The sequence below is a fragment of the Zingiber officinale genome, chromosome 4A (assembly GCF_018446385.1).
Source record: "Zingiber officinale cultivar Zhangliang chromosome 4A, Zo_v1.1, whole genome shotgun sequence".
Taxonomy (NCBI): Eukaryota; Viridiplantae; Streptophyta; class Magnoliopsida; order Zingiberales; family Zingiberaceae; genus Zingiber; species Zingiber officinale.
Genome location: NC_055992.1, coordinates 2,371,741 through 2,434,894, shown reverse-complemented (window position 1 = coordinate 2,434,894; position 63,154 = coordinate 2,371,741). Strand labels below are relative to the sequence as shown.

The window sequence follows — 63,154 nt, the reverse complement described above, 5'->3', positions numbered from 1 at the left end:
TGCAAGGGAGAGTGGATCCAATAGGCCATTTAAATTTTATAATATGTGGCCATTACATGAGGGTTTCAAAGACTTGGTGGCAAACACATGGGAGGCACTCGTCTATGACAATGCACAATTTACTCTCAAGACAAAACTTACATAGTCATTCACCTCCTCAAGCAAAAAATAATTCAAGTTATAGCACTTATTGAAACCAAACTTAATGAAGACTCCTTAGATTTTATCATGCGAAGGAAATTCTCAGGTATGGGTGATCCTGTCCGAACCAGAAGTCAGCAGACGCTGGGCACGTGACGCTCCAAGGCTCGCTGATGTAGGTCTCCAACTAGTGTCGAGATGCTCCGGCTATCCTGCACAGAAGTCGAGCCGGGAAGGGGATTCCCAGCGACGACCCTCCGACGCTCAAGTCAGGTAAATCACGATGAACAAGGTGGCTCCAGAAGTCTCAGAGTACATACCAGCATCCCTTGTCGATGAGACCTGAGGTTCTTTATATAGAGCTGTGAAAGGTTTGGGCACGCGTACCAAGGTGCATAAGTGTCCCCTGTCCTATCCTAGGTATGCGGCTGTCAGAAAGCTTACCTGTCCTTTCCTAGGTACGCGGCTGTCAGAAAGTTTACCTGACCCATATCGCTACAGTCAAAGCATGCCCTCGATGGGACAGCAGAATCCCCTGTCACAAGATTTGGAGCATGACACACACGTGAAACCTACAGGTTGTCAGAGAAAGAAATCCTCTGGCCCTTTCCTTTGCTCCAAACTTGTAGTCCGAGCGGAAAGATACCTAAACATCCGACCGGACATCCGCAGTGGTTTACTTGTGCTTTGTGGAGACTAACAAACAGGGGTGCTTTATGACTGTGATCGGTCAAAAGGTCAGCTCGGTCCATGACCTTTTTAACTGAGCGTCGGAACCCCGATTTGACAGGGTGCCTACCAACTATAAGTGCAACCCGGCCGGACCCTTCCGGGTACTCGATTCCATCGGCCGGCCGGCAGTCCAGTCGGACCGGCCATCTATGGCCGTCCGTCCGGTCGGACCACACTCTCCTCTGGGTGGGCGGCTGTTCCGGTGACTTCCACTTGGCGTTGACTTTGCAAGAGAAGGGGGGGCCCGCTCTTACTACCGGATCACTTGCCTTCCCTTCAAGTCTAGTCGAAGGAGGCGCATAGTCCGACTGACTGGACTGTGAGTCTAGCCGAACGGCTCTTCCATGCTAATCTTCTCCGCCCGGTCAGCGGCAGAGGTATCCTTGAATGAATCAATGATGGCTTTCGCCGGATCTCCTTGCGTTCTGCGCCAATCTTCGACATCAATGTCGATCATACCTTCATTAAATGCTCCGAATGATTGACTGCCACGTGGAGCAATGCCATCAGAGTACGGAGGCGGTTGCATGATATTTTGATGTGACCGAAGCAATTCGAAATAAACGGCTAGATGTATGCATTGATTCCCGTGACCTGAATCCGACGGTGGAGGCCGACCGGCCCTCACCCTATAAATTCTTCGTTTCCTTCTCGCCTTCACACGCCTCCGTTACCTCTACTGTTGCTCTCTGCGCTGTGGAGCTCCGGCGATCTTGTTGCTGCCTTCTGACGCTCTCCGGCGCCTTTCCTCGATTCATCTCCCCTCAGTAAGGTTTTAGATCTCTCCTCCTTCCTTTCCGGTATCTAATCCGTATTTCTTCCCCTAGCTCGAGTCTTTGAAATTCCATTCCTTCGTCTTTGGAACTTCCTTTTTTGATTTCTTCTTCCGATCATGGCTCTTCTCATCCCGAAGAACAATCCTTAGGCCCATGGTATACTACCATGCGATCTCGTTTCAACAACGGGATTTTGATATTTTGGTGACAATTTCGAAATCCCCGAGGATATCGAGTTCGCTTAGCTGGTCCTGCCGCTCGGCCACACAGACCGCCGCGCGGTGGTTTCTGTGTCTTCGCGACCAATTTACCGCCGGTCTGCGGTTCCCCGTCCATCCTTTTATAGCAGACGTCTGCAGGCATGCCGCTCGGAAGTTTAGTACCAAACACCTTCCGTCTTCTCTGCGGCGTTGTCGTTTTGTTTAAGATTCACAACATTCCCCTCCGACCGGAGGTCTTCTTTTATTTCTATTATCCTAAGCAAGCCGAGCCGGGCACCTTTATGTTCCAAGCTCGGCCCGGTCTGGTCTTCTTCAATAAACTACCCACTTCCAATAAACATTGGAAGGACTATTATTTCTACCTTCGCATGCCCAGTCAGCCAAACTTTCCGACCCAGTGGCAGGTCAGTCTACCTCCTACTCCCGAATCAAGAAATTCAAGACCCGACCGGACTATCTTCACGCCGCAAATGTACTAGCCGGTCTGCGGCTTGACATCAACAAACTTCTTCACGAGGGAGTGATGTACATTTTTGGGCTGAGTCCTATACGGACCCCACTTCCGACCGGCTTCGGTAAGAATTTTGCTTGGGCGCTTGCTTTAATTGCTAACTGATTTCTTCTGCTTTTCATGCAGCTGACATCGTCATGGACTCGGTGATGGCCGACGTTCTAAAGAGAAAGGCAGCGGTGCTGGAGGCCGCGGCGGCAAAGGAAATGGAGGCGCTGGGTATTCAGCCGGTTGGTTCTCACGAAGGAGAGAGCGGCACCCAGGCTGAATCGGCCGCTCCGGCCTCTCAACAGCAGGTAGCCAGCGGAGCTACCCCCTCCAGGGAACCAACGGTCCCAGAGGAAGGGTCCGCTCGGGAGGAGGAACAGCCACTGCAAAAGGCCCACGGCAAACCCACAAGGGCTAAACCCACAGTGTTCAAATTTGAAAAAGGTTAAGGCAATTCCTACTTCGGCAATTCGTCGGACGGTTTTGGCTTTTGGGGGGGACTGGCGCTTGCTGCACTCTCCCCCGAGAAGGAAATCAGGAGCCACCGAGCAAGGATGCGACGTTCCCGTCGACCTGCCGCTGCCGTCGTCTCGATCTCTTCTTCATCTTCCGATCAAGAGTGGCGGGGATCCGATTCGGACGATTTCGAAGAGGAAGAGGAAGATGTGGAGGACGCGGAGGAAGAAGATGACTCTCATGATGAAGACTTAGCCAACAGCCACATGCAAGCGGCTACGGGGGTAAGTTCTTCGTTGTTTTTTGTTTTTTGTTTTGCCTAAAATATTTCCGCTCGGCTTCTAACAACTGCGCCTTCTCGTTTCAGAGGTGGGTGGAAGAGATAGCAGTTTCCAGCCGTCTGGCTATGGCGGACGAGGAGATAAGGCAACTGCGGGCGGCAGTGGTCCGAGCGGCTCCCAAGGACCTTCCTACTCCGAGCTGCAAAAAAAGCTGAAGAAAGCTCAAACTCTGCTGGCTGCTGAGCAGAAGAAAACAGCTGACCAGGCCCACGCCCTAGCCGAGTCCGAGCGACAGGTCAAGTCGCTTGACACAAAGATAACTCTGGCCACCACTCGGAAGAACACAGCCATCTCCGATCTGGAGAAGAAAAACGTGGAGGCCCGGGGCCTGGAGTTGAAGATAAAGGAGCTGACGGAGCAGCTCGATCGGGAGAAGGCAGGCCGCTCGGCCGATGCGGAGAAGATTGAACGTCTGAATGAGGCCCTCACAAGCTCCCAGGCAACCTTCAAAGAATACCAGGATGCCGAGCCGAGCCGAGTCGCCGCTCTCCGACAAAGTTACATCCGATCGCCCGAGTTCTCGGAGAAAATTTGCGAGCGGATGTACTCGGCTTTCGACCTGGCAATTACGGCCACTATGACCTATCTGAAGTCGAAGGGCCTTCTTCCGGAGTCCACCAATATTCCAGCCGGCGATCAAGTGGAGCTCCTGAGCAACATTCCGAGGGACCTCTACGACTACATCGAGTAATTTTTGTAATTTCGCCGCTCGGCTGAACATGAACCCTTTTGTACTTAGGCCACTCGACCTAAGGTTCTAATTTTAATGAAATGCTTTCCTTTCGTGTACTCTATCTTTTTGCACTGTTCCCTGGCTAACACTTGTACGGTCCGCTCGTCTTCTATCACATCATACCTTGGGCATTCGAGGTGCATTCTTCCAGAATGAAGTGTTTTCCCCAGCTCTTCCGTCCGGCCGAATATCAATCTGGGCTGCTAGCCAGAATCGCTCGCTATAAGCCGATCCGAACCTTTTATACCTCGAGTCCGATCGGAAAATAGCTTCGGTCTGACAATCGGCGGGGAATACGAATAATCGCAGTGTCGACGATATTCCGCTCGGATTATTTATAGACGCCGGCTCGTCTCTTGATTTTTAACGACGGAGCTCGTCGGCGCGGATATTTATAGCCGGTCGGCGCGGCTCTCGATCTTTAACGACGGAGCTCGTCGGCGCGGATATTTATAGCCGGTCGGCGCGGCTCTCGATCTTTAACGACGGAGCTCGTCGGTGTTCCGCTCGGAGGGTTTATAGACGCCGGCTCGTCTCTTGATTTTTAACGACGGTGCTCGTCGGTATTTATAGCCGGTCGGCGCGGCTCTCGATCTTTAACGACGGAGCTCGTCGGTGTTCCGCTCGGAGGGTTTATAGACGCCGGCTCGTCTCTTGATTTTTAACGACGGTGCTCGTCGGTATTCCGCTCGGAGGGTTTATAGACGCCGGCTCGTCTCTTGATTTTTAACGACGGTGCTCGTCGGCGCGGATATTTATAGCCGGTCGGCGCGGCTCTGCGGTTTAACGTCTGGGCTAGACGGCCGTCAAGGCTAATTTTGACACTTCCGTTCGGAGTTGCTCTTCGCCTTTCCCCCAGCTTGGATAATGCCCTCCTGGCCGCACGGCTCAGGGTCTACTTCATCGAGTATTTTGGCTCGGATAATATACCTCCGTTCGAAGGGTACGGGGCCTTCGATCTTCGAGCGTTTGGCTTGACCAATTTAATTCCGGCCGAACGGCACGGGTTATTTGCTTACAAGTCTAACCACATAAACCTCCCTACCGATCGGCTCGGGGCCTTCGCGCCACGATGATAATGCCTTATATTCGCTCCTTTGACTTTTCATCTCGCATTTCAAGTATTTAGTCGAAAATGAAATACATAGGGTTACTGTGATACACCTTTCACCCCGCCTTGAAGGCGGAGGTGGTTCGCGCCCACGCCTATCTAGCCGTCCGTCCTCATCCTCCGATAATACGCCCGAGCGAGCTTTGATGATTTTGAAAGGGCTGCCCATGGCGCTCAAGCTTGCCGACGTCGCCGACCGGCTTGACTTTCTTCCGCACAAGATCGCCGACTTGGAACGATCCGGGAATTACGCACGGTTGTAGTTTTGCTTCATCCGTGACGATACGCCATCACCGAACAGACGCCTTTGCCCTCTCCTCTTCTACCAAGTCCAGCTCCATGTTTCTTCGCTCGGTGTTGTCATCATCATAGTTCCGGATCCTGGCTGACTCCCGACTTCGACCGGTATGACAACCTCACCGCCATATACCAAATGGAACGGGTGACTCCGTCCCTTCTTTTGGCGTCGTTCGGATAGCCCACAAGACGCCCGAGACTTCATCCCCAACTCCTCCCAAATGGTCGAGCCGAGCGAAGAATTTCCGAATGGCGACTTCATTGACCGTTGCTCTGAGGATAGGCCACGGACGTGAAATGTTGCTCGATGCCGTAGCTTTGGCACCAATCCTCCAACATCTTCCCTGTGAACTGCCGCCCGTTGTCGGACACCAGTCGGCGAGGGATGCCGAACCGACAAATGATGTGCTGCCAGATGAATTTTTTAACCATTTGCTCAGTGATCTTTGCCAGCGGCTCGGCCTCCACCCACTTGGAGAAATAATCTACCGCCACTAGTAAAAATTTCCTCTGCCCGGTCGCCATCGGAAATGGACCCACAATATCCATTCCCCACTGATCGAACGGACATGAGATGGTTGATGCCTTCATCTCCTCTGCCGGTCGGTGGGAGAAGTTGTGATACTTCTGGCATGAAAGGCATGTAGATACTGTCCGAGCGGCATCTGCTTGTAAAGTTGGCCAAAAGTATCCGGCCAAGAGGATCTTCTTGGCTAACGAGCGTCCGCCCGGATGACCTCCACATGATCCTTGATGTACTTCCTGGAGGATGTAAGATGAGTCCTCCGAGCTCACACATTTTAGCAGAGGACGCGAGAAAGCTTTCTTGTAAAGCTGATCTCCGATGAGTGTAAACCGACCGGCTCTTCTTCTGAGGAGCCGGGCTGCATATTCATCGGATGGTGTGGTGCCCGAACGGAGGAATTCTATAATAGGTGTCCTCCAGTCACTTGGAAACGCGAGGCCTTGCATCCGGTCGACATGCGCCACCATCAGCGTTTTTTCAATTGGCTGCTGAATGGCGACCGGCGTTATTGAGCTCGCGAGTTTGGCCAACTCATCGGCCGCCTGGTTCTCCGTTCGGGGAATCTTCTGGATAAGCACTTCTCGGAAAGTAGCTTTGAGTTTTTCAAAGGCCTCAGCGTAGAGTTTAAGCCGAACACAGTTGATTTCAAAGGTGCCGGAAAGTTGCTGAGCGGCCAACTGTGAATCCGAATAGAGAGTTACCCGACCGGCCCCCACATGTCGTGCCGCTTGTAATCCGGCTATAAGGGCCTCATACTCTGCCTCATTGTTGGTGGCCTTGTAGTCCAGCCGGACGGATAGGTGCATCTTTTCTTCTTGCGGTGAGATAAGTAATATCCCGATCCCGCTTCCGAGTCGAGTGGAAGACCCATCCACATATATCTTCCACAGAGCTTCCGGCTCGGGCCTCTGCACTTCGGTCACAAAATCAGCCAAGGATTGGGCTTTAATCGCCGAGCGGGGCTGGTACTGGATGTCAAACTCGCTTAATTCTGTCGTCCACTTGATAAGCCGTCCGGACGCTTCTGGATTCAACAGGACTCTTCCGAGTGGACTGTTCGTCAGGACAATGATTGTGTGGGCCAAGAAATACGGTCGAAGGCGCCGAGCGGCTAGAACCAATGCAAAGGCCAACTTCTCGAGCCCGGTGTAGCGAGATTCAGCATCTTTCAAAATATGGCTCAGAAAATACACCGGCTGTTCTTCGCCGTTCGCCCTCACAAGTGCTGAGCCTACAGCATGCTCAGTTGACGACAAATACATATACAGTGACTCGCCTCCGATCGGCTTGGCCAGTACAGGCAGGGATTTCAGATATGTTTTCAACTCTTCAAATGCTCGGTCACACTCTTCGTTCCACTGGAACTTAGTAGCTTTGCGTAGGATCTTGAAGAATGGCAGGCTCCGGTCGGCAGTTTTGGAGATGAATCTGGACAAAGCAGTTATCCGACCGGTCAACCGTTGCACTTCCCTTGTGTTTCTGGGAGGAAGCATGTCTTGCAGAGCTTTCACCTTGTTGGGATTTGCTTCGATCCCCCGCTCGGTCACTATATACCCCAAGAAACGCCCTCCTTTAGCTCCGAACAGGCATTTCTGGGGATTTAGCTTGACTCCATATTTGCGCAGTGTTCGAAAGGTTTCTTCCATATCCTTGAAAAGATCAGCCGCTCGGACGGATTTGATAAGAATGTCGTCCACGTAAACTTCCAGGTTCCGCCCGATCTGCTCCTTGAATACCTTGTTCATCAAGCGCTGATAGGTGGCCCCGGCATTCTTCAATCCGAACGGCATCACATTGTAGCAATATGTGCCGTCGGACGTTACGAAGCTCACCTTTTCTTGATCTTCGCGGGCGAGCGGTACCTGGTGATAGCCCTGGTAGGCGTCGAGCATGCAAATTAACTCACAGCCGGCCGTAGAGTCCACCAGCTGATCTATCCGGGGCAGAGGATAAAAATCTTTGGGACATGCTTTGTTTAAGTCCCGAAAGTCAATGCAAACTCGCCACTTGCCGCCCGGCTTGGAGACCAATACCACGTTGGCTAGCCAGCTCGGGAACTGCACCTCGCGTATGTGGCCGGCCTCCAGAAGTTTCTCTACTTCCGCCCGGATTATGGCATTCTGCTCGGCGCTAAAATCTCTTTTTTTCTGCTTTACTGGCCGAGCGTCAGGTCGGACATGCAACTCATGTTGCGCTAGGCTAGGCGAAATTCCGGGCAACTCGTGTGTCGACCAAACAAAGACATCATGATTTTGCTGGAGGCATTGGATCAGCTTCTTCTTCTGTTTTTCCTCTAGATCGGAGGCGATGAAAGTGGTGGCCTCCGATCGGGTCGGATGGATCTGAACTTTCTCCTTTTCATCATAAATTAAAGCAGGAGGTTTCTCGGTTATGGCGTGTACCTCGATTCGGGGGACCTTCCGAGCGGAAGAAGCTTCTGCTCGGATCATCTCTATATAGCAACGCCGAGTTGCTAGTTGATCTCCCCGCACTTCTCCAACTTTGTCCTCCACGGGAAATTTTATCTTCTGGTGGAAGGTTGAGACAACCGCTCGGAATTCGCCGAGCGCCGGTCGTCCCAAAATGACGTTGTAGGATGAGGGAGAGTCAACCACCACGAAGTTTGTTGTCCTGGTCCTCCTGAGCGGCTCTTCTCCCAGCGAGGTGGCCAACCGGATTTGTCCGACCGGCTGAACTTCATTGCCCGTAAACCCGTAGAGCGGGGTCGTCATTGGAAGCAGCTCGGCTCGATCAATTTGCAGCTGATCGAACGCCTTCTTGAATAGTATGTTGACCGAGCTCCCTGTGTCAACAAATATGCGGTGAATGGTGTAATTTGCTATTACCGCTTTAATGAGCAGCGCGTCGTCGTGGGGCACTTCTACTCCTTCCAAGTCTCCGGGCCCGAAAGTGATTTCCGGTCCACTTGCCCGCTCTTGGCTACAGCCGACCGTATGGATCTGCAGCTGCCGAACGCCTGCCTTTCTTGCTCGGTTGGAGTCTCCTCCGGTCGGCCCACCAGCAATAACGTTGATTTCGCCCCGGGAAGTATTGCTCCTGTTTTCTTCCTCCCGAGTGGATGGTCGGGACCGTTCCCTGGACGTCCGGCGACTTTCCTGTCTTGGGGATCTATGCCGATCGGACGTATGGTGATGTCGCCTCTCTATGCGGGTCCGGTCGGCTTCCTGGGTCCTTTGCCTCGTGTTGAGGGGAGGAGACCGTCGTTCGGTTCTCCGGGAAAGATTGGACACAAAGGGAAGGCTTCGGCAATCCCTCGTGTTGTGCGATCCGTTTGGTGGAATTTGCGTAACATTGGGGTCCACCTCTTCTTTGGCTTGGGCGAGCGGCAGCCACTTCTTGCACGTGGGACCGTGGGAGATCGAATTGCTTCAGCCCTTGGTCCTCTAGGTGGTTGCTGAGCGGAGTGTCCGCTCGGCATGAACAAGTGCACGCTCGGTTTTCCTTTTTCCGGCGGCTTGCGCTTCTTCCACGTTTATGTATTCGTTGGTCCGATGTAGCATGTGATCATAGTCTCGGGCGGCTTTCGGATGAGCGACCAAGAAGTCCCCATCAACAAGGCCTTGTGTGAAGGCGTTCATCATCGTTTCCGATGTGTTGGGATGTCCATCGCCACTTGGTTGAATCACTGGATGTAAGCTCGAGCGATTCTTTTGGTTCTTGCTTGATGGCGAACAAGCTAACGCTTGTTTTCCGATAACGCCGACTGCTGGCGAAGTGGTGGAGGACTTGAAGCTTGTGATGGATCCGTCCGGCAGTCTACGGAACCACCGCTGAGCCGATCCCGAGAGCGTGGTAAGGAAGACTCGGCACTTCACTCCATCAGTGTATTGGTGGAGCGTGGCGGTATTATCAAACTTACCCAAATGATCATCCGGGTCCGTTGTTCCATTATACTCGCCGATCGTAGGGGGCACGTAGTGCTTGGGCAGAGGATCTCGCAGAATGGCTTCCGAAAATTGGCGGTTGGTCCGCTCGGGAGATGAGTCCGTCCGGGGAGCTTTCCCCTTCTTGTCATCCCGCCTTGGCATTTCATCTGAGGAAGATCCTATATCTCTTCGGGCTGGCGTGGCTCCAGGGGTGCGAAATAAGGCCCGGTGGAATGCGACGGTGGCTGGAGGTGCTTCCGCTCGGCCCCCCGACGCGGACGTTGCTTGTTGCTCCGCCCGCTCGGCGGATGCTTTTTGCTTTTGCTCCACGAGTTTGGCGGCCCTTATCTCGACCAGAGCGTCGAGTTCCTCCCTTGAAAGCGTCACCGTGTGCTGTCGTCCAGCCTCGTCCATTGTCTCTGCTCGGATGCAGGAGCGTTCCCACAGACGGCGCCAATTTGATCCTGTCCGAACCAGAAGTCAACAGACGCTGGGCACGTGACGCTCCAAGGCTCGCTGATGTAGGTCTCCAACTAGTGTCGAGATGCTCCGGCTATCCTGCACAGAAGTCGAGCCGGGAAGGGGATTCCCAGCGACGACCCTCCGACGCTCAAGTCAGGTAAATCACGATGAACAAGGTGGCTCCAGAAGTCTCAGAGTACATACCAGCATCCCTTGTCGATGAAACCTGAGGTTCTTTATATAGAGCTGTGAAAGGTTTGGGCACGCGTACCAAGGTGCATAAGTGTCCCCTGTCCTATCCTAGGTATGCGGCTGTCAGAAAGCTTACCTGTCCTTTCCTAGGTACGCGGCTGTCAGAAAGTTTACCTGACCCATATCGCTACAGTCAAAGCATGCCCTCGATGGGACAGCAGACACAAGATTTGGAGCATGACACACACGTGAAACCTACAGGTTGTCAGAGAAAGAAATCCTCTGGCCCTTTCCTTTGCTCCAAACTTGTAGTCCGAGCGGAAAGATACCTAAACATCCGACCGGACATCCGCAGTGGTTTACTTGTGCTTTGTGGAGACTAACAAACAGGGGTGCTTTATGACTGTGATCGGTCAAAAGGTCAGCTCGGTCCATGACCTTTTTAACTGAGCGTCGGAACCCCGATTTGACAGGGTGCCTACCAACTATAAGTGCAAACCGGCCGGACCCTTCCGGGTACTCGATTCCATCGGCCGGCCGGCAGTCCAGTCGGACCGGCCATCTATGGCCGTCCGTCCGGTCGGACCACACTCTCCTCTGGGTGGGCGGCTGTTCCGGTGACTTCCACTTGGCGTTGACTTTGCAAGAGAAGGGGGGGCCCGCTCTTACTACCGGATCAATGGGGATGACAAATAATTTCATTTATTCTAATAGAGGTCGTATTTTACTTCTATGGGATATGGAAAGGGTCACTTTAAATGTTCTCAATGCATCCGATCAATATATACATTGTCGTGTTCATTGCTTAATTACGGCTCGGTCTTCTTTGATGATATTTGTATATGACCTTCATTCTATCATGATAAGGAGACCCTTATGGACTTCTCTTACCATCCTTGGAGAAACGATTGTAGAACCTTAGCTTATTGTGAGTGATTAAAACTCACCATTGGCAATCCAAGACAAAGAAGGTGGGAAATCGGTTTCTAATTATGAGATACATGATTTGGAGTGCTTTATCGACAATTGTGGTTTGGTTGATCTTCGCTCTATTGGATGTCATTTGACATAGACGAATGAAAGGGTTTCTTGCAAGCTAGATCGTGCTATGGTGAATTCACAATGGCTTGTTGCGGACTATGAAAGTTATGTGGAATTTACACCCCCCCCCCCCCCCCCCCACCCCCCGATTGTCTATTGGACCACTCTTGTTGCATAGTTTCAATTTTTGCAAGGGAGAGTGGATCCAATAGGCCATTTAAATTTTATAATATGTGGCCATTACATGAGGGGTTCAAAGACTTGGTGGCAAACACATGGGAGGCACTCGTCTATGACAATGCACAATTTACTCTCAAGACAAAACTTACACGGTCATTCACCCCCTCAAGCAAAAAGCAATTCAAGTTATAGCACTTATTGAAACCAAACTTAATGAAGATTCCTTAGATTTTATCATGCAAAGGAAATTCTCAGGTATGAGGATGACAAATAATTTCATTTATTCTAATAGAGGTCGTATTTTACTTCTATGGGATATGGAAAGGGTCACTTTGGATGTTCTCAATGCATCCGATCAATATATACATTGTCGTGTTCATTGCTTAATTACGGCTCGGTCTTCTTTGATGATATTTGTATATGACCTTCATTCTATCATGATAAGGAGACCCTTATGGACTTCTCTTACCCTCCTTGGAGAAACGATTGTGGAACCTTAGCTTATTGTGGGTGATTAAAACTCATCATTGGCAATCCAAGACAAAGAAGGTGGGAAATCGGTTTCTAATTATGAGATACATGATTTGGAGTGCTTTATCGACAATTGTGGTTTGGTTGATCTTCGCTCTATTAGATGTCATTTGACATGGACGAATGAAAGGGTTTCTTGCAAGCTAGATCGTGCTATGGTGAATTCACAATGGCTTGTTGCGGACTATGAAAGTTATGTGGAATTTACACCCCCCCCCCCGGATTGTCTATCGGATCACTCTTGTTGCATAGTTTCAACTTTTGCAAGGGAGAGTGGATCCAATAGGCCATTTAAATTTTATAATATGTGGCCATTACATGAGGGTTTCAAAGACTTGGTGGCAAACACATGGGAGGCACTCGTCTATGACAATGCACAATTTACTCTCAAGACAAAACTTACACGGTTGAAAAGTAAATTAAGGGATAAGCTTCATTTTCAACATATCAAGGAGCAAGCATCAAGAGAAAAATCAGAGTTAGAAGATGTTCAAATAACCCTTCTTAATGGAGAAGAGCCCCCAAGTGACTATGACACAATAAGAAAGAAGGCAATAATGCTAGCGAAGGCGGAAAGACTTTTCTACCAACAACGTGCCAAGAGTATCTACCTCAAGAATAGTGATAGATGCATCAAATTTTTTCATGACTTGGTGAAGAGAAACAACAAAAGAAATATTATTATTACACTCATCAAACAATCCAAGGAACAAACAACTAGTTTGGATGAAGTTGCCGAAGAATTTATGGAATATTTTCAAGGCTCTTGGGTAAGGTCGGTCAAAGCTCTCCATTTGATGTTTCTTCCTTGCATGAGACTAGATTATCTCAAGCCCAAGCATCAGCCCTAGAAGCCACAATCACGGAGGAAGAAATCAAGAAGGTTCTATTTGATATAGGCGCCGATAAAGTCCCGGGTCCGAATGGTTACAATGCAAAATTCTTCACGACGGCTTGGGACAACATAGGGGTTGATTTCATTAAGGCGATAAAGGAATTCTTCATTAATGGTCAGCTTCTCAAGCAATGAAATCACACCTTGATAGCTCTCATCCCTAAATTTGATCATGCTCCAAGAGTTTCATATTTTAGGCTTATCTCACGTTGTACGATTTTCTACAAGGTCATCTCCAAAGTATTGGCGACAAGATTGGCAAAAGTTATAGATATATTGTTCGATCCGCCTCAAGTGGCTTTCATCAAAGGTCGATCTATAGGCGGTAACCATTCATTTAGCCCAAGAATTATTGAGAAAGTATGCTCGTATGCAGATTTCTCCAAGGTGTATGATCAAAGTTGATTTACGTAAGGCTTTTGACACGGTTGATTGGAGTTTCCTTATGTCCACACTTGTTGGTTTTGGGGTTCTCTAATAATTTTGTGGATTGATAAGGGAATGTATAACCACGGTCTCTTACTCCGTTAGTTTAAATGGTGGATTGCATGGTTTCTTTAATGGAAGAAGAGGCTTGAAGCAAGGTGACCCTCTCTCTCCTTTGTTATTTGGTCTATGTTTAGAAGTTTTCTCATGTTCTATGAAAGTTATATCAAGGCCAAGTGCTTTTCATTGTCATCTAAAATGTCAAGAAGTGGAACTCACACATATAGCATATGTCGATAACCTCTTGTTATTTGCAAGGGCAGATGTTTCTACTCTTAGCCTCATTATGGATTGTCTATTGATTTTTGGTGATAAAGCGGGTCTTCGAGCAAATCTAATGAAATCCAACTTATATATGACCGGGGTTAGTGACCAACTATGGGAGGAGCTATTACACATAATTGGTTTTCAACAAGGCGCATTTCCCTTCTGATATCTTGGTATTCCATTAGCGACGGAGAAATTGAGGATTACGAATTATGGGACACTTCTGGAATCCATAAGAAAGAAGATTGTATCTTGGCCGAAGCATACACTTTCCCATACCGGAAGATTGGAACTTGTAAGATCGGTACTTCAAGGAGTGGAATGTTTTTGGTTGTTTATCCTTCCAATACCAAGTGGAGTTATTGACAAGATATATGTCATCTCTTGTTCCTTTGTATGGTCAATAAAACATCCATCAATCTCTTGGGCTTCTATATGTCTACCCAATGAAGAATGAGGATATGGTTTACGTGATTTGCAAACATGGAATATGGCTCTCTTATGTCGGATTCTATGGAATATTCAAAATCGAAGAGAGTCCCTTTGGGTTCGATGGGTTCATCATCACTATCTCCGAAATATGGACTTTTGACAATGGAGGAGTAAGCCTTCGAACTCCCCCCTTATTAAACGCTTACTTTATATTCGTGATGAGCTTGTACAACGAACTACCTCCATTGACACCGTAAACATGAAGATGATAGAGTGGTTTGTAGGGGAAAATAATGGGTTGGCTTTAACATATGAGTTTTCCGTCCAAAGCGGCTAAAGTGGATTGGTTTTCGATGATATGGAAGTTATATATTTTGCCCAAGCATAGGTTTATCTCTTGGTTACATGCTCATGGAAGACTAAGAATGGCGGACACCATCTCATATGAGTCCAACAAATTATGTGCATTGTGTCACCTATAAGATGAATCTAATAATCATATTTTCTTAATTGTGACATTGTCAAGCCCCTCCTTGATAAAGTCAAGACATGGATGATTATCACTTTTGACATCACCGATATGACCTTTTTTCTTGATACATTTCGACAACATTACAAGGGTAAAGGACGGCAAATGAAAGCAAGACATCTTGCTCTATCTTCCATAATTTATCTTATATGGAATGCACGTAACATGAGCCGATTTGAGAATGTTGTACCTTGCTTTGAGGAAATATTTCATAAAGTCCAAGTTCATGTTTGGCGCTTTATGGATATCAAGTAATTATTTTGTAATGTGTGGTAATGTTTTGTGATATGCTCAGATGTCATACAAAGTCCAAGTTATATTTGGTACTTTGTAGGCATTAGTGAGGTCTTGATGTGTGATGTTATGTATGAAGTTTGCTTAATGGTGTCTTACAAAGTCATAAAACTGTTATGCACTTTGTAGACATCATATGATTGTCTTTTGTTCTTTTTGAGAGTATAATACATTTACCTTTCCCCTGAAAAACAAATGACTTGTATGTATATTGAGATACATTAGATACAAGTGAGATGTTAGAGGAATGAATAAAACTCAAGCTATTGATTTAGTGCATCTACTTAAATTTTGGTTTTATTAAAACACATGAATTTTATGAAGTCCAATCATGGGAAAAGCAAATATGCAAGTCAAATGTATATAACCCAATAATCATGGTTGGAAATTTATTTTGAAAATAATTTCAAAAATACTTTGAAAAATCTTAGTGAAGTTTATTTGTTGATAAGAATATATCACTATTGATTAGTTAAATACAAAGTTAGAGTGAAACATTAAAGTTTTTAATGGTTTTAATTATTCTTTGAAAATGAGATATATTTTCATAGAAATTATTTTTCTCTAATAGTATTTGACATAAGTAATGTCTACATGAAATTTTATAATTTTTTGTATAAAATATATATGAGTTTCAGAATTTTGGTCTAAAATTGACTTTGAAAAATTAGATATGTCAATCGATTGGTACTGTTACCAATTGATTGACTCATGCAGTAATTGATTGAAAGCTAACCCCAATCAATTAACACAGGCCAAAATCAATTGGTGACTGAAACCAATCAATTGGCAATGATTGATTTATGTTAAATAGGTTATTTCAATCGATTAAGTTGCATTTAGGTCAATTTAACTATTTCTAACCCTATAGAATGCTTAGATAAATATTTAAGGGTAACGTTCTTGATGAAAATGAGAAAGGAATGATTAGAGAGGACTAATTTGGACTTAAGGAGGAGTTTTAAATTCAAAGTTGAATTTTTAACCTCATGACTTCAATTTTGAGATTTTCTAAAGGTTTAAGAACTCTAAATCATTGTTGGTGCAATGATAGAAGTTAGAGCATGCTTTGAGGGAGAGTTTCACCTTAAAGACATGATTTGAATTAAAAAAGGAGAATTTAAAAAAATGCTAAATGTTGAGCATTTAGAAACAATTGAAGGTAGGGAACCTTCATTGTCATAGTTAAATGAATATTGGGAGAAGATTTTTTGTGTGTCAAAGGAAAAAATGGAGGGTTTAAGTTAGAAAACTCTCATTCATACTTTAACATGAGATGAAGAAGGAAGTTGGACTAATATAAGTTAGTCTAACTTAATCTTATTGTCAAACATAAAAAAAAAAAGAGATTGTTGGTGCAATCGTACTCAGGTCAATGTTGACCAGTTTAACTAAACTCAGGTTAGTCCGAGCTTGAGTTTTGATATTTGATAATATTTGAGAGAAAAGTCAAATAGGTCAAGGGAGGACTGGATACTTGATTGAAAAAGTTCTAACTGAATGTTAGGTAATGGAAAACCTTAACTAGAGGTTAAGCAATAGAAAGTCCTAACTGGAGGTTAGATAATGGAAGTTCTAGCAGAGCTATGCAATGAAAGGTCTAGTTCAGAATTAGGCAATGAAAGTCCTAGTGGTGGCACGAGACGGTAAGTTCAAGTGGATCATGGAGGACTGACACTTGGCACAAGTGAAAGTCCAAGTGAGTCATGGAGGATTTAACATGAAAAGTTCAAGTGGGTTAAACGTTGACCAAACGCTTGATGAAGAAGTCTTGACAGGTCAAAGTTGACTCGATGCTAAGCAACGAGAAGTCCCAACTAGTCATGGATTACTTTAGAGTTAGGAAAAGAAACCCTAAACTCAGATTTAGAGTTTAGGATTGGGCAATCGATTAATGTAATTGATTGGATCAAAGCAATTGATTAGTATAATCGATTGAGAGTTTTTCATGGAGTACTACAAAAGGTGCTGGAATCGATTGGAGTAATAGATTAGGCAGTGTTTTATCCGCGAACAGAAGCTTGCTAAACTGATTGATCCAATCGATTCAGCATTACCAATTGATTGACTTGATCGATTGGGAGATTGTTTATTTTACGAAGCACAATAAGTTACAGAATCGATTAGCCTATTCGATTCAGCATAGGTCAATCGATTTAGTTAATCAATTGAAGTGGTTTAGCGAATAACAGAAAGCTTCTGAATCAATTGGATTAATCAATTAGAAGCTATCAATCAATTGGTATGGCTAACCAATCGATTGGCCCGACGAAAAAGAGTCATTTTGCAGGTTTGAACAACAAGATTATACGTGGCAATCAATTGAGGGTAAGGCCAATCGAGTAGGAGACATTTTCCAGCTCGAGAGAAACCCTAAAAAAGGGAGTTTCGTGATGTTTTGAAGATGCCAGTTCTTAGAGGGTTGAGGAAGAAGTGCTACTGCATTTCTAACCTAACAAGAGGCAATCCAAAGCAAGAAAGAGCAAGCAAAGCAAGATTCATTATTGTGAAGTTGTGTTCGATTGTATTTCATATTCGCTCTCTTGTTTTCTTAATATATTTCTTGTGCTCAGGATTGTATGAGGTTTCTCCACCTTTGGAAGAATTCTGAGAAGGAGGTTTTCATATTGGATACTGACCCTTGGATTAGTCGCTTCAAGGAAGTGAATACCAAATAAATTGAGTTGTTAACATTGCTTCAAGTTTCCATTGTCATTCAAAATCGAAGAAGCGAAGCAAGTTATTCACCATCTCTAGCTTATACATGTCCTAACAACAAGCTCTTATCAAACTAAATATTAAATTTATTCACAAACATTCTGTTTATTTATAGCCCTAGAAAAATTTAAATGATTAGGATAATATTTATATCTGACATAGTAAACGAGTACACGTACCATAATACATGTTGTTTATAGATGATATTATTTTGTTAGATGAGTTATGTGAAGGAGTAAATGTTAAACTTGAATTTTGATGGAAACACTAGAATTGAAATATTTTAAACTTAGTAAAATAAAGATAGAATATATTAAATTTAAGTTTAGTGATATTAAACGTACTGAGAAAATTGTTAAGATAGAAGATGATGAATTGTTTGCAATTGAGAGTTTTAAGATAAAACTCTCAATTGAGGAATATTGTGACAAGTATGTACATCAAACGAGGAATATAAAATAAAAATATTTAATTAATAATAATAAAATAAAATAAAATTTATTTAAATATAGATGATAAATATAGTTTACATAGAAAGTAAAATTTAAACAATTGACGGCCAAACTATAGAAATGACTTATTATAATTTGTACCGCATAGGAAAATTACTATAGCCATATCGTTAAATTTTGAGGGTCTCCACCAAATGGAGAGGCATCTCCCGTGAACTTGATAGCGATATATGCATGCGTACCCAATTGTTGGAATACACATTCATGAACCCTTTTGCATGGTCCACCAACTGATTAATTTCCCTTCCTTTTTTTTGTATTAATTGAAAAGGGGACCATTAATCAGTGCCATTAAGATGGATCCAATTCCAATAAAAAAAATCTAATCCCTTAATTTCCTCTCTTTTGTTTTTCTTTATTTTTTCGTTACTAGCTAGGCCGGGCCCGATAACCCGATTCGTGGGTGATTAAATCGATGGAAAATTTCGAGCCCTATATTATCGGGTCGGACTTTACCTGCTAGCGGATTTTTGAAGGCGGGTTTCGTCGGCGACCCGTTAAACCGTGGAGGCGGACGCATGGGCTTTTGTAATAAGAGGAAAACGGTGGCGTTCGTTCGATTGAGGAGAAAACGGTAGCGACGAGGTGAATTCCGGCGGTTCTCGGAATCATGGGAAGTGTTGCGGAGTTCCGAGATAGCGTTACGCTCTCGGGACGCTTCAGCATTGGGGACCTCCTCAGGGTCGGAGATGAGGACGAGACACTCCCCTCCTCCGGAAGAACGTTGCTCGATGTCATCCGGGATGAGGAGGCGGCGGCAAATGGGGCGGCTTTGGGGGGCCATTCCGGCAATGGATGGAAAACGTTCAAGGGCCACCTCCGCCGCGCCGGCGCGTCGTGGGCGGTGGGCATATGTTCTTCATCTGCCGAACCCAGCTTCCTCGTCTCCGTCCTGGTCCCTGTTCCCGCGGCACCTTCGACATCTCTGCAGGGGGGGCTTCGATCGCATAATGGCGAAAGATCCGGTCGCGGTGGCGCCACTGAGCCTCCAGCGCCGGGAACCGCGGCAGTGGATGAGAGGGTATCTTTGATGGCGCTACTGGAGGAAACTGAGGTGCACTGGAACAGGGGCGAGCGAACACTGCCGCTGGCGACGTTGGAGGAGGCGCTGGCAGAGGAGGAGAAAGAGGAAGAAGTGGAGGAGGAGGAGGAGGCGGCAAGGGACCACGGAACCACACTGTGCATGTGCTGTAGTGTGTGCATGGTACGGCGCAGGGGCGCGGCGTTCATCCCCTGTGGCCACACCTTCTGCCGGTTGTGCTCGAGGAAGCTCTGGGCGAGCCGCAGCAACTGCCCGCTCTGCAACGGCTTCATCCTCGAGATCCTCAACATCTTCTAAGTGTTCCCCGTCATCTCCGACCATCTCCATCGTCGTCGTCGGGCTACTGGTAATCATCAGTTGCCACAACGATCTGATGATGCTCAGCAGCTTAATCTTTAGATTCATCAACGATTGGAGTGGTCAATCGTAATATAATATGAAGTGTCTTAGATTGTCTTACTTGGTTTTGATTGTTCTAATGGTTGAAAAAGATTTGACTTTCCAGTAAAAATGTTCTCTCACTTGGGATCTTCTCAGAGTCCATGTCACGAGGACCATCTCCAGAGATGCACACCTTAATTTCAGCCACTGATGAAGAGAGCCCAAAAACCTTTAATGGTTGCCTGGGACCAGCAGTATATTTGACATGGTCCTGAAGATTTTGTAAAGTAAAACCCTTACAGCATCTAACTTCCAGCATCAAAATCAAAACTTGACGCAAACCTAAACTGAAGCGTACCAAGAAAATCGAGATTAACTGGTGGCGGCGGCGGCAACGGCACGGACACTGGCAGGGGATGCAGCTGTTGCCTGTGCACCTCTGCCGCTGAGAGAAGCGGCAGCAGGTGAATCATCTGAATCACCTAAATATTTTAACTTATTTTTGTTAAAATTATTGTCCCCTCGTGCTAGATTAATTACTCCCGTTATCACCTCAAATGGAAACTCAGCTTTGTACGTGATCCAAATTCAAACTTTATTGCATAAAATAACAAGAAGAAAAGTAAGAGAAAATATACGTTGGCAATGAAACTTCTTATAAAATGAAACGAGTCCACGGACCAGTATATGCTTTGCTTCCATGCAAGAACGACATTAAGTCAAAAACATTCGATGCCGGTTAGAGTTGCACCTGCCTGTCGTAAATCCAACTGAAGGGAATGGTAGAAGCTTGTTTAGCCTTCGCTTGTGCTCTTTCTTCAAGTCTTCTTATTCTGGAAGCCAAAGTACACACAAATTCCTGGGCCTTGTTCCCTTCACCAGAAAGACCAGTTAGATCACCTATCTTCCACCTGTTAACGAGGAACTCTAGTATGTCTGCATAGTCCTTTGCAGTGTACACACCCAACCGCTGAGCAACTGCTGAAAAGTGCTCAAAGAGGTTACTGTCTCGACCATCGTACATTAGATGGGCAGGCATTGAGATCTTCTTCTTCATCATGTCTGCAAATCCCAGCACAGTGCCTTCGGGATCTATCTCAAACAGTTTCTCGACTATTTTAGTGTATGCAGTCTCGTGGCGCTTTTCATCTGATGCAATTATTCCACATATCTGAGCCAATTTGAGATCCCCATGTTCCTTGGCATGTCTCGCGGTGTTTCCATGGGATATGAAGGTGGCTCTCTCTTGAAATGAAGTGTATATGAAGCCAAGGTACGGATTATTCTCAGTACCAGGATCCTGAAAAATCAAGTAAATAGAAAATCATGACAATTAAGAGGAGCAGTTCCATGAAATGCTACTGGGTATAGTATGCTAATTCTAACATTGTCAATATTAAGATCTAAAATTAATTTCTATTAGTATAAAATGAATAAGCATTGCAATCTCTTAGTAGTTAAGCAGGTAGTCAAATCAAACAGAGCAGATGAACTGGCCAAAAAACTTCAAAGAAAAATCCCCATAATCAACGAATCAGTTTGTAAGAATCAAGTAGACCAAAAGAAGTAAACACACGGTAGCATTCCTATGCAGTGTCAAATATTTCAAGATTGACAGAGCAAGTAGATATTATCATTCCAGGCAACACAACTTCTGAACTATGTCAAAGGAGGTTAAACTTGAACCAAAATATGAACAATTAACATCAAGTAGATATTACCATTCCTGATCCAATCAGATACTGAATTGTCTTCTCAATCTGCTTCATGTCCACTCTTCCAGATAGATATAGGTACTTGTTGAGAAGGTCACCATGTCTATTTTCTTCAGCGGTCCAAGCCCTTGTCCAAATAGCCCAAGAAGTAGGGCTTGCACCTGTCTCATCTCGAACGCCATCAAGAGTGTTCAACATTGTTTGATATGTAGGAAGGGCTTCCTCAGTGATCATGTCTCCAACCAAGCAAACGAGATAATCATCGGGAATTTCCTTGCAGCGTTCTCTCAGTTCACTGACTTCCTCATAAAATCCCTCAGAAGAAGGGTCGGGCAGAAAATCTTGTGGCTGCCAACACTTTTCAACAGGCTTCAAATGCACCAAAATATTACTTTCCGCCCAATCCTCTAATGACTTGAAAATCTCAATCTTCTGGGGCGGCAATGAGTGAGTGACTTGAATATGCAAATCACGAGGTGCAAAGGTTTTGTTTTGAGTCTCAACTCTGAAACTCACGGAACGATAAAAATTAAATAAATAAAAGATACACACACAAAAAAAAAGCATGTGAAGTTATACATTAACATAATATACTTATGAAGAGCAGTCTAAATTGCTAAATCAATGTGACATATAAAATAGTTTATTTTGGCTACAATTGGTCTGAGTGCAGCAACATGATAACCATGAAAATAGAATGGGTAGCTAAATCCATCCTTAGACCAAAAGTTGATACAAAAACAATACTTCGGCTGGTAAAAATATTGTATTTTTTGTAAGATTACCATGAGAACATAAAATGCATGAGGATGCCTAATTATCATACAAGAAGAAAAAAATTTCTTTTCAATTCTGAAGCACCAACATGATCTGGAATGACAATAAACCACAATTTAAGCTGCAAGTCAATACAAAACAATTGCTACAAGAAAGAGTTAATGTTTTTAGAAGTAGACAGAACAAGAACCAGTGCGTGAATAATTGATCCAGCATTAAACTTTGCATATTCAGTTGCAGCAAAATAATACACATTGGCAAACTGATGGAAGTATGTGAATTAACAATAAAACAACATCAAACTGCTGGGCCCAAAATCCATAGTCATTTGCTCAGTATCTCTATCAAATATAAGTAGGAGATCATGGATGATTCCCATGTCACATGGGAACTTGAAATACTAGACAAATTAGCAAGAATTTACCAGTTTCAGATCAGAACAACTAATTATGAAGGTCTGGGAATCCCTGTTAGATGAATGGAGAAACATACACATGAAGCAAGAAGAAAATAAAGGCTAAATAATGGACATCCTAATCTAATAGTTATTGCGTCAAACACTAAGCTATTTTGCATCTTAAATTTCAGCAAGAAATATAACAGTTCAAGGACTAATGGAAGTATGAAACTAGGGATGCTGACAAAAAACAACATCAAGCTAGGGTCCAACATCATAGTCATTTGCAAGGTATCTCTGTCATACAAATGTAGGAGATCATGGATGATTCTCATGTCATGTGGGAACTTGAAATACTAGAGTTGCCAAGAATCTGACAGTAACATATTACAAGATCAACTAAACATGAAGGTTTGAGCATCCCTGTCAAATGCATGAAGAAACGTGTGTATGAAACAAGAAGAAATTAAAGGTCAAATCATGGACTTCCTATCCTAATAGTTATTGTGTTGAACACAAAGTTTACACATACTAATGATTCATAAGTGGGTGAAGATGGCAAGATTTCTACCATTTAGTTTAGTTGTCCAGCCATTCTTTGGGACTTTAAATTAGTTACCAGAAGAAATGACTTGCATCCTTGCTAAATTTTAGTTCTTTGATCCACAGTATTAGATGAGTCAATAAAATATTCTGAACAATTCTGAAAGTTCGTGAACTTATACAATTGGCACCAATATAGAAAGGAGTCTAGCTAGAACCCCGCAAAAATCCATTCAGCTAACTTGAATAATATAACTGCTAGTGCAATTGTGCCCTAATGTGTGTGTTAAGTTGTGCATGGACTTGACAGGATGCGCATGCAGCCCATGAAGCTTGTAACCGACAAGGTTAAGTCATGGTTGATGACTTAATATGGCCAAGTTGGTGTTGCTCGATGGCTCAAGGTCTGTTGGATATCTATAAAGAATGGTATGGCACACCTGAGGAACCACCAAAGAGGAGCATTAAGGCGGCAACTTTGACAAGAGTCACGAAGGGTAGACTATGTAGGAGAACAAGCAAGGGATGACACATGGTTCCAGCTAAGAGGTTGGTGCATTTGAGGGACCGAAAACCTAACCGAAGATAACCACTAGTTCTTTCTTATTTAATTTTATAGTCTATCATTGTAGTTGTCTTACTTGCTTTACTTGTATTCTTCGTTCTTATAAAACTCTTGTAAGGATTTCTCTACCTCTGAGAAGGAGAAAGTTAATGGGAATCGTGGAGTAGGAACCGGGAATTCTGAATCACATAAATCCCATGTATTAGCATTTGGCTTTTATGTTTTATATTTTCGTTGCTATAAATCTTATTTACTTGACCTCGCTAAGCATTAGAAAGAGTGAGTCTAGTGAAGATGCTCAAACATGGTGAACTATGCAAGTCCAGTAAACATAGTCATAAAAAGGAGCTTAATGCAACAAGATTTTTACATTTTTCCGCAATCAAGAAGGCAAGCATGCATCACAGAGTCCAGAAAAGAACCGAAATCCTATTTTTTTCATTTTTCTTCTAAGAAAAGGGCTAATTTGATATCTCTCGTCAATTTCATACCAAAAGAATAAAAAGTGGAGTTCGGAAAGAGAAAATGGTAAACAAGAGATGCTGAATCTTATACTAAACAGAAACCATCACCGAATCCAGATCAAGCAGATCATCACCCAATCAAGATCCAGGAGATCTTCACCAAATCTTAATCAAGCATATTAGGTCATCACCTAAATTGCAATAATGACGCTCTATAATAAAATTCTCCACAAAGGAAACCCCCAAAAGTGAGAACTCGAGCAAGAAAACTGGAGGGGAAAAAAACACTATTCATAGAGAAATATGGATCCTCAATAAGCAAAGACGCATCAATTCCAACAAAAGAAGAAAGTTAGCATCAGAACCCAAGAAGTAATTAGAAAATAAAGATCGAGGCCCCGACGAGCACCATTCAAATTCAGAGATAAGTCCTAAGGAGGAAGCGAGCTCACTTGGTGACGGCGGAGGATCCGATGGCGGAGGCCATGGAGACTCTGCAAGATCTAGCATCCCGACAGCCTTCCCGGCGAGAGAAGAAGAGCGTTTGGGGATGAAACGCCACACGAGATGCCATTGCAGACCTTCTTCCTTCCCCGCTTCCTCTCTCTACTCCCACCCTGACTCGCTCTTCTTCCTCAGTCGCACAGAAAGGGCAGCATGGAGGCGGTAATAAGAACCACGCGACGGCCTAAATTACCTCTCTACCCTTGAACGAGTTTCACGGGCCGACCAAAATTAAAAGTTCGTTGATTTTTAAAACCATTAAAAGGCATTTTAAACTCAATTCTTTTATCGATATGATTATTTTCTTTTATAAAATAAAATTTTATTCTCAGGAGAGATTAAAAATTTATTTATTTTTTAGATTCTTTTGAATTGTTATTATTTTTATACTACATGTGTTTATAAAAAATAAAAAAATATTTTATATGAATGGACAAATAAATTAAATATATATATATTGTTGCAATACTTCATAAAATATAAAACTATTTTTTTACTAAGTAAAAATTAAACTAATTCAAGGATAATTAAATCTCAATACACATTCAATTAATGCATGACACAACTAATAAACCCTCTTTTCTAGTACTTCACTTGTGGTTTACTCATGGAGTCATGGGGGCATTTCCAAGTTTTTGTCCTACATATTTTTAGCTAATACTTTGGTGAAACTTAGAACAAATGATATAATATTTTTTTTTAGTTTCGAAGTTATAAGACTTAATTTTCTTGTTTAATTAAATTTATTAATAATCATTTTAAATAGGAATAAGTAAGGGGGCGTTTGGTTCTTTCCCAAGAATAGGAATCGAAATGGGAATCAATATATTGTGGAATGGGAATGGGTATGAGCATGGATATTACTCTTAAAAGCAATGTTTGGTTAGTTACATTTTTTCTATCGGAATAAATCAAAATTTCCTTTTTTACCCTTAAAGGAAAATAAGAGAAAAAATTAGATGTGACAGAAAGATGAATGTGAGAGAAAAATATGATGAAAGAGAATGATGAGAGAAAAAGTGTGATGAGAAAGAATGAAGAGAGACAAAGTGTGATGAGAGAAAATGAGAAAAGAGAGTGTGATAGGAGAGAGCATGATGAGAGAGAAAATATGATGTGATAGAAAATATGATGGGAGAGGATGAAGAGAGAGAAAATATAATGAGAAAAAATGAAGAGAGAGTGTGTGATGAGAGAGATTGAGGAGAGAGAAAGTATGATGAGAGAGAAAGTGTGATGAAAAAAAAAGAGAACAGTGAGTGTGATGGGAGAGATTGAGGAGAGAGAAAGTATGATGAGAGAAAAATATAATGAGAGAGAAAGTGTGTTGAGGAAAAAAGGAGGGAGTGTGACAAGAGAGATTGAGGAGAGAGAAAGTGTGATGAGAGAGAAAGTATGATGAGAAAAAAATAGAAAAGAGTGTGATGGGAGAGATTGAGGAGAGAGAAAGTATGATGAGAGAGAAAGTATGATGAAAAAAAGAAGGAAGAGAGTGCAATAGAAGAACTTGAGGAGAGAGAAAGTATAATGAGAAAAAAAAAAATAGTGTGATAGGAGAGATTAAGGAGAGAGAGAGTGTGTGATAAAATGATGAGAGCGAAAATATGATGAGAGAGAACAAGGAGAGAGAAGTGATATGAAAGAATAAATAAATAAATATATTTTGATATTTGATATTAAGGGAGAAAATTTTAGTTTTAGGTCAAAGGTATTTTTGGAATAAGAGAATATTTTGAATGATGAAAATATGGTAATGACTCATTGATGGGGAGGTACATGGGAATGAGTTATTACCCAATTTCAATGATTCATTCCCTTATTTGTATTCCTATTCCTATAATCCAAATATTAATAATGACAATCAATGATTTTTATTCCCATTCCCCACTCCTATTCCCCTAAACCAAACGCCCCTTTTGAGTGCTTAAACATTAATGCACCTTATAATGCATTTGAATATTTAATTATATAGTTAATTAATTAAGTGATAAAATAAATTTTTAGTGAAAGATTATTAAAAATGAATAAATAAGGATTCTAAATGCTGGTAAGAATTAAAAATTAAGAGGTATTTTAGAATGATAAAAAAATATATATGCTATTTTTGGACAATAACAAAAACATCTGTCTAGAAATTTGACTTTCACGTGCCTCACGTGTACAAGAAGTTGAGGTTAGAGTAACCTATGAAACAATCTCACCTAACAATTGAAATTAATTAGGCGTAAACTTTTGTTTCGGCATTACAATTAATTGGGCCACGTTAGTGTCTTAATTACTGATAAACAACTTATTGCACTTGAATAAATATTGCCAAAAAAAATCTATATGGTCGATAACTTCAAAGTTGAGCGCAAGGTTACCTAAGAAAGAGAAACCAGAGATGATTTCGTTTTTAATTTTTTTACCGAATCCGTAGATAAATTTTTAAAATATGTTGATAATGTGTGATATTTTTAAAATTATCATACTCACTTCTCATTTTATCCTCATCTTTAAATCAATTTGACTGAAAAAACAAATCAATCGACTAATTTCTTTTTTCAATTGAGACAATTTTATTCTGTTTGAAAATTCTTCATCTAATTTGGATCAAAATCGACTAATAGATCTAAAAATCTCGGAATGATATTAAACCAGTTTCTATATATTAGTCTAATTCTAATTATTGTAAAAAAGATATCAAAATCAATTTGACTAAATATATTGAGAGTAGTAATTTTTTGAACACGAATGTGTCCAAAAACTAATTTGTGTTTAAAAAAATCATTACTCTCAATATATTTGGTCAAATTGATATTTGATAGTATTTTTATAATCAGGAGAATTAGACGAACACATAAGAACTGGTTTCATATCATTTTAAAGTCTCTAGGTTCATTAGCCGATTTTGGTTGAAACCGGCTGAAAGACCTAGAGATCTCAAAATGATATGAAACCAATTTTTATGTATTCGTCTAGTTCTCCTGATTGTAAAAATGCTATCAAATATCAATTTGACCGAATATATTGAGAGTAGTGATTTTTTAAATATGAATGTGTTGAAAAATTAATTTGTGTTCAAAAAAATCACTGCACTCAATATATTATTGTATTGGGTTAATTGATGTTTGAGGGTGTAAATCGGGATAAAAAGAATACTATTCAACTTAATTGAAGAGGAAGACATATTTATATACAAACTAGGATCTATTTTAGAAAATTATAGGGTGATAGTGGAAAAGTTGATAGATAAGTCACCCTTACTGTCACTCTACAGAACCGTACATGAGGTTTTCACCTCATACGGCTCTTCGTCCAATTCTTTCAAAATAATTGAATTCTTTTCTTAGTTCGAGAATCTCCTCCCTTATTCCACCTCGTTTCAAAGAGTAACTAAGATCAATTTAGTCACGTTTTCATGTTCTGAACACTTTCTATTTATGATCAAAGGAAATGGGAAGATTATATATAAAAGTCCTACTTTAGTCAAAAGTTGATATATCCATATTATCTCACATATAGACTGTGTCATAACTGTATTCTAACTTTGCGCTAAATAGTTGCTTCTTACTTTTCCAAGAAACTAAATTTTCTCTAACAAAAATACAATAACTTGAAGTAGATTTTCTATTCATTTTAGAGTCTGCTCAATTTACATCTGAAAACATTCAATATGAGTGTGCCCATGATTTTTATATACAATACTCCTTCCGGGTGCTCCCTTCAATTAACACAAAATTTATTCTAATATTGTCCAATGATAAATGGTTGGAGATGATATAAATTGACTAACACCACTGACTGAATATGTAATATCTGGATGAGTTACAGTAAGACAATTCAACTTCTCAACCAACCTTCGATATCTCTCAGAATGTTTAAATAGTTTCCCATCTCTTGTGAAATGCATGTTCTGAGTCATTGAAGTACTACAAGACTTTGCCTCTAATTTTTCCGTATCAGTTAATAAGTCAAGGACATATTTTCTCTGAGATAGAAATATATCATTTTTACTTCTCATAACTTCAACTCCCAAAAAATACTTTAACACTCTCAAATCTTTAATGGATTAAGTCACTTCTGAGATAATTGCTTCTGGTTATCATGCCTGCCATACTCTTCACCGATAATTTAGGTGCTACCTATCTTCGGCTAACCTTGATTTTTACTCTCGGATGAAGTATTTGACTATTGATTATCACTTTGTTCGTGATTTGATGCAGTCCTCCGAACTGTGAGTTACTCATATTTCTACTGCTAATCAGTTGCCCGATGTACTCAAGTCATTTTTTCAACCTCCACTGTTAACTATTTATAATAAAATTAGTGTCATCTCTAGGACCTCATCTTTTAAGGGCGTATTAAAGAATATTTTCTTTATTAGAGAATCTTTCCTTAGTTTTCTTATTTATTTGTTCATATGTTTTTCCTATTTTACACGTAGAATTATATTTATATATTACACACATCGATCATTAATATAAACGAACATGTACTCAACTCAAAATAGGATCAGTTCAAAAAAAACTTATACCTCATTTGTAAAAAAAAAAAAAAACACTCGATGCCGGTTAGAGTCGCACCTTCCTGTCGGAAATCCAACTGAAGGGAACGGTAGGATAATTAAGTGTTAATACACATACAATTAATGCAAGGCACATCTAGCAAACCCTCTAATTAAGTTTTAAGTTGGCTCGCCTTTTTCAAATGCTTCACTTATGGTTTACTCATGGGGACATTTAATTTATGCCCACCAACAATCTCCATATATATATATATATATATATATATATATATATATATATATATATTTTCTTGGACAATAACTACCTCTAATATTGCATGAACAACGAAAGCATCTGTCTAGATACTTGACTTTCACGTGCCTCACGTGTACAAGAAGTTGAGGTTAGAGAAATATATGAAACAATCTCACCTAACAATTGAAATTAATTAAGCGTAAACTTTTGTTTTGGCGTTACAATTAATTGGCCCATGCATGTTAGTGTCTTTATTACTAATAACTAATTTATTGTACTTGAATGAATATTATCAGCTCCCGAGATTACGGTGTAGACATTCAGATTATCATTCAGATACTCACGATTTAATTTTCAATTATGATAAATTAGTAGAAATTTTTCTTCTAAATGAGACATATAATTAAAGGATACTAATTTTCTAGACCGCTTATCGTAAATACTTCTCGATTTATTTTAATCATCTGTGATTTTTTTTTGTAAAATTAGACCTATCACCAAAGGTAGCTGGATTTATCAATTTTTTAAAATAAATATTGGAAAAAAAAATCTATATGGTCGATAACATCCAAGTTTGACGATTTCTCAAAGTTGAGCCATAAGGGCAAGTTTACGTAAGAAAGAGAGACACGACAATTATTCTTGGCAATTTATCTAAACATAAGTTGTATTAGCACGATTGATCGTGAAAACAAAAACATCAAAAGGACCATTTTTTTGTGTTTTTTTTTTATCGGAATCATCGAAAGAGTGTTCGATTAAAAGAGCATTCTATCCCGAACTGTCAGATTGAGTCTGTCAGATTGTTAAATAAATTGGATTGGAAATTTTTATCAATTTATTTAAAAATAGATTCAGACTAATTGATTCGTTTGGCCCTGCGACCCACGTGGATCAACTCAGAGTGAGCTTGAGTTAGACCGTAGGTTGAGAAAATATTGAAACAGTCGTTCGTGCACCTTGAACAATCATTGAAATCTTTTGACACTTCTCTTATATTTATTTATCAGAACTAAGAGTTCACTTGTTGTTGCTCTTTTACCGTACATTGATGCAATTGAGATTGAGGGAGACTACTGATTTATAATCATCTTCATAGTAAGCTTTATTAACTCTTTTTGACATGTTTTCCTGAATAATTAATAGATGTTAAATTCATTTTGCTTCATGAATTGAACATTTTCACTTTATTATATGAGCAATTAGTAGGTCAACCCAAGTCTGCTACAGACTTTCTTATTTTAATTATTTTATTTTTTGATAGGTTCACGAGGTTGACCTACCTAACTTGTAACCCCCTTTAGTTAAATTGGGTTGGAGATTTTTCAATCTATCATGGTAACAAGTCGGCTTGTACTGTCTCACCAAATGATCGGTTCACCATGTGTCAACCCGCCTCACCAGGGGTTAACCCATATTACAGCTGTAATTCCTACCCCCACTCTATATCTGCATATTTCATTTTCTAAAACTATTTTTATTTTTGGTGCTTCACAATTATATAACCCCTACCATTTGATAATAATTTTGATTCCAAACTGTTATAATTAAAAATGGAATATTTATATTACAAGAATGAAATATAATAGTTAAAACACAATATTATTAATGTTGGGTTGATATAATATTGATAACTATTGATCACAGCTGAAGTTTTTGTATTGTATCAGTTAAAGTGTTTGTATTGTAGTCCTTTCGGATGGGTCTAGTGGTTATCTCATGAGGTGTTGTCATCATAAGGTCTGAAATTTAAATTTCGATAAAGTCGAGATAAATACCTCCCTTATATGCTAGTTATTATTTCAAAGACTAGTAGTCGTCCATGATTTACCTCCTCCGTGTTGACTTTGAAACTATTCATTTTTTTACCACTGTAAAGTGCTTGTATTGTAGAAGTGATTGGATCAAGTTCGCACTTGAAACATTTGAGTCAGCACCAAAATACAAAAAGCAAATTCGAACAAAAGGGAACAAAATCAAGGTGACTTCGAAACGCATACTAATTAACATACTAATTTAGGGTTTAGGTTCAAAATCAAATGAATTTGAGTAATTTAGATGATAATTTAAAAAGATAAAATAACATTTTAATTAATGTTTAATCGATTTAAAAATAAAGTATAGTTTTGGTAGTAATTTAGAAAAATCTAAATTTTAATATCTTATTAGAAATAAGACAAGGAAAAGAATTGTAAATTTTTTTTTTACAATCTAAAATTGGGCGAACAAGGAAAGAAACGGATGTAAAAAAAAATGGAAGGTATTTGAAGGTCAGAATTGAATTTATATAATGATATTATTAAAAGTATAACACTAATATTCTTTATAAAGCCTTTTAAAAGAATCCCAGAGTAAGGGGAATTAGTTTATTATTAGAAGGTGATAGTTCAAATAATTATTAATCCAAATATAATCTTTATTGTATAAAATAACAGAACATCTTAGCTGCGGCATATTATAGAGATTTTACTGATGACAGTAGCTATTTTGGATAGACTTCCACAAGTATTTTCCGATTTATCGGATCAATCTTCTCCAAATTAATCCGTTGGAAGAGCTCGATACCTAAATTACTATTAAAAACACACACACGACACACTCCATGCCAGTTAGAGTCGCACCTTCCTGTCGGAAATCCAACTGAAAGGAATGGTAGGAGCTTGTTTAGCCCTCGCTTGTGCTCTTTCTTCCAGTCTTCTTACTCTGGAAGCCAAAGTACACACAAAATCCTGGGCCATGTTACCTTCGCCAGAAAGACCAGTTAGATCGCGTATCTTCCACCTGTCAAGGAGGAACTCGAGTATGTCTGCGTAGTCCTTCGCGGTGTACACACCCAACCGCTGAGCAACTGCTGAATAGTGCTCGAAGAGCTTACCGTCTCGACCATCGTGCATCAGATGGGCAGGCATTGTGATCTTCTTCCTCATCATGTCCGCAAATCCCAGCACAGTGCCTTGGGGATCTATCTCAAACAGTTTCTCGACTATTTTAGAGTATGCAGTCTCGTGGCGCTTCTCGTCGGACGCAATTATTCCACATATCTGAGCCAATTTGAGGTCCCCGTGCTCCTTGGCATGCCTCGCGGTGTTCCCATGGGATATGAAGGTGGCTCTCTCTTGAAATGAAGTGTATATGAAGCCCAGGTACGGATTATTCTCAGTGCCAGGATCCTGAAATCAAGCAAGCTTAAGTACCAAAATATGTGAAAAAAAAAGGCGATTCGCTCGTCCCAAGCGCTCCTGTCAATTCGTTCCTAGGCCAACACGGAGAAGGTAAATCACGGATGGTTACTAGTCATTAGTACAAATGACCAAGTTATGGGGGAGGTTATGTTCGGTCATACCAAATTTTAACCCCAATACTTCATGTGATAACACCCCATGTCTTAACTATCGCACCACCCCAAAAGGACAGCTTAAGTACCAAAATATGAACTATTAATTAATATCAAGTAGAGATATAGATTACGTACCATTCCTGATCCAATCAGATACTGAATTGTTTTCTCAATCTGCCTCATGTCCACTCTTCCAGATAGATATAGGTACTTGTTGAGAAGGTCACCGTGTCTATTTTCTTCAGCGGTCCAAGCCCTTGTCCAAATGGCCCAAGAAGTTGGGCTCGCACCTGTCTCGTCTCGAACGCCGTCATAAGTGTTGAGCATCGTTTGATAGGTAGGAAGGGCTTCCTCGGTGACCATGTCTCCGACCAAGCAAACGAGATAGTCATCAGGAATCTCCTTGCAGCGTTCTCTCAGTTCACCGACTTCCTCGTAAAATCCCTCGGAAGAAGGATCGGGCAGGAAGTCTTGTGGCTGCCAACACTTTTCGACAGGCTTCAAATGCACCAAGATATTAGTTTCCGCCCAATCCTCTAATGACTTGAAAATCTCAATCTTCTGGGGCGGCAACGAGTGAGTGACTTGAAGATGCAAATCGCGAGGTGCGAAGGGTTTGTTTGGAGTCTCAACTCTGAAACACGCGTACGGAACGATTAAAAAAATATATAAATAAAATAGAATGGGTAGCTAAAACAATACTTCAGCTGGTAAAAGTATAGACAGAAATATAATTGTCAAGAATTTGCCAGTTTCAAATCAGAATGACGACTGAGGGAAGTATGAAACTAGACTAGGGGTGCTGACAAAAAACAACTTTAAGCCATGTCCAACATAATAGTCATTTTCAAGGTATCTGATCTGTCGTTCGTGTGTAGCATATATATTACAAGATCAACTAAAGATGTAGCATAAGAAGTAATTTAGAAAATTCAGAGATAAATCCTAAGGAGTAAACGAGCTCACTCGGTGACGGCGGAGGATCCGATGGGGGAGGCCGTGAAGACTCTGTAAATCGATCTAGCATTCGGACAGCCTTCCCGGCGAGAGAAGAAGAGCGTTTGCGGATAAAAACCCACAAGAGAAGCCATCGCAGGCCTTCTTCCTTCCTTCCCCGATTCCTCTCTCTACTGCCACTCTAACTCGCCCTACTTCCTCCGTAGCTGAGAAAGGGCAGCGAGCCATATATTAAGGCGGCAACGAGAACCACGCGCGGGCTAAATTACCTCTCTACCCTTCGACGACGACGACGATAAAACTTTAAAAAATCCTCGAATTCTAAATCTCTTATTCAAATATCAACTTCGCGGATGAATTAATAAGTAATACGAGGATAAATTAAAAAATACTCATAAAGTTTCATCAAAATGATAAACGCTTTTTAAATTATTGTTCTATTGAGTTTTTTTTTACAATTAGTTGTAACTGAGATATTTGATCCTTGGATTAATCATTTAAAGGACATAATCACTATACCGTTATCATAAGGCGTTTATTTATTTAGGGGGGCGTTTGGTTCTTTTCTAAGAATAGGAATCAGAATAGAAATCATAGTATTGTGGAATAGAAATGAGTATGACTATTGATATTACTCTTAAAAGCAATGTTTGGTTAGTTGAATATTTTCTATCGAAATAAATCAAATTTTTTTTTTTACCCTTAAAGCAAAATAAGTGAAAAAAATTAGATGTGAGAGAAAGTTGAATGAGAGAGAAAAATATGATGAAAGAGAATGATGAGAAAGAAAGTGAGATGGAAAAGAATGAAGAGAGAGAAAGTGCGATGAGAGAAAATGAGGAAAGAGAGTGATGGGAGAGAGCATGATGATAGAGGATGAGAGAGAAAATATGATGAGAGAGAAAGTGTACTGAGGAAAAAAAGGAGAGAGAGTGTGATGAGAGAGATTGAGAAGATAGGAAGTATGATAAAAGAGAAAGTGTGATGAGAGAGAAAGTGTGATGAGAAAAAATAGGAAAACGAATGTGATGAGAGAAATTGAGTAGAGAGAAAGTATGACTAGAAAGAAAGTTATGTTGAGAAAAAATGAAAGAGTGTGATGAGAGAGTGTGAGGAGAGAGAGAGTGCGTGATGAGATAAAAAGCATGATGAGAGAGAAAGTATGATGAGAGATGAAATATGATGAGAGAGAAAGTGTGATTAAAAAAAAGGGAAGAGAGTGTGATGAAAGAGATTAAGGAGAGAGAAAATGTGATGAGAAAAAAGAGAAAAGAAAGTGTGATGAGAGAGATTAAGGAGAGAGAAAGGAGGTGATAAAATGAGGAGAGAGAAAACATGATGAGAGAGAATAAGGAGAGAGAAAATGATATGAAAGGAAAACTAAATAAATATATTTTGATATTTGATATTAAGGGGAAAAATTATAATTTTGGAAGAGTATTTTTAGAATAAGGGAATATTTTGATTATTTAAAATAGAGTAATGACTTAAAGGGGAACATGGGAACAAGTCATTACCCAATTATAAGGATTCATTTTCTTATTTATATTTCCATTCCTATAATTCAAACATCAACAATGACAATCAATGATTACTATTCCCATTCCTCATTCTTATTCTCCTAAACCAAATGTCCCCTTATTTGCATACATAAGGCACATTCTTAATTTTTATATTAACGAAATCATGTAACCGTTTTCAATTATACCCTTATTTTATGAGACATGCCCAACCAACTGTTATACAATTAATAGGAGTTTCATCAATCGATCAATTAAAACATCAATTTATTGAACCGCACATGCAGTTACATACTCAATTAATATATTAACGAAAGCATGCAACCGTACGAGTTCATGAATTGAAAGGCCTTTTCAATTATACCTTTATTTTATGAGACGATGCCTAACCAACTGTTAAATAATAGTGGAGTTCATGAATCCATTTCTAAATTTATTAAGTTCGATTTGTGATTAATAGTTGATTGTCCATAATTCATGGATGGACTATTAAAATCATTACACAACTCTCAGAGCTTAAAGGTATGCCAATTTTAAAATTTTGTAATTCTCTATTTGTAGTATGAAATCTATATTTAAGAGCATAGGTATTTTTTTTTTTACCCTTTTTCATATTTAGGTGTCAATCATTATACATTATTTTTATTTTATTTTATTTGTACCCCTTTTTAATATTTAGGTATGCCAATCATTATACATTATTGTTTTTTTATGTTTAGGGACATAGTTAGCTTCAAATCAAAATCATTACATTTTTATGACTATTATACTTGCTCACTGGTATCATCAAAAGGTTTCTACTCTCCTAGTTCAGATCGATTTTGAAATTCTTAAACATTGTTGGATTGTTAGTGAATTTTGATCAAAACTAACTAATGATCTTAAAAATCCTAAAATCACAAATTCTAAAATCACTTCAAATCAAAGCCATTACATTCTTGAGAGTGTATTCTGACCTAGATTTCACAATCTAAATTGAGATATATAGATTTTTAAAATCTTCACAACATTATGATAATTTTACACAAGCTTATTTAATGATTTAGGCAGAACTAACCCTGAGGTATGTTACCAGGGGCGACGACCTATGACCCCCGATTATTTGGGGGCCTTCAAATTTGACATACATATAACTAGATTGTTTTAATTCAAAATCCAAAAAATATATTTTATTAGATTATTTTAATAAGGCCCTAAAAAATATATATTGTTGGATTATTTTAATAAAGGCCCCAAAAAAATATACTTACCATTAAAATTTAAAAATCTAAAAATAAAAGAAAGGAAAAAAGGAAGGTAAACCGTCATTTTTCCTTCCGAAGACTTTATTCTTTGTACAATTCTTTTTTCATTAATTTGTTTAAAGAAATAAGAAGACTCTAAAGAGTGAAGTCCAAACCATGAACGTCAATTTCTACCCTTCTTCTCCTTTCAATCTCTTCTAATTAAATTAGAAAAGTGTATTCTCCAACTAAAATTTTAGTTTTATTGATATCATCATTTATCAATATATAAATGACTTGACAATTTTATTCATTGAAAATGAGGTATTATAAAAATTTGATTTTGAAGACCTCTCTTTTACTTCTCAAAATGCTAGAAGATCTAGACTTTTTTTAATAATTGTTTGATATTTTATTATATTTGTAGGTATTATACTTTTTGAAAAAGCTTGGGAAATATATTTTGTATTGTGTTATTTTTTAAAAAAATCTTGAAAAATATATTTTATATGGAGTTTATCATATTTTAAATAAAAAATATTGATTTTAAAGTGTTTCTAGCTATTAAACTCTATTCAAATTGTACGTCAAAAAAAAAAAATCCACGCTCCATTTTGCTCTTTTTAATTTCCAAGCTCATTTTTGTTCTTTTTGCCAAAAGCCCCTAAAAGTCAAGTCCGGCCTTGGACTTAGGTTTTATATTTATTCACCAATACTACCAAAGGGTGTCTAGGATTTTTCAAATTCAGACCATATCAAGATTTTGAAATTCTAAATATTATATGACTATCAATGAGTTTTGGTCAAAATTCGTTGATAACTTTAGAAACTTCACAATCATTTTAAACCAAGAATATTACACTCTTGTGAATCTCCATAGTGTAATCATACACTCTCAAACCTGATTCGCAGCCTAGATTAAGCCAAATTATTTTAAGGTGGTGAAAATTTAAAAATTCATATTTCTAAATTTAGGATGCGGAATCTAAATAAAAAAAATGCTGTGGGATCTAAATCTAAAAAATTGGTTATAATCACGAGGTTCTAAGGAATGTAATAGTTTTGGTCTAAAGTAATTTTGAGATCCCTAAGACTATTATGTGTAAAATTATAAAATCTTTATATGGTCTGAACTAAGGGAGTCATAGGAATATGTAGCTAATGTTTGCACTTAATATTTCATTCATCAAGTGAAGGAATGTCTATCTACAATGTTTATTCATCAACAATTCAACATACAATTTCCAAGTTTTCTTTTTCATACTTTTAGCAAATACTTTGGTGCAACTTAGAACAAATGATGTATTGTTTTTTTTAGTTTTGAAGTTACGTTTAAGAAAATTTATGAATAATCCTTTTAAATAGAAGTAAGTTTTGAGTGCTTAAACAATAATACACCTTATAATTATTTAAATTCTATTTTGAAAATTTTGTAATGTATTTCAATATTTAATTATATAGTTAAATTTTAGAATTGAGAATTAAGAGGTATTTTAGAAACAAAGAGCCTGATAATTATAAAGATATTTTCAAGAAAAAAAAAATCAAAGACAATAACTAGCTCAAGAAAATAGAAAGCATCTGCCTAGAACTCGAAGCATAAACTTTTCCTTTGGCATTACAATTAATTGGCCCATGTTACTGTCTTAATTACTGACAAACAATTTATTGCTGAGTGATTGTTGGCGTATCTTTTTGAAGAAAAGTTTGTCCGCTCTTAACTATTTGACGATCAATTATAAATTAATCCTTTATAATCTGATAAAAACATCTGAAATTAATGTCCTCTTTTATTAACATTATTGAGTTCTTGTCAAAATGGTCGATAACTTCCAAGAGCGACGCTTTCTCAAAGATGAGTCATAAGGACACGTTAATTTATTTAAGAAAGAGAAACAAATGATTTCATTTTAGTGTAACTTATAGGCTCACCGATTTAAAAACAAAGTATCAAAAAAGTTGTTGCATAAATAAATTTCGGATTAATTCTTTAAATCATAAATATAATAGTATTCTAATCAGGATATCTAGAAGTTTATAATGATTAAAAATTTTATGGTTTAAATTTATAAATTAGTTTTAAGGCTAAATTTGCATCGAAATAAAATTATTTTGTAAATAAAATACAAATGGTCTAGTTCGGCGCTATTTTTTTTTCATTTCGCCTCACAAAATGTGTTAGTAAAAAAAACAAGGTATAATTATAAAATAGCAATATTAATTAGACTCTGTTTGTTCAAGACCAGAATCTAGTCAATATCTCAGTCTAGGGATCCAAAATGAATCTAAACTATACATGCACCTAAAATCCCTAACTGAGACTCATCCTCACTAGAACTCTTTTCTCCAGTAACTTTCCTTACTTACCATGTAGAATCGCTTAACTCCCTCAAGGTCCACCAGGTCTTCCTGCTAATTGTCAGATCCACAGACTCAATTAAACTTCGGCTAGCTGTCAAGTCCTGCAAACCCAGCCGGACTTCCTACCAGATATCGGGTCACTTCTTGACTTATCTGGACTTCTACACCAACTATCAGGTCCTCCAGACCTAACTGGATTTCAACCTGGTGTTAGACTAGTTAAGTTCTACACACTTGGTAGAAAGGTTATATCATAACACATCTAACTTTAATTTATTTGTCATTTATCAAAACTTAGGTTTGACCATTAGTGCTAATTGCACAAACATGTATTATGAGTTTATTATGAAAACCATTGCTTGTGATGGTTAGAGTGAATTAGATTTATATGTAAACAGGGAAATTAGGAAAAATAGAAAGGTCATGCACCACTGTATTAGTGTTTAGCGATAGAAATTTAATTTTCTATTGTTAATTGTGATCGACATGTTAGATCGAAAAGCGCTAGAGGGGGGTGGGGGGTGAATAACGCTCGTGACTTTCACTTTTCGTATTTGGAAAACTTAACGAGTGATTGCAGCGGAAATTAAAACAAACACAGAAGGACCCAAGTATTTTTATTTAGTTCGGAACCTTGAGCGACTCCTACTCCAAGGCCCACGCTCGTTGAGCGTTTACTTTGGGCAACAACTATAATAGCGCAAAAGATTACAAAAAGTTATTACAAAATAATATTGAGAAAGCTATACCGACAACAAAGAAATGAAATTTGCAGCTTCGAGTCGTCGGGTTCTTGCTATAGACTTTCTGGATCGTCTTTAGAGCAGTGTACAGCTGAAAGATCGCTTGGGAGTTGATTGATTAGGCTGTTGGTCGAGACTGCCTTATAAAGGCTGTTGAGGGCGCCTCCAAGCCCCTTGAGGGCGCCTCCATCACAGCCAGATCCGCAGTGCAGATAAGCTTCGAAGCAGTCTAAACCTATCCACTTGAGGGCGCTTCCAATCCCCTAGAGGGCGCCTTCAATGCCGTCCGAGGTGCCTCAAGCCTCCATGAGGGCGCCTCCGGCCTGACTTCCTACGCAGCTTCTGCCTTTCACCCGAGGCGCCTCCAAGCTCCATGGAGGGCACCTCGGGTACTGTTCATCTAAGGCAAACCTTGTTATTTTGTCCCTGTAAGATATGTTAGTCCACAAAACAACAACATATCCTACAAAACAAAGTTAGTACATAATAATAACATACAAATAAATGTGCGACAGTCAATGGACTGTCTGGTTCTAACTTCGGATTTTCGACCGGAAACCCTATGTCGAACCGACGCCTACTGTTCCCTCAACGGGGAACGCGTCCTCACCTACTCCACTCAGGAGAGCATACCTGTTGCTAGACCGGTCCTCCAGACCGACTGGACTTTTGCTTAGCGCTCGAGTCTTCAGGTCTTTCTGCTGGACTTCCGCTCCACGACCCGCCCAGACTTTCCCATGGTTCGCGACACCAGGACTTTTCACCTAGGGTTACTACCCCTAGGACTTTTGCTCGAAGCTTCGACCTATCAAGACTTTCCACCTAGGGTTACCACCCCCTAAGACCTAGGGTTACCGCTCCCTAGGGTTTTCCACCTGCTTAACCACAGCTAGGACTTTGCTTAAAAACCTTAAGGCTTTTCCTGCAATCTCATTCAACCATATTAGATAACAAGACAGATTAATTTTGAATCCTTTGTGATTATCAAAACTCGAGTTTGATTGTCGGATGCTTCCCGCACTAACAATCTCCCCCTTTTTGATGATGACACCCGAAATTCAAAGTTAAGTAAAGATAATGTTATAAAGAACTTTTCAAGGAATGCAAGCATTACAGAAAATAACAGTGCAAGCATAAGTGAATTTTAAATACAAATCTCTCCCTTAATTAAAGCTCGCTCCCCCTTAATTAAAGCTCTTCATTTTAAAATTTTCATATTCTTTTCTTTAAAATTTTTATATTTGAATTTTCATACTCTCACCCTTTGCCATATATAAAAAAAATCAGCAAAAATAGGATATAATAGATAAGTTGAGAAGATGATCATAGGTCTTAGTTTGAAAAGTATACAGCTAATAACTATTTTAGCTTTTAACACTTAGCTTAAAACTTAGGCCATAGACTTAGCTTTAAAAATTTAGTTTTATAAAAACTTGGCTTTAAATAGAATTTGATAGAAAATATTTTGATAAAAACTTAGTTTTTAGAAATAATCGGGTGTTTGAAAAAAATACTTAGAAAACCTTTTCCTTAAAAAAAATTCAGAAACTAAGTTTGGAAGGAAGTTTTTATCTAAGTTTGTTGACTTTGAAAAGTAACTTAGCTAACTTTGATTTAGAAAAATTTAGTTTAAAAAATGTGAGAAAATATTTGATAACATTTTAAGATTTTCAAAAACTAATTGTATTTGTAAAGTACTTAGCTTAAATTTGAGAAGAAAAATAATGCTAAAATTTTTTAAGTCTTTTTCTAGTTAAAACCAAAGGCATACTAGCTGTTTTTAAAACAGAGAGTAAAAATAATTTTGCTAATGAAAAATTTAATTTTCTAAAGTCCTAAAGTCTAAGCATGAGTAAAATACTTAGTTTCCTTAGCCACATGTCTAACCATTAGCTACTAGCTGCTTACCTAAAAGGCAATAGCTTTCACTTGGTTAGTTAAGTTAACTCAGTGATCCAGTTAGATTTGACTAAGACAGGATGACATAGCTTGATTAATGTAAAATGGTATTTATTGCCCAGACTTATATCGATGCACAGACATAAGCATTCTTAAGTCGAGGAAGTACCCTATGCATCTCACACCATTCTAAGTGTTTTCATACATAAGCAAGTTAAACCTAGTGTGCTTGTGAGATGCTCTGGCTGAAACTAGGGGTACATAATTTCTAGGGGTAAATTCCTAGGCTAAGTCCAAATTTTTGAAAATTAATAAGATTGAGATTTTGAAGGATATTTTTCCTAGAATTTTTAAGGACAATTTTAAAAGCAATCTGATTTAAAAACATGGTAAATAGAAATAAATTCTATTCTACTAAGCACATCCCTAGACAAACCAAAAGAGAGTTACCTACATAACGAGTAAGTATAAGTCCAATAGATCTAATGTATGTCCAAAATATGATCAGCTAGGAGGATCGTCAGCTGGAGGAGGTGACAGAGGTTGCTCGGGTGCATGTAGTTCTCGAAGAATCTCCTCTCGGAGAGTAGTGAGTCCGGAGGTCATCTCAGCCCGTAGTGTACGGAAACCGTCCGAGACGAGCTGTCGTGTCTGCGCAGAAGACCGCTCGAGACGAGAGAGTATATCCTCAATAGATAAGGAAGTGGAAGGTTGGGCTGACGTCGAGGGTTGTGATGGATCGAGAGGCTCCCCAAATATCTAAACATCCATGAACTCAAATAACTCCTCTTGTCCCTCGGCTAGCTAAAAGTACTCATCTGGGGGTAGGCTGCTGAACCCCTCAACTGGCGCAGCTCCCTCGGCTAGAGCAACAGGCTCATCCTTGACTGGATCGGCTGGCGACGACCCACCTCTCCATGCAAGGACCCCCTGAGCAGTGATGTCTATATGTGCTAACCTAAGATGATGCTGGCGAATCTCATCATACGGTGTAAGGTGGGTAACCGTCCCCTGAGTCATATCTATACCATCTATAGTTGAGAAGATATATGTCAAGACATGACAGTAAGGCATGTGGACTACACGGGATATAACAAGACTGGCCGCATGAATGATGTTATAAAAAATGTGTAATGTGATGTCTATATCTAAGTGTTGACATATTGCATACAAAAAGAAGGAATGTGATGGGCGCATCTTTGGGACATCCCGAGATGAGATAGACGAAATGCATGCAGTTAGGACTCTATACATAATGTAGTCCTAAACCCTAAGAGAGAGTGACCTGAAGTCGGAAACTCCAAGTGGTCTCTCCTCCCCCCAAAAAATACATATAGAGTGTATCCAATGTAATGTGGGAGTAGGGCTCACCAAATGGCAAATCCCTACTAGGATAACACAAAAATGGACATGCAGAGGGTTTAAGACCTAGACTAGTACGTAATAAGGTGGGGGTAAGCTGAAAATCCTTTCCACCAACTCTGGTTGAATAGGTCAGGTCATCAACCCTTTCAAGGTTGTTATAGAATTGAACACATAAGTTCTGATTTACTGCATTACTGTAGTAAACCAACTTATCAAGCTAAAAATGCTCAATCATTTGGACCACAGGCTGACAATAACTAGTAAAAAACTGTCTACTCAAATATCTACATTTGATTAGAGAATATGTATGCTCAATGAAATCAACCCTATGTCGTTCAGTGGGGAACCTAGGATCGGCGAAGGGGGCACTATCGGAAGTGGACGCAACATTGTGTCGTTTCCTAATTTTAGCCAAACATAGATATAACACCAAAAATGCACAATAAAAGTATATAGAAACATTTAAGATGGATTGGTGTATACCTAGGTGGCATTGTGAAGCTTTGATGAGGTTTGGAGGGGAGAAAACTTGGGTTGAAGGCGCCTTGGCGTGTTGATTTGGGGAGAAAACGTCGTGTGGAAAGTGTGAGGAAAGCGAACAGAGAGGATTTTGTTCGCTATAAATTTTCGGGTTGAGGGCACCTTTAACACCCTTGAAGGCACCCTGAAGGCTGTATCGGAGGCGCCTCGGTGTGGGTCAGAGGTGCCTCAAACGCGTTTGGTGGGAAATCGCCCGTCGCCCTCGAGGGCGCCTCCTTTTGTGTTGGAGGGCCTTGCCGAGTTAAGGTTTTTTATTATTATTATTTTTTTATGTTTATTAGTATTAAGTTAAATTAAGATTTAAAATTAGTTTAAGATTTATTAAGTTTCTTAAGAAATTAAGATATGCTTAATTTATTAGATAGATTTAATTAAACTAAATAATTAAGTTTAATTTGTGTTACTTTTAATTAAGTTATATTTGTTAGGATAATAAGATTTTGATTAATTTAATTAAATTGATTAGTTAATTATTTTGATTAGTTAATTGAATAGTTAAGTTGATTAAATAGTTGATTGAATTGATTAGGTTAGTTAATTTGATTAAGTTAGTTAAATAAGTTAATTTGATTACGTTAGTTAAAATAAGTTGAAAATTAAGTTGAGTTTAATTTATTTGATAAGTTAATTAAATAGTTAAGTTGATTAATTATATTAAGTGAATTAAATAGTTAAGTTAATTAATTACATTAAGTGAATTAAATTGAATTAAGATTCAAATTGAATTAGGTTTAATTAAATTCAAATAAGTTCAATCTAGATCCATCTCACCCGATTCTAAGTTGTCAATCAAGGAACCTTATGTATTTTTGTGAGATGGTTATCTTTAATTTAGATTATATCTAAAGATTAATTTATTTTTGAGTTAGACTTAGGTTTTCCAATTACTCAATTAAATACACATTTCTAAGATTAGCTCCCAGGCTGTGGCGATGCACTAGGCCTTCTTGGATATGAGATCATCCACCACTTCTAGACAGAGCCTTTCAAAAAAATTATATATTTAATTTTTTTTTTGAAATCCCTAGGTTTAACTAATCAGGTGTAAATTACGTCGAGGTCCTTAATCTAGCCTAATCTAAGTATGCATAAAAATAAAGTTGAAAATAACAATCATCAAGCAATTTTATTTATTTATTAAGATAGTGTTTTTACTGGCTCCCCCTGGATCATAGCCTCGATATGGTCTATCAAGGTAATAGATTTGATCCTTGGGGACCCAATATTTACCAAGTCCAACTTGATTGACCAAGTTAAACTTAGGTACCCATGCTTGGACTACCTTTCTATTTAGTCTGTTAACAAGTGACAAGTATGAACGGTATTTTCTTTTTGTTCTAAATCCTAGTCCGAATTTATTGTATACGACCTTCTGTTTTCCAAAAATTAAGTCAAGATTCTTGGAATCCAGTGTAAACCATTCCAATGCAATCTTCAAATCCTTGACTTGAGTTTTCAGGCTGGAATTCTCTTTCTCAAGCTTTTGGACTTGAGTTGAGGTTCCAGTCTGAATCGAGTCAGTCAAGGATTCGGAGATGGTCACTTCTTTAAGGGTTGTTACCTCCTTTAGAAGTGACTTGATCCGAATGTTAGATTTAGCTAACTTATGCATTAGATAATTAATTAAATTATATAACCATGAAGTACTTACAGAGGGGTCAGGCACTTCGGAAACATATACGGATCCGTGGCTTCTCTCGAACTCAGCTTCCGATTTGTCCATGCTTCCGAATTCATTGACTCGGTCCCGGGCCGTCATTGCAAGGAAACTCATCTGTTCGAGTTCTTCATCGTCGAACTCTTCTGAAGAAGACTCATCCCAAGTCGCCTTCAGAGCTTTCTTCTTTCTTTGCTTCTTCACATCCTTTTGATTTGGAAAATTTGCTTTGATATGCCCCTTTTGATTGCAACTGTAGCAGATGACCTCGAACTTCATCTTTGAGCTCGGCTGGGCCTTCTTGGACTGGATCACCTTCTTGATGTCCTTCTTGTTGAAGCCCTTCTTCTTTTTGTAAAGTTTTCTCACCAAATTGACGAGCTCGGTTGTGATCTCCTCATCATTATTATCCGAGTCTGGTTCTTCTTCTGACTCCAATTTGGTTTTGCGTCTTGCTTTTGGTTCTCTGGTTCTGCTTGTACCTAAAATCAAAGTTATATCCTTCTCGTTCGATCGAGTGTTAACTTGTTCATGCAATTCAAATTCAGTAAATAGTTCATCTAATTTAATTGAAGAGAGATCCTTGGATATCTTGTAGGCATCTACCATGGATGCCCACAAGGTAGTCCTTGGAAAAGCATTGAGAGAATACCTGATTATATCTCTATTTTCTACCTTTTGTCTAATTGCGTGGAGACCGTTGAGGAGGTCTTAGATGCGTGCATGCAACTGGCTCGCCGTTTCACCTTCCTGTAATTTTATATTATATAATTTGTTAAGAATAAGATCCCTCTTACTTACCTTGGTGTCGGATGTTCCTTCATGTAATTCAATTAGTTTCTCCCACAGTTCTTTGGTGCTCGAGAACGTGTCGATGCGGTTCAACTCCTCCTTCGTCAGTCCATATTAGAGGGTGCAGGTCGCCTTGGCGTTGGCTTCTACTTTTTTTATCAGAGTTGCATCCTAGTTCTCGTATGATATTGGCTTGCCGACGCCGTCAGTTGGAAGTTCCAGGCCGGTTTTGATGATCATTCATACCTCAAAATGTGTTTGAAGGTACGACTCCTTTTGGCCCTTCCAGTAGCCGAAGTCCTCTCCGGTGAAGAGCGGAGGCCGAACTGTACTGTAGCCTTCTTGAAGAGCCATAAAAACTAGCACAAGAAAAACAGAACGAAATTTGTCCCAAGACTTGATCCTGGATTAGTAGTGCAGTAAAAAGAATAAAATGCGATCTCGAGTGGTGTTGCACCAACTTTGAGAAAAACTTCGATAACAAAAAATTAGATCGGAATTGGGCAAGAATATCGATTCCGATCGACTCCGAAAAACTGAAAATCACCACGAAAAAATATGCTTGACTGGTGGTTGCACCAAATCGAAGCGACCCCGCTTTGATACTAATTGTTGGATCGAAACGCGCTAGAGGGGAGTAAATAGCGCTCATGGCTTTTACTTTTCATATTCGAAAAACTTAATGAGTAATTGCAGCGGAAATTAAAACAAACACAGAAGGGCCCAAGTATTTTACTTGGTTCGGAGCCTTGAGCGACTCCTACTCCAAAGTCCACGCTCGTTGAGTGTTTACTTTGGATAACAACTATAATAGCGCAAAAGATTACAAAAAGTTATTACAAAATAATATTGAGAAAGCTATACCGAAAACAAAGAAATGAAATTTGCAGCTTCAGGTCGTCGGATTCTTGCTATAGACTTTCTAGATCGTCTTTAGAGCAGTGCACAACTAAAAGATTGCTTGGGAATTGATTGATTAGGCTGTTGGTCAAGACTACCTTATAAAGGCTGTTGAGGGTGCCTCCAAGCCCATTGAGGGTGCCTCCATCACCGCCGGATCTGCAGCGCAGCTAAGCTTCGAAGCAGTCTTCGCCTATCCACTTGAGGGCGCCTCCAATCCCCTAGAGGGCGCCTTCAATGCCGTCCGAGGTGCCTCAAGCCTCCATGAGGGTGCCTCCAGCCTGGCTTCCTGTGCAGCTTCTACCTTGCACCCGAGGCGCCTCTAAGCTCCATGGAGGGCGCCTCGAGTACTATTCATCCGAGGCAAACCTTGTTATTTTGTCCCTGCAAGATATGCTAGTCCACAAAACAACAACATATCCTACAAAACAAAATTAGCATATAATAATAACATACAAATAAATGTGTGACAGTCAATGGACTATTCGATTCTAACTTCAGGTTTCCAACAGGAAACTCTAGGTCGAACCGACGCCTACTGTTCCCTCAGCAGGGAACGCGTCCTCACTTACTCCACTCAGGAGAGCATACATGTTGCCAGACTGGTCCTCCAGACCGACTGGACTTTTGCTCAGCGCCTAAGTCTTCAGGTCTTTCTACTGGACTTCAGCTCCACGGCCCGGCCAGACTTTCACCTAGTACGCGACATCAAGACTTTTCACCTAGGGTTACTGCTCCTAGGACTTTTGCCCAAAGCTTCGACCCACCAAGACTTTCCGCCTAGGGTTACCACCCCCTAAGACCTAGGGTTACCGCCCCCTAGGGGTTTCCACCTGCCTAACCGTAGCTAGGACTTTGTCTAAGAAACTTTAGGGCTTTTCCTGTAATCTCATTCAACCATATTAGATAACAAGACAACTTAACTTTGAATCCTTTGTCATTATCAAAACTCGGGTTCGATCGTCGGATGCTTCCCGTACCAACACGACATTGGAGCCAACCAGATGTATATTGAAAACCTTGTATGTATAGAGTGGGGAACTAAGCCCGTTAAACCCTATCGGCTCTTGAGTCAACCAGTTATATACTGAATACCTTAGCGTTGATGTGAGGGGTTAAACCTCGGTAAGAGTGACTTGTTCAGCTGTATATTCTCCTATTTTGACTGTCACCTCATCTTGACTTTGACTGTCACCTCATCTTGATCATCAATCCTATATTATCTCTCAATCCACTCATAACATACTGTATCAAGCAAACTTTGAACAAAGGGAACAAAATCAAGGTGGCTTCCAAACATATACTAATTAAATAACATACTAATTTATGGTTTAGGTTCAAAATAGAAGAAGAAGAACAAATTGATAGAAGGATATATTGTATTAATTCTTGTCATATAAACACAATTGTTGATACATTATTTAAGAGAAATAATGATAAGTAAAGATCATTATTTATGGGATCATGATAACTACAAATAAATATAGATCCTTAATTTACAAGATTAGATACGATCACTATGGATTTGGAGATAATTATAAACTTGATATGGAATCCCTAAAACCATGGGAAGTATATCCCTTAATAAGAATACCATGGTGTGGGGTATGCTGAAGATATTGAAGAATATGCTTGACAACAATCCAGTGAGACGTAGTAGGAGATTGCATAAATTGACATGCACGATTAATGACAAATGTAAGTTCTGGTCAAGTACGAGTGAGATACTTAAGAGCACTAACAATAATACGATAGGGCTAAGGATTAGCCAGAGGATCGCCATCATGATGAGAGAGAGATTGTTGGTGCAATATCCCTTAGGTCAAGGTTGACTAAGTTGACCAAGCTTGAGTCTTGATCACAGTTTCGATGTTTGACAATATATGTAGACACAATGGGCAATGCAGGTGCGGTTGTTCATGTGAGGAGATTCTGATCAGGGACTGATCAGTGTGGATGAAGAAGAGTCAAGTAGGTCAAGGATGACTGGATACTTGACTGGGAAGTCCTAACTGGAATGTTAGGTAGAAGAGAAATCCTAGTGAGTGAAGCTAGGTGAAAGTCCTGGTGAGTGAAGCCAGGCAGAAGAAAGACCTGGTGAGTGAAGCCAGGAAGAAGAGAAATCCTAGTGAGTGAAGCTAGGTGAAAGTCCTGGTGAGTGAAGCCAGGCAGAAAAAAGTCCTGGTGAGTGAAACCAGGCAGAAGGAAATCCTGGTGAGTGAAGCCAGGTGAAAATCCTAGTGAGTGAAGCTAGGTGAAAGACCTGGTGAGTGAAGCTAGGCAGATTGGAAGTCCTGGTGAGTGAAGCCAGGCACAGGGAAAATCCAGATGGATCAAGGATGATCGGACATCTGGTGTTTGGAAGTCCAAGTAGGTCAACGGATTGACTGGATACTTGGCACGAAGAGAGAAGTCCAAGTAGGTCAAAGAATTGACTGGATACTTGGCACGAAGAGAGAAGTCCAAGTAGGTCAAAGGATTGACTGGATACTTGGCACGAAGAGAAAAGTCCAAGTGGGTCAAAGGAATTGACCGGACACTTGGTGGGGAGTCTTGGTAGGTCAAGGGAGTGACCAGATGCTAGGCATGATGAACCAACAGGTCAAGGTTGACCGGATGTTGGTTTGAGAGGCTTGGGACTTGGTTTTGGGCAAAAACCAAGATCTGGATCGATCAGTGGATCGATCCAGGCTTTTCCCAGCGAACAGAAAGCCTCTGGATCGATCAGTGGATCGATCCAGGTCTTTCCCAGCGAACAGAGAGCCTCTGGATCGATCCAGAGGTCCCAATCGATCAGCCGATCGATTGGGACGTTGCTGGTTCGCGCGATAAGCGCTGGATCGATCCATGGATCGATCCAGATGTTTTCCCATAGCACAGAGGCGCTCTGGATCGATCCGTTGATCGATCCAAAGCCTCCCCGATCGATTGGGAACTTTCGAATCGATCGGGATCCGACCGTTGCGTCGTATTTGAGGTGCAGGCATGCGATGGCTGCGACAATCTCTTGACCGATTCATTTCAGATCTTCACCAGCTTCTCCACAGCTCTTCTCAAGCTCGAGATCGCCAGTTCTTGAAGGCTCTTGGAGGTTCTTCCAAGTCAAGAGGCGGATCAAAGCAAGAAGAAGAAACTAGGGTTAGGGTTTTTGCTCTCATTGTACGCTTGTAAGCTTGTATTTCATTACCTTTCCCTTTCTTCTTGTATTGAGTCTTGTAGGGCTTCTCCGCCCTTGGTAGTTATCATAAAGGAGAGTTTTATTAGTGGATGGTGTGTGTGTAGGTGTGGATCCTTGGACTAGTCACCTCTTGTGAGGTGGATACCAAGTAAACCAACCTTGTTAGCGTTGTGTGATTTGTTTCTGTATTTTCCGCTGCGCATCTTTGAAGAAACGAGCAACGCCGACGACGAGCACGCGAAGAGCTATTCACACCCCCCCTCTAGCTACTTTTCGGTCCCAACAAGTGATATCAGAGCGAGGCCGCTCTTCACCGGAATCATCGCCGGAAGGGGCAAACAAAACAAGAAGAGCTAGAGGGTGAAGAAGTTGAAGCAAAGTTGTCAAAGTCAAAGAAATTCAAAAGCTCAACTTCTACAATGGAATTCCGAGATGGGCTCGGATTCGACACAAGGGTGGCTCCACCATACACTTCCACGAGCTTCGATTCTTGGAAATCAAGAATCGAAAATTTTCTTATGATGGAGATAGAGCAATGGTTTGCTCTTATGGAAGGCTTCAAGACTCCAACAAACTCAAAGGGCAAAGTTCTCAAGAGGAGCAAGTGGAGCCAAGAGCAAGTCCAAAGGTGCGAGGCCAATGACAAAGTGACCAAGCTTTTGGTCAATTTATTGCCAAGCACCATCCTTTGCAAAATTGGAGAATTTGAAGATGCAAAGGAATTATGGAGTAAATTGGCCAAGTTTCATGAAGAGATCCCCTCCACTGTACAAGAGCAAGAAGAATCCAGAGAGGGTGACTCTTTGGAGCAAAACCAAGAGGAGGACTCCGAGGTTGAGAGATGCTCAACCTCCGAAGAAGAAGTCCAAGAAGAAGCTTCATCTTCAAGGGAGTGCAATGAAGAGAACAAGAAGGGAACATACTCCTTGTTCCATATACAAGATGATGAAGCCTCCACCTTTAGGATTGAGGGGGAGTGTAGATCAATGAACCCGGAGCAAGAAGAGGCCTCTGCATCCGGGTCAAGTGAAGAAGAAGAAGATGGTGCCACCTCCAAAATTCAAGAAATATCAAATGGAGGAACAAGTGTCATCCCTACACAAGAAGGTATAAATGTTTCAATTAAAAATAAAAATCATATAATATGTTTTGAGTGTAGGGAAAGTGGGCACTACAAGAGCAAGTGTCCCAACTTGGCCAAGAAGAAGGGTCAAGTGACACAAAAGGGCAAGGAGAAGCCAAAGGAGACCACCCTCGAGACAAAGAAGAGCAAGGAGCACATTGTGTGCTTCTTGCGTCAACAAAAAGGGCATTACTGAAGTCAATGTCCCAAGGGGAAAAAGATGGTCAAGGCTCATGGAGGAAGCTCAAGTCAAGGGGGAGCCTCCAAGGTAAAAAGAAAGGTAACTTTCATTGTGCCTACTCTTTTAAATTATGGTAAAAAACATGATAGTTCTAATTTATATCATTTTAATGCTATTTACCATGAAAATAGGAAGCATGATAGCATTAAGGAAAAACATATAGCTTTTCATGCTAAAACTACTACACCTAAGGCTAGGAATGTAGGTAAAAGTCTAGGCAAGAACTCTAAGGATGTTAGCTACAAGCCTAGAAACAAAAATGCTCATGGATCTAATAAAAATTCAAAATCTAAGGATTTAATGATAGAAAATCAAGTCTTGAGGTCAAGGCTTGATAAAATGAAAAAGACCCTAAAAAGGATGGAAAATATCCTAAAAAGACAAAAAGAGCATAGCCTAGGTTTAGGAGCACAAGGGTCATCAAATGACCATAGAGGTTTGGGATACAAACCCAAGGCTAAGAAGGATGTGCCCTCTTACCATAGGGTTCCATATAGCTATGGAACCAACCCTAGGTCTAGTTGTCAAGTCAAAAATACAAGGAAGGGCATCCCTAAGAGTATTTTTGCAACAAATGTGACTAAGACTTCTAAGAAGTCTAAGAAAGTCACTAACAAGGTCACAAGGGAGGCTATCCCTAGAGTTGACCTGGAAAATGTGACCAAGGCTTTTAAGAAGCCCAACAAGGTCACTCGGAAGTATCTAGGGAAGTTATCCCTAGTGAGTACCTAGAGCATCCAAGGAGCACCAATAGGTGTTGGGTTCCTAGGAGCATCTTCTCTACCCCATAGAGGGGTTAGAGAGTGTCAACTCCGATTAGAAGGGTAGTTAACCCAACTTTGAGGAAATTGACACTCAAGGAGCATTTTCAAGGTTTTTGTTAGCCTTTGAAAATGAAATGGAATTATTATTTACTCCTTGAAAGAGTAAAATGTGCCTATTGGGTGAAAATTTGATTTTATCTTAAAAGGGCATAAATTGGGAAAACCTAGAGAAATACCAAGTTGGGATTTTGGTATTCTCTTAGAAATTTAAGGCACTCCGGGCCTTGATTTATGTGCTACTCTTGTGGGAAAATGAAATATGCCAACACTTGAGGAATATGCTTAATCTTAAGTGGCATAAACAAATCAAGAGAAATAGAAATGTCAATTTAGGTTTTGGCATTTCTTTGAAGCATTTAGGGCAATCTAGATTTAACATTTTAAGTTAAAACAAGTGATATATTTTGGGTTAGCTAAGTGGTTAAGGATACTTAGATAGGTAATCTAGGTATATTTTATTTATGCTAAACCTTGCCATGATTATTTGCCCATCATATGTCATGACATCATGTCTATTTTTGCATTTATGTTTTATTATGAAAAATTCAAAAATACCATGTCATGACATTCATACATCAAGTAGTTATAGGATACTTTCTTTTGAAAGTTATTTCATTTTGATGTATGCCATAACATAATCATGCATTAAGTTTAAATTCCTTGAAATTAAGGACAAATGGCATTTAACATCACTTATTAACAAGTGACATCCTAGGTGGATGTTTAATATCTTTAAAATGCCTAGATAGATATGCATGATCCCTAGAATAGGGTAAAACCAAAATCTCACATCTCACAAGGACTATAAGGTGACTTGTATGTGTTTAAGTGCACATTAGATACAAGTGAGATGTTAGGAAGATGAACAAAACTCAAGATGTTGATTTAGTGCATTCTTCTGAGTATAGGTTCATCAAAACACATAGTTATGTGTTTTCCCATCATTGGGAAAGCTAATGTACAAGTCATGTGTATTAAGCCCAAGGAATGTGATGGGATATTGGTTTTAAAAATTATTTTAAAATGCTTTTGGAAAACCTTGGTGAAGGCTATCTTTTGATAGTAATCACCATTGAATAGTTAGACACAAACTTGAAGAAAACGCTAAAGTTTTAGCAAGTTTTCAAGCTTGTGTCAATCTTTGAAAAATATGATGTATTTTCATAGAAAACTATTTTTCCATGATAAAGTATGCCCTAAATAATGTCTACACGAAATTTCATGATTTTTAGATTTTTATAGAATTTTCTAGGGTTTCTGAAGTTGGCTGAATTTGAAATTCAGCAACTATTAGAGCTCCAATCGATCCATGGATCGATTGGAGTTCCTGAATCGATCCGTGGATCGATTCAGAAGGCAATTCTCGCGAGCAGAAGCTCGCTGGATCAATCAGCCGATCGATCCACACATCCTGAATTGATCAGTGGATCGATTCAGATAGGTTGAATCGATTGGAACCCAACTCCAATCGATCCAGGATGCTGATTTTGGCTGGGAAGGCCTGATTTCAGCACTCTAAACATATTTTAGTTAATGTAACCATTCCTAACCCCTCAAGACACGTTTGTATACCTTTAGAGGGTGTTTTCATGTTGAAAACAAGGATGAATTGGTTAAGGAAGACTAAATTGAAGTTTAGGTTGAGGTTTGTTTCAAATTTTGAATGTTTGAACCTCAAAGCTTCTAAATTTGGGTTTCCTATAGGATTAGGGATTCCAAGTCATTGTTGGTGCAATGACAGAAGTTACCACCATGTCTTTAGGGGGAGGGACTCTTTAAAGGCATGAAAATTATTTTTCATGAACCTTGGAAGATGGTTAACCTTCCGTTAAGTGGATAATGCTCAAGGATGGGCATTTGCCTACATTGAGGAAGAATGTAGGGTTAAGGATAAATGAAGGGTATGGGACCTTCATTTGGGTCATTAGACCATGTTAATGCTTCAGGGTGAGCATCAGAGATAATGAAGGGTATGAGACTTTCATTATTGTGTTGATCACAATGAGTGAAGTTGTGAACAACGATGAGCAACTCTTCAGGGGGAGAGTTTTCAACAATGGGGCATTTGTTGAAGTGTGCCCAAAAATTGAGGCATGGGTTGATGTGTGCTCAAAGATGGGTTGATATGTGCCAATAGGGGGAGAATGTGTGGTTAAGTTAGACCTTCATTACCTATGGGGGAAGTCATAGGGGGAGAATGAAGGGAACCAACATTCATACTTTGGCATGAATGGAGTTAAGGTTATGGGATTAGCTTAACTCAGAATGGTCCAAACTTAAAGGTATTGTCAAACATCAAAAAGGGGGAGATTGTTGGTGCAATATCCCTTAGGTCAAGGTTGACTAAGTTGACCAAGCTTGAGTCTTGGTCACAGTTTCGATGTTTGACAATATATGTAGACACAATGGGCAATGCAGGTGCGGTTGTTCATGTGAGGAGATTCTGATCAGGGACTGATCAGTGTGGATGAAGAAGAGTCAAGTAGGTCAAGGATGACTGGACACTTGACTGGGAAGTCCTAACTGGAATGTTAGGCAGAAGAGAAATCCTAGTGAGTGAAGTTAGGTGAAAGTCCTGGTGAGTGAAGCCAAGCAGAAGAAAGACCTGGTGAGTGAAGCCAGGCAGAAGAGAAATCCTAGTGAGTGAAGCTAGGTGAAAGTCCTGGTGAGTGAAGCCAGGCAGAAGAAAGTCCTGGTGAGTGAAGCCAGGCAGAAGGAAATCCTGGTGAGTGAAGCCAGGTGAAAATCCTAGTGAGTGAAGCTAGGTGAAAGACCTGGTGAGTGAAGCTAGGCAGATTGGAAGTCCTGGTGAGTGAAGCCAGGCACAGGGAAAATCCAGATGGATCAAGGATGATCGGACATCTGGTGTTTGGAAGTCCAAGTAGGTCAACGGATTGACTGGATACTTGGCACGAAGAGAGAAGTCCAAGTAGGTCAAAGAATTGACTGGATACTTGGCACGAAGAGAGAAGTCCAAGTAGGTCAAAGAATTGACTGGATACTTGGCACGAAGAGAGAAGTCCAAGTAGGTCAAAGGATTGACTGGATACTTGACACGAAGAGAAAAGTCCAAGTGGGTCAAAGGGATTGACCGGACACTTCGTGGGGAGTCCTGGCAGGTCAAGGGAGTGACCAGATGCTAGGTATGATGAACCAACAGGTCAAGGTTGACCGGATGTTGGTTTGAGAGGCTTGGGACTTGGTTTTGGGCAAAAACCAATATCTGGATCGATCACTGGATCGATCCAGGAGCTGGATCGATCAGTGGATCGATCCAGGCTTTTCCCAACGAATAGAAAGCCTTTGGATCGATCAGTGGATCGATCCAGGTCTATCCCAGCGAACAGAGAGCCTCTGGATCGATCAGTGGATCGATCCAGAGGTCCCAATCGATCAGCCGATCGATTGGGACGCTGCTGGTTAGCGCGATAAGCGCTGGATCGATCCATGGATCGATCCAGACGTTTTCCCAGAGCACAGAGGCGCTCTGGATCGATCCGTGGATCGATCCAAAGCCTCCCCGATCGATTGGGAACTTTCGAATCGATCGGGATCCGACCGTTGCGTCGTATTTGAGCTGCAGGCATGCGATGGTTGCGGCAATCTCTGACCTATTCATTTCAGATCTTCACCAGCTTCTCCACAGCTCTTCTCAAGCTCGAGATTGCCAGTTCTTGAAGGCTCTTGGAGGTTCTTCCAAGTTAAGAGGCGGATCAAAGCAAGAAGAAGAAACTAGGGTTAGGGTTTTTGCTCTCATTGTAAGCTTGTAAGCTTGTATTTCATTACCTTTCCCTTTCTTCTTGTATTGAGTCTTGTAGGGCTTCTCCTCCCTTGGTAGTTATCATAAAGGAGAGTTTTATTAGTGGAGGGTGTGTGTGTAGGTGTGGATCCTTGGACTAGTCACCTCTTGTGAGGTGGATACCAAGTAAACCAACCTTGTTAGCGTTGTGTGATTTGTTTCTGTATTTTCCGCTGCGCATCTTTAAAGAAACGAGCAACACCGACGACGAGCACGTGAAGAGCTATTCACCCCCCCCCCTCTAGCTACTTTTCGGTCCCAACAGAGATGACTGAGAGGCAACCAGAGTGTGAAGAAGCTTAGATTGGTGCATTTGAGCTCTAGTTAACAGATCGGTAACATAGCGAGACTGGTACAAGAACAAATCGTTGGAGGTGCGAATTACTTCAATATCATGGAAATAATGCAATTGACCTAGATCTTTGAGGGGAAAAAGTTTACCCAATGTGTCAATGGTAGAATCAATGTGAGCATGTGAGTTGCTAGTAAAAATTATATCGTCTACATAAACCATAATATATAATATGTTACCTCTGAAGAGTGATAGACAAAGAGGGAGGATTCTGATTTGGACTCGAGGAATCCAAGATTGACTAATGAGGTACGTAGCATCACATGTCATTCTCTCGTAGTTTGCTTCAGACCATATAAAGCTTTGTGAAGGTGGCAAACATGGTGATAGTCGGGATGAATAAAACTAGGAGGCTGAGACATATATACTTCTTCGTGCAATGCCCCATGTAAGAAGACATTACTCACATCAATATGATGAATGGGTCATTCTTTAGAGACGACAAGAGCTAATATAGTATGAACTATAGTGGGCTTGACCACAGGGCTAAAGGTCTCAACAAAGTCAATGTCTGGTTGTTGGTGGAAATTCTTGGCAACTAGGCAAGCTTTATGATGATCAATAGAGTCGTTTGCCTTTCGTTTCAATTTAAATACCCATTGCAACCAATAAGATTTTGATGAGTGGTACGAGGAACCAAGTACCATGTACCATTATTGATGAGAGTGTTGTACTCCGACGTCATGGCATCTCGCTAAGCAGGATCCTTACTAGCGCTAGAATAGTTGGTCGGCTCAGAAGGGTCAGAAGTGACAAGATGAGAACGGGGACGAAGAGACCCAGTCTTGACATGAGTGGTCATGGGATGTAGAGAACAAGAAGGAGCCATGATAAGGCTCATGTCAAATGCTATCGACAAGGAATCCTAGGAGGATGGTAGAGAACAAGCAGGAGCCTAGAGAAGGCCCATTTCAGATGCTGCCAACGGAGAGTCTAATAAAGATGGAACCTCGGCTAGAGGAGCAGAATTTCTGGTGATAGTGGAGGGTTACTGAGCAGTAATGATGAAAAACCATTGGCAAGTGACCCAGAGCCTGCGAGGATATCTAATACGACAAGAGTAGGAGCATGGAGTGATTCAGAATCCCCGTGATCAACAAAAGGAAAAGAGGTCTCATCAAAAACCACTTGTTGATAAATAAATAGCCTCCTTAAAGGAATATGAAGACAATGATAATCCTTATGCGATAGGCTATATCCAAGAAAAACACACTTGATGGATTGGAAAGCTAACTTGTGACGATTGTGTTGGTGTAATTTGCACCAACGATCTAACATAGATTTTGATGAATGATAAGTGAATTAAGTTAGGTGTTGTTGTAATCTAACCTTGTTATCAAGTGTGCAGAGTTGACTAACTTGAAGGGTCAAGAGGACCTGACACCAGGATGGAAGTCCAGTCAGGATGTTCGATTCCCGAGTGTCGAAGTCTGGATGTGTGATTCCGAAAGGAGATCAGGATGTGCAATTCTCGAGTGGTGAAGTCTGGATGTGTGATTTCGGTAGGAAGACCTAGTGGATCAAATTGAAAGCAAGGAGATAACTTGACACACGGTAAGTAAAGGTAAGTCACTAGAGGAGAGTGACTAAGTGAGGACACATCCTAATTGAGGGGACGGTAGGCATCGGTCAAATTTTGGTCCATTTCAGAAACTTAAATTGAGACTCTGACTAGATCTTGGTTTGGAAGACAAGGTCTAAATCATACATTTATCATATTATTGCTATGCTAATTTTATTTTGCATGTTAGATTATTATTGTGTTGGACTAACCTACATTGCAGGGCAAAAGGAGCAAAAATGTCTCTGGTGAACAGTACCCGAGGTGTCTTCGAGCATTGGAAGACGCCTTCATACTATTCACGGAAGGCGCCTTCGGTTCTATGGAAGGGCCCTTTGGTGCTATAGAAGGGGTCTTTCAAGGGATAAAATTCAGACTTCATCACAGATAAGGAGTAGCAAACGCGGCATAGGATTTGGCCTATGGAAGGCGCCTTCGAGGTTATGGAAGGCGCCTTCAGGGCTATGGAAGACGCCTTCCACACCCTTTAAATGGGTATCTCGAGGAGTATTCAAAACACAACTTTCATATGAGCTGCTACTCGTCCAATTGCTTTCCGACTGCTCTAACTTATTGTTGTTACCTTGCTATAACTCTACTATGTCTGACTGCGAGCAAAAAGCGTTTCAAAACCGAGCTTGAGTCGACCAACTACAAACAGTGTTTGGTAAAAAAAGTTAATTACCATACCTAATTTCTGCGAGCAGGAAATGTAGCGTGTTACACTTCTCTGACTATTTTTGTACTTGATTCCCTCCTATCAGAAGAGGTTTTTAGTGCATTATTCATCGATAGGTCCGTCGGATCTGGGTCTTGGAGTAGGAGTCATCGATGGCTTCAAACCAAGTAAAAATCGAATTCATACTCTTTTGCTTGCTTTTCTATTTTGGTTTCTTACTTAGTTTTCTGCTGTGCACTTTAATTCCAAAATTGAAAACAAGTTTTTAAAAACCACATGATTTACCCCCCCCCCCTTTTCACGTGTGTCTCGATCCAATAAGTGGTATCAGAGTCAGGTTTTGCTTTGAATTGGTGCAACCACCAATCAAGCCAGGGGAACATTTTTAATTCTTTTTTTTGGATTTCTATTTTTACGTATCTTATTTGAAAAGATATGATCCAAATATCTAAATATGATACTTGGATCCCAAAGAGCCGTGTATAATAAATCTAGACTCGGATACAAGTCTAACTCAACATTTAAATCATTTTTAACTTTAACTCAGAAGTTAAAAGTAACCAAAACTTGGGTTCTGAAAGCGCGCTTAACCGTGTAAGTAGGACTCAATCAGTACTATATACCAAAAAATAAAATTCACTACATAAATCAAAATAAATCACTCTTAATCTTAAAATTTAAATCTTCAAAAAAAAAAAGTCAAACCTAAGGAATAAAATAAAAACAAATAAACCTGAATTAAAAAAAAATAAAATCAATCTCAACTCAAAATATAACCAAGTCTATTTTAACTATAAATTAAATTGATACAAACCTAAAAGATCAGTAATTCTGTGGGAGACTATAAATTAGTTGGCACTTCCAAAAATAATAAATCACCCAACTGGGTAGTAAAGACTAGGATAAATAGGAATAAAAATTTAATCTGATAAATGGTACTGAAAAAGTTTTAGATGATAGTTGTTGGATCGAAAAGTGCTAGAGGGGGGGGGGGTCAATAGTGCTCGTGGCTTTCACTTTTCGTATTCGGAAAACTTACGAGTAAATGCAGCGGAATAATAAATAACACACGCAGAAAAAATGTCAAGATTTACTTGGTTCGGAGCCTAGGGAGACTCCTACTCCAAAGCCCACACTCGTTGAGGATTTACTTTGGGCAACAACTATAATAACACAAATGTTTACAAGAAGTGATTACAAAATAATATTAAAAGCTATATCGACAACAAAGATTTGAAGTTTCGTAGCTTCGGGTCGTCGAAATCTTATTGTAGCTTAGTCGGAACGTCTCGTTAGCAGCGCGCTGAAGAAAGAATGCTTTGGAATTGATTATTGGAGCTACTGGTCGAGACCTCCATATAAGGGTTGTTGAAGGCACCTCCAAGCCCCTTGAGGGTGCCTCCATTACCACCGGATCCACAACGCAAATAAGCCCCGAAGCAGTCTTCACCTATCTGTTCGAGGGCGCCTCTAATCCCCTAAAGGGCACCTTCAACACCGTTCGAGGTGCCTCAAGCCTCCATGAGGGCACCTCCAACCTGGATTCCTGGGTATCTTCTACCTTGCACCGGAGGCGCCTCCAAGCTCCATGGAGAGCGCCTCGGGTACTGTTCATCCGAGGCAAAATATACTCTTTTGTCCCTGCAAAATAGGTTAGTCCACAGAACAAAGTTAGCACATAATAAACATAATAACAGAGATATTTTGATAGTCTCTAAATTGTCTGGTTCTGACTTCGGATTTCGACCGAAAATTCGAGGTCGAATCGACACCTACTGTTCCCTCAGCGGAGAACGCGCCCTCACCTACTCCACACAGGACTTTCTGCTTAGGGTTACCACCCATAGAACCTAGGATTACCACCCCTAGGGGTTTTCGCCACCTAAGGTTACTACCCCCTAGGACCTAAGGTTACCGCCCCTCAGGATTTTCCACCACCTAGGGTTACCACCCCATAGGACCTAAGGTTACCGCCCCTTAGGGTTTTCCACCACCTAGGGTTACCACCCCTTATGACCTAGGGTTACCACCCCCTAGGGTTTTCCACCACCTAGGGTTACCACCCCTTATGACCTAGGGTTACCACCCCCTAGGGTTTTTCACCTGCCTAATCGCAGTTAGGACTTTCCTGCAAACTCATTCATATACATTAGATAATGAATAACCTTAACTTTGAATCCTTTGTCATTATCAAAACTTAAGTTCGATCGTCGAATGCTTCCCGCACCAATAATAGTAAGTTAGGGAAGCTCTACCTATGCATGTCTAGGAAGATATGATTTTGATATGGTGCATTTGGCTTAGTAGAACTAACTGAAGCTACCTCTTGCTAATCCTAACTGATTAGACCAAAGGTTTGTATTAAGTTCAGTGGATAGGACTATTTAGAAAATTTTGAAGGCGTAATTACTATAATGATGTCTATATGACTCACCACAGCTTAGAAGTTTATCCAAAGATTACCTGTTTATTGAACCCAAAGCTAAATTTGAATCTAACACAAGTTAAATCAAACCCTGGAATTTAACCTAACTCATCTTACAAAATCATAGGATTCCCTGATTGAAAACATAGATTGGGTAAGATGAATAAGAATTAATTTCAAATTAAATTAAATTCAAATTCAAATTAATTTCAAATTAAAATAAAATTAAAGTTAAATTTAAATTAAAATTAAATTAAAATTAAAATTAAAATCAAAATTAAATTCAAATTCAAATTAAAGTTATATTTAAATTAAAATTAAATTAAAATTAAATTAAAATTAAAATTAAAATTAAAATTAAATTAAATTAAATTAAACTAAGTTCACACTTAAGCTAAATGTTTGTTTTCTCTCCTACTTTTCATAGGAATCTAAATGGACATTGGATAGTGATTGCTCCCAATACATGACTGGGGATCAAGTAATGTTCACTAAATTAACATTCAAAAGACTATGAACAATAACCTTTGGAAACAACGACAAATTAAAGATAATTGGAATAGGTAACATTGAACTAGAATCTAATTTCATTATTCATAAAGTACTACTTATTGAAAATTTCAAATTTAACCTGCTCAGTATGTGTGATTCAGAGTGTAAGGTTAGATTTACATTCAATGAATATTTAATTAAACATATGAAATACCCTACAATAAAATTAAAAGGACTTAGGAACAATAACATTTACACAATTAACCTAGCCAACTCCACATTCAAGTGCCATCTGATAGAAAAAGAGGAAATATGGTTGTGGCATAGGAGAATGACCCACACTAACTTTATAAGAAATCTCACCAAACTAAATGGCTTAATTAGAGGACCACCTAACTACCTAACTTAAATTCAACAATTTGTAATGCTTGTCAACAAGGAAAACAGACCAAATCAAACCACAAACTAACTAATCAAACTCAAACCGATTCAACACTTGAATTATTATATTTAGATTTATTTGACTCACATGTGTTGGTGCAGCGAGGCAGGCAAGAGGAGAAGGGGGAATTGCCTGCGAATGAAGAATACCCTCCTCAAGACTTTTCAACTCAAAAAATAATAGCAACAATAAAATATAAAATAGCAGTAATAAAAGAGAGACAGAAAATTTAACTTGGTTACAACCCAGGGGGTTGTTAATCCAAGGCAGTCGAACAACTCCACTAGAATGTCTCCTTCACTGTATGTGGAGAAGCCTTTTTTACACACTAAGAACGCTCAGAAATTCTTAGGAACTTAATACAGAGTTGATTGGTTAACTCCTAGGTCCAAGGGTCTTTATATAGCTCTTGGAAACTCTATCTCGAGCCTTGAGGGCACCTCGAAGGGGTTTGACCGGATAAAACTCTATTCGATTACAAACGATCACTTTGGCCAGGTTGAAGGCGCCTCCAATGGCCTTGAAGGTGCCCTGGACAAGGTTGAGGGCGCCTTCAAGGCAATGAAGGCGGCTCCAAGCCTGCAGGCAGCGCAGGCGCCTTCAACAAAGTGTTGAAGGCGCCTTCAGCTAGCTTTTTCAGCTCCTTTTGACTTATTTTCTTCTTCCGAGGCTCCGAATGTTTGGGTGATTGCGACCAACCGAAATAGCTAGGTCTCACTCGAACCCAATTTTCGGCTTTCTCCTCGAGCAGACTTCCGACCCGGCTTCTCGTCCCTCGAATGTCGTGCACATTCTTCTCGTCCACCGGTGTACTCTTCCGTAGTTCTCTCGTCCTTCGGACGCACTGAGCCCGTGGACTCCCTTCTCGTGCCGTTCTTCTCTCTAGCTGCGTCTTCCGCTCGATTTTTTGCGCTCCTAAGCTCCTGCACACTTAGATACTGGGATCAAATAACAAGCAGGACCTAATCTAACTTGCTTGATCATATCAAAACAATCACGGGGTCCAACAATATGAAATTAAATCTATTAATGAAACTTTATACTGTCTAGTAATAATTAATGATTACTCAAGACTTGGGTAATTTTTTTTTTAAAATAAACCTAAAATATTTGAAGTATTCAGTCATTTTTTTCAATAAACTAAAAATAAAAAAGATTCAAAAAGAAAAAGAATTAGGATTGATAATGGTGGGGAATTTAAAAATCATAGGCTTACTAAATTTTGCTTAGAAAATGAGTATCATCAAGAATTCGTGTGTCATAATACACCTCAATAAAATAGAATAGTTAGAAGGAAAAATAGAACTCTCTAAGAAGCCACTAGGACAATGCTTGATGAATACAAACTACCAAAA

The 63,154-nt window shown here is 40.2% G+C and overlaps 3 protein-coding genes across 4 annotated transcripts; 1 reads left to right on the top strand and 2 right to left on the bottom strand.

The window, feature by feature from the left end:
• The first annotated feature begins 18,869 nt into the window (after positions 1-18,869).
• LOC121969102 lies at positions 18,870-19,598 on the top strand. The gene has a single exon (XM_042519026.1). It carries the CDS (start codon positions 18,870-18,872, stop codon positions 19,596-19,598), a length of 729 nt encoding a protein of 242 aa, XP_042374960.1.
• A 719-nt stretch (positions 19,599-20,317) lies between these two features.
• On the bottom strand, positions 20,318-33,832 carry LOC121969239 (stearoyl-[acyl-carrier-protein] 9-desaturase, chloroplastic-like). 2 transcript variants are annotated; one of them, XM_042519220.1, is made up of 3 exons: positions 33,693-33,832; positions 21,404-21,902; positions 20,318-20,982 (listed from the first exon to the last, which is right to left on the bottom strand). In XM_042519220.1, the coding sequence occupies exons 1-3, from the start codon at positions 33,815-33,817 to the stop codon at positions 20,422-20,424; spliced, it is 1,185 nt and encodes a 394-aa protein (XP_042375154.1). In that variant the 5' UTR covers positions 33,818-33,832; the 3' UTR covers positions 20,318-20,421. The 2 variants fall into 2 exon arrangements, with proteins under 2 accessions (XP_042375154.1, XP_042375155.1); XM_042519221.1 differs by lacking the exon at positions 33,693-33,832 and adding an exon at positions 24,596-24,812.
• Positions 31,999-33,571, bottom strand: LOC121973031 (stearoyl-[acyl-carrier-protein] 9-desaturase, chloroplastic-like). Its single transcript, XM_042524628.1, has 3 exons — positions 33,561-33,571; positions 32,862-33,360; positions 31,999-32,559 (listed from the first exon to the last, which is right to left on the bottom strand). The coding sequence occupies exons 1-3, from the start codon at positions 33,569-33,571 to the stop codon at positions 31,999-32,001; spliced, it is 1,071 nt and encodes a 356-aa protein (XP_042380562.1).
• Positions 33,833-63,154: the final 29,322 nt, after the last annotated feature.

Coding starts and splice junctions, on each gene's coding strand:
- LOC121973031 (XM_042524628.1), bottom strand. Junction 32,560..32,861: donor ATCTGATTGGATCAGGAATG/GTACGTAATCTA, acceptor GCTTGATTTCAG/GATCCTGGCACTGAGAATAA.
- LOC121969102 (XM_042519026.1), top strand. CDS start 18,870: ATGGGAAGTGTTGCGGAGTTCCGAGATAGCGTTACGCTCTCGGGACGC.
- LOC121969239 (XM_042519220.1), bottom strand. CDS start 33,817: ATGGCTTCTCTTGTGGGTTTTTATCCGCAAACGCTCTTCTTCTCTCGC. Junction 21,903..33,692: donor GGATCCTCCGCCGTCACCGA/GTGAGCTCGTTT, acceptor CGTGAGTTTCAG/AGTTGAGACTCAAAACAAAA. Junction 20,983..21,403: donor ATCTGATTGGATCAGGAATG/GTAATATCTACT, acceptor TTGATTTTTCAG/GATCCTGGTACTGAGAATAA.